The sequence below is a fragment of the Benincasa hispida genome, chromosome 5 (genome assembly GCF_009727055.1).
Source record: "Benincasa hispida cultivar B227 chromosome 5, ASM972705v1, whole genome shotgun sequence".
NCBI lineage: Eukaryota > Viridiplantae > Streptophyta > Magnoliopsida > Cucurbitales > Cucurbitaceae > Benincasa > Benincasa hispida.
In genome coordinates this window covers 45499009-45571097 of record NC_052353.1, presented here as the reverse complement: position 1 = coordinate 45571097, position 72089 = coordinate 45499009, and the positions used below count along the sequence as shown (strand labels likewise).

General features: G+C 34.5%; 4 protein-coding genes across 9 annotated transcripts; 2 read left to right on the top strand and 2 right to left on the bottom strand.

Annotated features, from left to right (window-relative positions):
• Positions 1–17418: 17418 nt before the first annotated feature.
• On the bottom strand, positions 17419–31362 carry LOC120078044 (zinc finger CCCH domain-containing protein 19). Its single transcript, XM_039032229.1, has 10 exons — positions 29578–31362; positions 29420–29499; positions 27025–27212; positions 21928–22846; positions 21690–21817; positions 21464–21523; positions 21315–21365; positions 20337–20407; positions 19793–19944; positions 17419–19711 (listed from the first exon to the last, which is right to left on the bottom strand). The coding sequence occupies exons 1-10, from the start codon at positions 31176–31178 to the stop codon at positions 17586–17588; spliced, it is 5376 nt and encodes a 1791-aa protein (XP_038888157.1). The 5' UTR covers positions 31179–31362; the 3' UTR covers positions 17419–17585.
• A 2365-nt stretch (positions 31363–33727) lies between these two features.
• Positions 33728–38873, bottom strand: LOC120077868 (zinc finger protein GIS2). 4 transcript variants are annotated; one of them, XM_039031953.1, is made up of 6 exons: positions 38717–38859; positions 37921–38137; positions 37092–37268; positions 35959–36168; positions 35001–35093; positions 33728–34586 (listed from the first exon to the last, which is right to left on the bottom strand). In XM_039031953.1, the coding sequence occupies exons 4-6, from the start codon at positions 36081–36083 to the stop codon at positions 34022–34024; spliced, it is 783 nt and encodes a 260-aa protein (XP_038887881.1). In that variant the 5' UTR covers positions 36084–36168; positions 37092–37268; positions 37921–38137; positions 38717–38859; the 3' UTR covers positions 33728–34021. The 4 variants fall into 4 exon arrangements, with proteins under 4 accessions (XP_038887881.1, XP_038887880.1, XP_038887882.1 ...); XM_039031952.1 differs by lacking the exon at positions 37921–38137 and having other exon boundaries at positions 38717–38870; XM_039031954.1 differs by lacking the exon at positions 37092–37268.
• A 14823-nt stretch (positions 38874–53696) lies between these two features.
• Positions 53697–54395, top strand: LOC120077354. Its single transcript, XM_039031239.1, has one exon. It carries the CDS (start codon positions 53697–53699, stop codon positions 54393–54395), a length of 699 nt encoding a protein of 232 aa, XP_038887167.1.
• Positions 54396–58258: 3863 nt separating this feature from the next.
• Positions 58259–70043, top strand: LOC120077071. 3 transcript variants are annotated; one of them, XR_005481723.1, is made up of 12 exons: positions 58259–58432; positions 59468–59556; positions 61682–61787; positions 62554–62652; positions 62772–62837; positions 63496–63612; positions 63972–64046; positions 64452–64554; positions 64973–65020; positions 69289–69410; positions 69509–69748; positions 69887–70043. XR_005481723.1 is itself a non-coding variant. In XM_039030922.1 (11 exons), exons 1-11 carry the CDS (start codon positions 58271–58273, stop codon positions 69608–69610), a joined length of 1089 nt encoding a protein of 362 aa, XP_038886850.1. In that variant the 5' UTR covers positions 58259–58270; the 3' UTR covers positions 69611–70043. The 3 variants fall into 3 exon arrangements, 1 of the variants encoding a protein (XP_038886850.1); XR_005481724.1 differs by having other exon boundaries at positions 69869–70043; XM_039030922.1 differs by having other exon boundaries at positions 69509–70043.
• The last annotated feature ends 2046 nt before the right edge of the window (positions 70044–72089 follow it).

Below are 72089 nucleotides of genomic sequence, written 5' to 3'. Positions count from 1 at the left end.
GCTTTGACCAATGGAACTTCCGGAAACTGTGGGGCGCATGTTGGCCACCACGTTCTCAGAACTGCCTTCAGCTCATGCGACTGATTGCCCTTCTACCTTGGGGTCAATACTGGCTTTCGGCACATCGCCTACACTTCGATATTGGTTGCAATCTGGTCGCACAAGTTGCAATACTCCCAAGATAAAAAAAAGTTGCTTACAGAGACACAAAACTCAACAAACAATTAGCTGCTAAGTCCCTGGTAATGGCGCCAAAAACTTGATGACAAAAAATTAAATGTCAATTATTCAACAACTAAAATTCCGTGGACATAATATGCGATGCATGTTCTTAAAGTATGCATTGTTTATCATGCGTCGTGGTCATGCGTTAGAATGACTATGCGTTAACAAATGTATGCGATGACCATGCGTCCTGTCATAAGTTTTCTTGTGCTTACGCCAAGTATAATACAAACGCAAATTTCTCGGGTAATCCGAGGTCGAACTCGGGGACTTGTAGCTAGATGAATGTGGTAATGTGCATGTGGCGGTTAAATAAAAGAATGGTGGATGGGGTTTCTAAGCTAACACTACTTCTACTCCTAACTAACAGACAACACAATGAGAATATGAATGAAAGGTAGAGATACGACAACTCTTGACATGAAACAAACGAATGGAAAAATAGATAAAATGTGGAGATGCCTTCATTGCAACGCTTAAGAGTGATCCCAAGGGCAACCTTAGTCAATGCAAGTTATGCAATCATGCTACACACACTTGAGTCTAATTCTAGGACGTATGCGATGTATCTGCGATATTACTGGGAAGCCTATGCCTACCTAAACCTCCATAACCTGCTCATGTGCTCTCGCCGCATGAGCATGATGGCCATATACCACCGTATCCTACTTCTTGGACGCATGCAATATCCTCTTCGTAGGGTGCATACGTTGTGTGATAACAAACAGAGCTTATCTCTAAGTTCCCCATTCTTGCTTATGCTTTCCAATCCGCTCTCTCGAGTCTTAGATTTGGATTTTAGACTACTCTTTCAAGTATGCCTAAATGATAAGATTATTCCTATCTCTAGTGAACAATAACTTATAGTGCTTAATGCGACCAACCACTTACCCTCCCGGGCAATTAGTTGTTGCTAGCTTTACTCATAGACAAGCGTTGCGTTAGCTTCACACTAAGCAAATAAGGTTATTCACACACTCACGCAACGCACACCTCTTGGTGGTTTGCTACATGCTTCATATCCCTAATCCACATGACTAAGTGTGCAATACTCTAGCAATCTCACTAAGTGATGCAATAAAAGTTAAGGATGCTAAGTAAAGAAGATGGAGATGGAATTGAAGGAAACATAGAGATGCATTGAACACATCATGTATTAATTTCTTAATCACAAAATGTAATACAATACAATGTAAGAAAAAAAAGAAAATAAAATGACCGGCTGGAAACAATGTCTTGCTCCCAGCGGATGTGCGTCAAGGCTGCCGGTGGTGCCATGGATGGGCAGTGGAGCTGACTCTCCCGAGATCTAGCTCCGGTCGAAGGCTCCGGTCGTCACTCGGAATGGATGAGGGAGATGAAGAACTCTCAATCTTTCTTCTCACGCATTAGTCTGGATCGTAGGGATAAACCCTGGATGAGTTGAAATTCTGCTCATCGACTTCTTTATATAGAGCTTAGATCGCCGACAATATTAATGGACTGCTCTGATTCTGACATTCGCAGTGCATTTAATCCTTTCTGAATCTCTGCTGCTAACAGCATAGCAGGTGAGATGTCAACATCATCTTTTTTATTTTTCCGAGAGATGTGTTGATGCGTTCATTCCACCAACCTTGCGTTGATCCATTTATCATGCGTTATCGTGTCGCCGCAATCATGTTCTGACCATATTCGTTTAATACTACAACTTCTACACTATGATCGCAACCGCTTGACGAGCGCAACTCCCATGCGATGGAGGCATGCGGCTGATTACCGCAACACCCATGCGTTGATCGAACGCATTCGCCTTTTCGATGGAGAGTTTTTTCCGCATGCGGTCGTCTATGCAGTAGTCAGTTTCCGCGTTTGCATCCACTTCCTGCGTTAGCTACAAAAATAGATAGTTGAACGCATAATAACGCATAATAATGGGTTAGCCGAGATTCTTAATGCTGATCAATGTAAACCCATTTTCTCATAAATTCCTAACATAATTGCCGCATATTCGGCTTAACAGCTCTCATAATTCTAAATAAAAGGCCTAAGATGACATGCATGTCTGCATGTCATCAGCCTCCTAGGTGAAGATAATATCCAAGACGAAACTATAAGACCCTATTCATTTCTGAAGCTTGGATTGTTCCGAATCCTATGTTACAACCTTCCGTGGGGATCATCGTGGTTAACGACTGGCTAGTGCCGCCTAAAAAATGAAAGCTGGTGCAACATAGGAATCTCACAGTTCAAACTAATAGAGGAGACCATAGGAAAATATTGACCTATTTCCTTCACCCACTTACTATGAACTACTTTCCCCATTCACCTTGTTATTGACCCCTGCAAACACTTTTCGAATGGAGTAGTCGTGGTAAAAGTGAAACGAAGTCGAGCATGGATCTCACATTGTGAACTCTTGAGGACATGAGAGCTAATAACTATATATCGAACATATGGTTAATCTCCTACTGAAGTGTTCTAAATGTTTGGGTATTTATTTACTTAGGTTTAAAAATGGCTAACTTTAAACAACCAAAGTCTATATGATTTTTATCCAAGTATAACATTTATATTTGGATATAACCCTACAATGTCTAAGTGTTTAAACAAGTTTTAAACCTCACACCGCTCACGCAAGCTCATAAAATCAGTTAACAATGCTCAATATTTCGGTCATAATCCCCAAGTAGGAGAGGTTACGTAAACCATCAACTTAAGCACCCCCAGTCGTAGACAGGTTTATGAACTGATTTTGAGTTTGTAACAAAATTTTATAAGGTAACAACCTATTTTAATAGTTAAAACTAGTTGTTAACCTAAGTGAGCATGTTGTTTATCTTTATTATGGACTTTAAAGTCTAATTTCATTTTATAAAAAAATTTATAAAAATGCTTTAACATTCATAATATGCTTCAAAGGTATTTAAAATCAATATAACAATTACACTAATTTTTAACAAACCCTAAAGCATGTATTCTATATATTATAACTAATTATAACATACAATCATGCATGTAACAACACCTATGGTGGGATTTTAAATCTAAATGGCATACTTTATGCATATATTTAATTATGAAAAACATAAAATACATAAATAATTAAACATAAAATTGATATGGTTTTTGGTTTTGGCATTTTTAAAATAAATAAAAGTCTAACTATTATAAGAATCAGCAAAACCGACTTCAAAACCTTTTGGACTGCTTGAACCACCTTGAACTGGGCAAAACTCGTCGAGTATCAGCAAGTAACTAGCATCGAGTATGCTAGTATGCATCGAGTATGACATCGAGCATTAGATATTTCACAAAAATACCATCGAGTAGACACTATCGACCATCGAGTAAGGCATCTAGCATCGAGTATTGAGTATTTCATGAAATATCATCGAGTAGATGTATCGAATACCATTAAGTATGGCATCATGCATTTCATGAAATATCATCGAGTAAATGCATCGAGTACCATCTTATGGCATTGTGCATCAAGTATTTTATGAAAATCCATTGAGAATGTCATCGAGTATCCCATCAAGCATCGAGTATCTGGAAAAAAATTCAAATTTCCAGTTCCTGCTGGTTAGTCCTTCTTCATTTCTTTTTTCAATTACATCTTAATTGTAACTCTAATGACTTTAAACGAATTACATACACTTAAACACATATTAAGGCCCATCAAACAAGAGCCAATTACAAGAGTTATAACATAATTGAAAAGATTCAAATGCCAAAACACTGAAAAACCATATCAGCATACTATTTTCATACAGTTCATGAAGAACACCCACAAACTCAAATTAACAGTTGTTAAGCACTTAAAACATGCTCTGATACCAATTGAAGGAGTAATATAACATGCAACGGAAGAATTCAAAATCAATAAGTACTTGAATTACATTTAATTTGAGTTTTAAGCATGCTACTCATGAAGTTTTCAAAAGAGGGTTTGAACATGACAATACCTTTATAGTTCTCTTTACGATTTTAGCAGAATCTTCACAAGTTCGAGCTGGATTCTTCAGATAGACAACCAACAAGATCTTCTCAACTATGCTCAAGAAGGAATGTGTGGTAGAAACACTCTAATCAAGCTGAATTGAAGATGAACTAGTGAGGGTGGAGTAAGATTTTGGTTTTACAACAGTAAAGATAAAGAACGCAGTCTTCTTCCAATTTTCATGCATGAAGCTTCATTATATAGCCTTAAATCATGCAATAGAAGATGGTTGCATGTAGGACAGCTTCTACTTGGTGTNAACGCAGTCTTCTTCCAATTTTCATGCATGAAGCTTCATTATATAGCCTTAAATCATGCACTAGAAGATGGCTACATGTAGGACAGCTCCTATTTGGTGTTGATTGAAGAGTTCATGGTGGAATTTAGTGATAATACACCATTGTGAAGTTAGTGGATTTTTCCAATTTTTGGGAAAAATCCACTAACTCAAAAACAATTTCAAAAAATTGTTTTTTCATTTTAAATAAAACTATTTTATTTAAAATTTAGTTTTATATAATTAATTCAAAATTAGTTAATTTAAACAAAACTAATATAATTAATTTAATATCTTAATATTAAATTAATAAAACATCAATTCCACCGATATGATTTAAATTCATATAATCAATATTTAAATCATAATTTAAATATTAATTGATTCTCCAATCTTGTTTTAATTTCAATTAAATTAAACGTTTTAATTGCATCATATACAATCAATTGAAAAACCATAAAACTGAGTTTGAACTTTTCAAATTCATAACCTTAGATTCAAAATTCATCCAATCAATTACTCAATTCATTATTCCTACTTATGAGCAAGTAGAGGAACCTATTGAACCTATAGATCATGAGCTGCAACGATTTGTAATCAATTGGTTAGACTCTTTAAACCGAATTAATTACTTTTCGTTAACCATCAAGACATACCACTATAACTCGATAGTTGCACTCTCCTCATTGTATATGTATTTCTGTCCATGTTAACCATCATCAGTAAGTCGAGCCTTCACAAGTTGTTCATATTTACCGTTGGATGAAAATTACTATTTTACCCCTGTAAATACATCTTGTTCCTTAAGTTCTCACTAATCGTCTAATGAACAACTGATTCATAATACCACTTATGAATCATGTCCCTCTCTATCATGAGAAGGCAGGGCCCCGTTTGTTCAAGACCTGGAATCAGCACTTAAGAGAGCAACCTATCTGCTAACCTAAAACGGGTATGAGTGAATTCCATCTTGCAGAGCTATATCCCTAGCTATCTATCCGGTCTTATCCCTAAAATGGAAGGCTTATTAAGTAGTGCTATTGAACTACTCTCACCCATGTAGATCAAAGGGCAATCCCGAATAAACATGAGTTCATAGCTAGCTCAGGATTAAGATTGAGTTATCCTAGATTACTTTAGTATGAAATAGTCAGTTTTAGCAGTAAACGATTGTTATAAATAAAAGTGACTATTTCGTGGTCCATTCTTTATGCAAAATCATTGCATAGGATCCCTCCACTCACATGTCTCTACATGAATAATTTGTGGATCACATCATTTGTATTGCCTATACAAAATGGGCCGCATCCAATAGTGTTATCAGGATGAGATACCCAATTTCATTCATATACTTTTAGACCATTTAGGCTATATACTATTAATTTGATCCTGTTTATATCACTACATAAAGTTAAAGTATTCATAATATAGTCATGGATATGTTTATTGGATTTTCATAATAGAATACAATATCAATAACTTTATCGAATAATATGCTCAATAGTATTTTATTGATAAATAGAATGTTTAACACGAAATTTACAAACTTCGAGTTCTAGGACATTCCCAACAACCACAAGCACACTTCCGGAATTTAAGTTGTTGTTATAAACTTCTGTAACTAAGAGTCTAGAGTTGTTAAGCTATTTTTGGAATTATATAAACATTACAATGATTATAGTAAAATAAGTTAAGCCAAACAGTTGTTGTTTATTTACTTGACTTTAAGTTTGGTGAGCAAAATGGGTTCAGATGGGTAGTAGGTATCACAAAAGGGTGGTATCTGTCGTCTTCACCCCTCCTTTCGAGTTCGAGGGTTGAGCTCGGGAAGGGGTGTGATATGTTCAATCTTTGGAGTCCATTCAAATTTGAGGGTTTTAGATGATGGCATTAGAGTAGTACCTCCTATTTTTAAACGTTCAGTAGGAAGACCTAAAAAAAAAAGGATTCAATCTATAGATGAAACTAAAAGTAGTTCACTAAGATGTAGTCGTTGTCATTCTAAAGGTCACAATTCTAGGACTTGCAAACTTCACCAAATTAATCAATGATGTAATAATTATAGTTGCATGTTTTCCCTTGTATTGCTAAATGGATTGATATTATAATTTATGAAAGTTATTTTTCTCCTTGATTGGTTCTACTGTTGAGTTTGTAAGTGAATGGAACGATATCTTTATATGAACAAAATTCTTGAATTTCTTTGTTTATATTTCTTTTCTAGATTGAAACATGTGATATACACATTTATACACACACTGATATACATTGATAAATATTGATAGATTTCTATCAGTGTCTATACACACTGATATACCATTGTGTTGATATACACTGATATCTTTCAATCAGTGTATATCATTGATGGAGAGTAATTTATTTTTCTGCTATTCTGAAAATGAAGATACTTGATGAATTGATCATGGATATTGATACTGAACTTTTCTAATGGTCAATTTGGAAGTCAGTGTTTCTTCTTTGCCATATAATGCAGTATATCAGTTTTGGTTATTAGAATTTATATATTGATTTCATTTTTTATGTAAAAGTTGTTGCAATATTAGGATTATACATGGTTGATTCAGTTTTGGCATCAGACACTAGAACCAGAAGCATTATAGTATTATAGTAATAGAGTTGAGAGTTGATAGACACTGATACAAGTCTATCAATGTCTATCAGTTAACTACGGAATTGATAGACTTCAAAAGTATATAATATATATTTAAACATTGATAGACACTGATAGAAGTCTATCAATGTTTAAATATATTTATGTCAAACTAAAAATAAGTTTAAAAAGTCAAAACTAATAGTTTGAGATAAGCAAATTCAAAATATCAACGTCCAAACTCTTGCAAAAATGCTCCAAAGGACTACTTAAACTCTTGTAAATAGCTCAAGCAAAAAATGGTGGTTGAACTTCCTCATTCTTCAGACACAAAATAAACCAGAAACAAAGCTCCATAAACAGGTCCAACAGATAATGCAAAAACTAGCAAATATTGAATAAATATCGGGATGTCCCATAAAGTCGAGAGGACTCGAGGAGAGCAAAGGCCTACCATGACACAGAATAACATTGCATATTTTCTTGGATTAAACTCACAATTAAAAGTAACTTCCAGCAAGCAGTTCTTTCCCCAAGTGAGATGGAGCTTACAATCATTTTCCTTTTTGATAGACTATCACTAATAGACATTGATAGACTTCTATCATTATCTATCAACGATAGAATTCATGATGTACCTAATAGAATTTTGTCCAACATATAGACAAAATTTTATACAACTGATAAAATCACACCAGATAACATCATTAGTATAAACTACAATTCTTATAGATATAGTTCTATCATCAATGTTCATTGTCACTAGTATTGTAACATTCACAAAATAACATAGTTCATAGTATTGTAGTCTTTTCCAATAACATTCTAAAATCAAGTTTTAACATTAAGTCTGAGAAGGTTGAGATTGAGTTTGAGAGTTTAGTTGAGAGATGTTTAAGTTGAATCTTGGAGCATTATTCATCAATGAAGTTGTTTCGTTCTTTTTCCTCTTTTTAGGAGGTGCTTTGTTCATTTCCTCTGCCTTTGTTGTTTGTTTCCTTTCTCTCTTGGGCCTCTCATTGATAATTTTTCCATCATCATCTAATACTTTTGGTCTAAACTTTGTACGTTTCCCTTTTCCTTCACCTTCAGCAACCCAAAATAATAGTAACAAGAAAAAAGTTAAATGTTAGAATTTAAAAACTACATATCATGATATCATCGACTATTTATATCTATGTATTAATAAATATGTGAACATAATATTAACATACAAATTGATTTATCATAAAATCTCTCACTATATACTGTTGATAGACAGTGATAGATAACTATCACTCTATCCATTATTGTATCAACTAATATGTACAAATATCTAGTTAGATATAACTAACAACAACAACTATTTAGATCTATATAGCAAGGAATATATGAACATAACATTAATATACAAATTGATTTATAAAAAAAATATCAGTATCTACCATTGATAGACAGTGATAGTCGTCTATCATCAATGTTAGATAGTGATAGACCACTATCATTCTATTTATCATGATATCAAATATCTAGTGATACAACATGCAACTATTTACCGTCTTTTCTCTTGATTATTTTCTTTTATTTTCAAGTCTTTTTTTCTTTTCATTCTCATTTTCTTCTTCAGTTCTTCTTTAACAACTTGTTCTTCAACATGTTCTTTTTGTTCAACAATATTTTTCCTTCATCAACAGGTTGTAATAAATAAAGTAATAGTATAGTGTTAGACATTGATAGTATTTTATAAATATCATTAATTAATTATATTTACCTTTTTCTCATTTTTTTTATTTTTGATATCCTCTCTTTTTTTCTTTTTTTTCTTCTTTGTCAGATAGATCAAATTCTTCTTCTTCAAGCTCAACTTCCTATAATAGATCCAAAATTCTAAAATACTTAAGAAGACAACTTATCGCTTTATTTTCTTTCATAGCTTCTATATATTTAACTTATCCTTTTGTTGAACATGATCAGTTTTTTTCATATGTTCCTCAGCTTCAAATTCTTTTTGTTGCAATAATACAATGTAATGTGTCATTATTACATAAGAATTAAGGAAGTTATAGAAGTATACCATTGTCTATTAATGATAGACACTGATAGAATTCTATTAGTTTCTACCATTGATATGCAGTAATTGAAAGACCTCACTGACTTTTATCAAGAATATCACTAATAGACAATGATAGAATTCTATCAGCGTATATCAATGATATACACTTCCTAATAAAAGCCTATCATTTAGATTTCAACTTAAATATTTACCTTCTGTTAAACATGATCAGTTTTTTCCAGATATTCTACAGCTTCAAATTCATTTAATTGTAATAATACAATGTAATTTGTCATTGTTACATAAGAATCAAGAAAGTTATATATGTATATCAGTGTCTATTAATGATAGACATTTGTATAATTATATCAGTTTCTATCACTGATGTGCAGTGATTGACCTCATTGACTTCTATCGGGAATGTCTATCGTAAATAGACACTAATAGAATTTCATCAGTGTATATCAGTGATAGACACTTCCTGATAAAAATCTATCATTTAGATTTTAACTTAGACATTTACCTTCTGCTGAACATGATCAGTTTTTTTCAGATGTTCTACAGCTTCAAATTTATTTCGCTACAATAATACAATATAATGTGTCATTGATACTTAAGAATCAAGAAAGCGATAGAATTTTCTATTAGTGATAGACACTGATAGAATTCTATCAGTGTTTATCACTAATGGGTAGTGATAGATCTAATTGACTTTTATGACAATGTAGCTTAATAGAGAAAACAAAGTAGCTTAAGAGATGAAGTAAACCTTTTCTTTTCCATCCTCTTCCTTAAACTCTATTGTTAATTCTTGTGTCTTTGGGATTTCCAAAGGTAGAGATTGAATATGGTCAAAATCATCTTCTGTTTCAATTTCTTGTGTTGGTATATAAGATTCCTAAAACAAAAAACATAAATCAAACACAAAGATAATGAAGTGAATGAGATTTATATAATAAAATACACAAATCAAAAGGAAGAAAAAGGCATTGATAGATAGTGATATACTTCTATCACTGTCCCTCAGTACAAAAACTTGTATACAAATCTTTCCTTCATTCTCATTTTCAATCTACAAGAAAAAAAATTTTAGTTTACTTAGTAAATATATGTTTACATTTAAAAATAAAATAGTACATAGCAAAAGACTTACCTGAGCTACATAATTCGTAGCATAATTCACTATTTTATCAAATTCATTATTTCTTTCAAGAATTTGTAAGCTACAAGAAGGAGCTTTGTTTTTTTCTATGGTCTTCCCAACATCTTTTTCAAATCTTCTATTTCCTCCATTATATTTTTCTCATGCTTTTTTTTCTCCAATTAAATCTCTTCCTTTATTTCTTTCTTCTTTTCTTTCTCTTTCTACCTTTTCCTTTTCCTTTTCTTCCAAATCTATCAAATATTTGATGGTGGCTGATTGTGATTCTTGTTGTTGGAACTAGTGGAATTACACAAAACTACAAGTTTAGGCACATGTTAAATCATTAGATCAAAACCAGAAAAACACCAACAAGCTTTTTTATTATAATGTCTATCACTATTTTTTATTAATAGACAGTGATAGACTTCTACTACTATCTATTAGTGATAGACTACTATCTGTTTTTTGTTTAAAACCATTGCAAGTAATAAAAATGAAGCTAAGAAATTATAGAAAATACTTATATCATTTCTTTGAAAAATATTCTCTTCAAGATTTCTCCAATGATCAGATTGCAAGTACTCCCATAATATTATTTTTGGACTTTGATTGCAAGTTTTTCTTCCAAATCCAATATCTATTGTTGAAAGTTTTGGTATTATTTCAAATGCCCAACAAACTAGTTCTGAAGGGAAACCTTGAAGGCATACAGAATCCTTTTCAGTAGAATAAGCCTTTTTAAAATATTGATATGTCAAGTTATATGTCAATCGTCACCAATTAACAATATTGTGTCCTCGTCTAGGGATTAAAAAGAACTCTAAAAAAGGAGGTTTGCAAACTTAACCTTGAAACTATCACTTTCAGAATGATGTAAGAACTTTCTCTCGATGTCCTTTCTATCAATCGAATCACCATTCTTAAAGACTCTTTTTCTAAATTCATAAATTTTTTCTTTTTCTTCTAAATCCATTGATGCTAGTTGAGTACCATTTAAACCTGTGGTTAAACAAAATTCTTTTAATCCAAACTCTGCTATATGCCCATTAAAGTTAAAAGCCAAGATATTTGACTTATTTGTGATGCATTGTTTTCTTATAAGGTAGTTTATGAATCTTGTGTGCATTTTCTCAATTTTAATATTTAGAAAGTGGTCAAAGGACCATTTCTACAAGTATTTAAATTCCTATCATCTAATTGGTTTTTTTATAATTTGTATTACATCTAATGAGATGCATATTGTTATCTTAAAATGCCTATTCTCATCTTGCATTATTGTTTGATGTTCATGTTCTTGTTCCACCTATTTAAACATACCACTATCAGTAATAAACAAGTGATATATGTCTATATTCTATCATTAACTATCACTCACTATTATCATTTAATGAACATTTGTAGACTTCTATCATTGTCTATCATCGATAGTGATAGAGTAAACTAACATGCAGCAGAAAAATCAGAATCGATAAGTACTCTAATACACTTAACTTGAGCTTAAAACATGCATTGAAACAAAATTTCAAAGAGGAGTTTCAAGAACTACAACCTTTGATGAATCTCCGCAATACCAGCTTCTCTCCACGAAATTGAAACTTCAAATCAGCTAAGGACTACTACAAAGACCTTCTCTACTATTCTCTATCTCAGATTGAGAGGTGCAATCTCTGAATTGAAGTGAATTTGATAGAGAGGGAAGAGTGTTTGGAGAGATAAATTTTTCAGTAGAGTTTCAGTAAGAATTCAGCTTGTTGTTGGTTTACAGATACATACAAGGGAAGAAAACAGAATCATTAAGTATTCTAATTCATTAATTTTGACATCAAAATAAGCATGTTCACAGAGAATTAAGAGGGTTTCAACGCATACCTTTGAAGAACCTCTTGAATCTTGATCTTAAACTGCAATCTCCTTTTTCTTTAGTTGTGAACCACCACAAGGTCTTCCCTACTATTCTCTTGCAGCCTTAGATTGAGTTGTGGGACTCAAAACAAGCTTGAATTAGGAAATAAAAAAGAAGAGGAGGTCACTAGTTTACCGAGGTTGAAGACCTTCTTCAACCTCTAGAATGTCTCAGCAAAACCAGTCAATTGCATGGGATTCTTTTAGCTGAAGCTTATGTGATATATCTTGGAATATCATGCAATCCAATTACATCAAATTATGCAAGCTTCAACTTCAATTTTTGGTAGTGAGAAATGAATAAGGTGCTTGGTTAGAAAGTGGAAAAATCTCACTTTTTGTGGGTTTTTCCATTTTTCCATTTTTCCATTTTTCGTTTTTCTATTAATTTTGAATCTATTTTCAAAATCAAATGTCATTTTTAGCTTTTTTTTTAATTTTATAATTAAAACTAAAAATTTATTAATTTTACAAAAAAATAGTTTTCTAATAAAATTAATAATTAATAATTAATTAAACAATTTAATTAATTTCAATTAATTTAATATCCAATATTATATTAATTAATCACCAACTCCACTATCAACAATCCCTATTCGTAAAATTAATATGTAAATCATATTTGAATATTAATCGATTCTCCAATTATGTTTAATTCCAAAATTAAAAGTGTAATTATATCACATATAATTACTAATTCCCTTAATTCGAATTTGAACGTTTCAAATCAACTTACCATGTTATTCTAAGGCTTATCTGTTTGTGAGCTAGAGGGGACCTAATGGATCATGGGCTCTAACGATCTAAGATTAATTGGTTGAACTCTTTAAACCAATTAACCCCTATTCATTAACTACCGGGTCACTCCACTAAAGCCCAATAGTTGCACTCCTTCATTATAGATATATTGTGTCCACTCGATATAACCATAATTAGTAAGTTAACCCTTCACAGGTTGTTCGTAATAATGGATGGGTCAAAAGCTGTTTTACCCCCGAGATTCCTCTTGTTCCTTATATCCCACTAATCTTCTAATGAACAATTGGTTTGTGATCCGATCATCAAATCGAGTCGGCCAATGAGAAGGTGGGGCCCCTTGTTCAAGACTCGGAGTCTAACACTTGGAACAACCTCTCTACTATCCTTGAAAACGGGTACAAGTGAATTCCATCTTGCACCCTATGTCGCCAGCTATCTACCTGATCTTAGCCCTGAAATGGGAGGCTTATTGAGCCAGCACTATTGAGCCAACCCTCACCTATGCAAATCTAAGAATAATCCCGAATAAACAGGAGTTCATAGTTAGCTCAGGATTGGTTAAGTTACCTAGGTCATTGTTGTGAAATAGTCAGTCTTAAACAGTAAACAACGTTATAAAGTAAGAATGACTTATTTCTTGGTCCAATCTTTTGCAAACTCATTGCACATGACGCCCCTACTCCTCATGTCACTACATATACGAATCAGGATCACTTCGTCTGTAACACTTTACAACTTCTTGTAACAACTATAGAGTGGGTCACATCTGATAGTGTTACCAGAATAAGACACCCAACCTTATTCATATACTATAGATCATTTTGATTATTTACTTAATCCACTTTTATGTCTCCACATAAAGTTCAAGTACTCATGTAACAGTCATGGATCTTTTAGTTTATTGGATTTATTTCTAAAACAAAATAAGCAATTCATATATTCAATACAACTTTATTGAATCAAACTTCGATAACAACTTTATTGAATTTTTCAAAATAAGTTTATTGTTTACAAACCACAAGTTTTAAGACATAAAACCCAACACTTGCATGGCTAGAAATTTGAAGTCAATACTTCAATATATACATTAAAACCATGCATATCTGACTAAAACTAGCTTATGCCACTTCAATTTCGATTGAAATTGAAGTGGCATGAGGTCGATTTTGTGTTTGGATTTTCCAATTTTCTATTTTTAAAATAATTTTAATTAATATTAATTTGATTAATTTAAAACTTTAACTAAAACTGATTTTCAAAAATTCAGTTTTTAATTTAAGTTTTATAATTTTGAATTTCAAAAAATCCAAAAATAAATTAATCAAATTGTCAATTTTGAACAAATTTCAAAATTGAATAAAATTGGATAATTAATTTAATTTAATATCAAATATTAAATATTATTTTTACCTCATCAAATATTTAAATCATTATTTAAATATTTTTTAACTCTCCAGTTTCATTTAATTTCAACAAAATTAAAGGTTTTAATTGTATCAAATACAATTAATGAAAACCCTAATTGAATTTGAACACTTCAAATCCAAAAACCCTAATATTGAATCTCAATATTTCAAATCCATTTAATTCACTAATCCAAGATATATTTTACGTGCTAGTAGAGAGACCTTATAGACCTACAGATCATGAGCTCCAACAATTTGAGATTAATTGGCTACACTCTTTAGATCGAAATAATCAAATTTTAACTAACATACCACTATAGCTCAATAGTTACACTCTTATATTTTTGTCCATTTTAACCATAATCAGTAAGTCGATCCTTCACAGATAGTTCGTATTTATAGCTAGGTCAAAATTACCGTTTTACCCTGTAAATACGTCTTGCTCCCTAAGCTTCCACTAATCCTCTATTGAACAATTGGTTTATAGTCTAACTTATAAACCATGACCCTCTCAACCGTGAGAGGGCGGGACTCCATTGTTCAAGATCATGAATCATCGCTTAAGAGAACAACCTATCTGCTAACCCTAAATTGGGTAAGGGTGAATTACATTTTGCAGAACTATGTGTCTAGCTATTTATCCAGTCTTATCCCAAAATAGAAGGTTTATTAAGCATTGTTGTTGGACTACCCTCACCTATGCAAATCAAAGGATAATCCCGAATAAACAGGAGTTCATAGTTAGCTCAGGATTAAGATTGAGTTACCCTAGGTCATTGAATTTTAAAATAGTAAGTTTTAACAGTAAACAATCATTATAAAGAAAAGTGACTATCGAGGTTCGGTCTTATGCAAACACATGGAAGAGGATGCCTCCACTCACATGTCTCCACATGAATGATTTTGGGATCACATCATTTGTATTGGTATACAAAATGGGCCGCATCCAATAGTGTCACCAGGATGAGGTACCCAATCTCTTCCATATACTTATAGACCATTTTGGCTATATACTAAAACTTGACCCTCTTTTATGTCGCCATATAAAGTTAAAATATTCATATTATAGCCATGGATTTGTTTATTGAATTTTTATAACAGAATGCAATATCAATAACAATTTATTGAATAAAATACTCAATAAATAATACTTTTATTGATAAATAGAACATGTTAACAATATTTACAAACTACGAGTTTTAGGACATTTCCAACAGATAGATAGTGATGGAAGTCCAAATTCTATCACTATTTATTGCAAACCATGAAATGTGATAGACAGTGATAGTAGTTTGTTTATAATAGCCATCAAACATATGAGAAAATATTCATATCATTGATAGACATTGATATACCACGATCAATGTCTATTATAGGTTGTTTATACCTTCAATTTTAGTTTTTATTTTCTTTTATTTTTTTTATGATTCTTCTCCTTTAACTGTCTTCCTTTTTATGTTGCTTAACATTTGTACACAAAATTTAGGGTTAATAAATATTACCACTAAACAAGAAATAAAGGTTAGGCTTAATAACTATAATCACTCATAAATTGATAAGAAGAAAAGAAAAGAGTTATACCGTATTGAGTAATTACTGATATAGTAGTAGAAGAAAGATGCAGCAAGAAGCAGGAGAAGAAGGATTAAGAAGAAGATGATGATGACCAAGACGGACTATAATGGAAGTGAACAGCGGATGAAAAATGACGTAAATAGAGAAAAAAAAAAAAAAAGGCAACAGTGTCGATGAAGCATCGTCGATGGAAGAAAATTACCTAAATAGAAAAAAAAAATGGACGAAGATGAAGCAATTTCGATGGAAGATAATGACATAAATAGAAGAAAAAAAGAGAACGTGGAGTAGCATGATGGAAGAAGAAGAAAGATTCTGACAGAGACGACAGCATTCGAAGAGATGAAACGCTTCGTTGGATGAAAAAATCGGGTCAATTAATTGGGTCTTTTCTTTTCCATTTTTTTCGTTTGGGCTGGACTTTTTTGGTAGTTTACATTATTTTTTGGGTTTGGTTGGGCTGTAACTATTCTTTTTTTTTTTTTTTTTTTTTTTTTTTTTTTTTTTTGCTATAAATTGTAAATAGTTTGGCCATGTTATTTTTGTAGATAAGGTTAAGTAAATGTGTCATTTGATCTCATAAAAATTAAGATTATAACTTGGATGGAAAATAAACATAAATCCAAACGCTTAAATGATATGTTATCGTTACTAATCCATTTATTGTTACCATTTCTTAATAATGTTTTAGAATTGAATAAAAATGAAAAAATAATAGACAATTGTTTTAAAAGATAAAATTGCTGGAAATATTTTCAGATATAACAAAATGTTATTCTCAATCGATAAACACTAGTAGACATCTATTAGTGTCTATCACTATAGATGTCTATTAGTGTCTATCACGATAGATAGCAACATTTTGTTATATACATAAATAAGTTGATTCTATCTTTCCACATTTGAAAATAGTCCAAAAATAAATGACAAATAAAAGAAGCTTAAATTTAGAGAACCGAAATGATTCACTGCAGAAGGGGAAAAAATGGAGAATAAAATCTGCAATTAATGAAAAATGACATTTTTTTTTATCAATACTAGGGTAATATAGAAGAATTATAAATTTCAAAATGAAATAGAAAGAAAATTTAGAGATACCATGTTGATATTAAATTTTAGTATTCATTACTATAACAGATTTATATATAATATGGAATGAAAAAACTTATATGATCAAAGACTCAAAATTAATTCGAAAATATATATACATACATATATTGAATTGATTTCAAATAAAAAAATGAACACTTATTTATAAATATAGTAAAATATCACTATCTATCAGTGATAGACCACGATAAACATCTATATCTGTTCATTGATAGAGTGACATTTTACTATATTTGAAAATATAATAATATTTTACTATACTTGAAAATATTTTCAACCATTTTTACCATTTAAAATAATTGTCTTTTTTAATCTTCACTTTGCATGAATTATATAAACTTTGCCTCTGAAGCATCTCCTAGCTAAGATCAAAACCCAAATAGGTGAAGTGATAATGATTAAATAAAATTATTTGCTTTTCAAGACCCTTCCATAATAAAGAACTGCAAAAGTTATCACATGTATAACATTTAACAGGAGGTTATACAAGGAAAAACTCTCGATGGTAACAAGACTATACAAAATTAATTGATCTCTAATGACTGTCCAAATTAACTAATTTCTACTTGTGCCTGTAATCACAAGTTCCTCCTTTCTTGCAATGTCCACTTTCATGGTATTTGCACAGTCTTTGCACTCTATTGTAAGGAGACCTAGAACTTCCACCACCACCACCAAAAGATGGTTGCATCCCCCAAGATTTACCTCCATTCCCGGGATCTCCGCCATGAGAGCCACTGTCCTTTTGGTTCGAGTATCTATCCCCATTTTTACTATGCTCATTACCCCACATGTTCTGATTCGGGGATGGGACGGGCCAACTGGGATTCATATTCATAGGTGGCAATGGTCCAACGTTGGGGGCAACCCATCCCGGAGTTGCGTTTACCGGAGGGTGCGCTGGCCATCCTTGAATGTTGTTTCCAGTTGGTGGCCCTTGACCTGGTGGAATCCAACCTGGGTTTGTACCTGCAGGGCCAGAACTTTGAGCAGCAGTTCCCCACATCATACCAGTAGCATTTGGAGGTGGTGCTGTTGGACCCCAACCCATGTTTGGATTTCCTGATGGCATTGGACCCCAGGCTTGGTTCTGAGTCTCCGAACCCGGTCGTGGAACGGTACTTTGACCTTCTGGAGCACCCATTCCCCAAGGAAGATTGGGCGAAGTTGAAGACTGAATGTGTTGTGGGTTACTGGGAATAGGAGGCGTAGATCGCCAAGGGTCAGAGGACGGAAAATTAGACAAACCGGGAGAGGAAAAACTTGATGTTGAACTTCCTGCACTGAATGACGTAGCAGCATTTTGTGCAGGCGACATCTCCCCCCAACGACTGTGAAGAGTTTGTGCTGGTGGCATGCTAGAAGAAATGTTCGATTCAACTTTAAGAGATTGTGCATTTTGCCACGACTCTGAAGCATTTGTTTCCCGTTTCAGGACGGAGCCAGACCCCTGTCCTTGAGCTTCAATAGGAGGATTACGACTGTTGATGGATTGTACTAAACTATGAAGATTTGCACTAATGCTCTTAATATCTGCAGCAGCTGGATTAACCGAAGCATCATCGATGGTAGGCGATAGCCTTACTGGCTGAGAATGATGATTTTGGAATGCATTTATAAGACCTAAACCCATGCCCTTTTCTGACGAATTCCTGCCTGAATGTATGCGCAATGAGTCATTTTCAGACCCTTGCATAAGTGAAGAACCGTGCAAACCACCACCACCACCTCCTGAGAGTGACTTCGCCTCCTTGAATGGCGCAGCCACTTGAAATGGCTGCTCCTTTGTTCCGCCTGAGCTGGGAGTAGGAGAAGGAAGACTTGTGAAGTTCTTATTACCATGGTCAGAAGACCATCTGTCTCCTGAATACCTGGGGACTTCTATCGAAGCCGAGGCAGGTCTACCAGTAGGGCTAACTTCATTTTGAGATTTCCATCTTCCTCCAGAAGATTGGTCATAAGAAGTTTGATTACTATGTGAATTTGAAGTACCAGCATTCTGACCATCCATACCTGACTGCAAGGTGGCTACCTGAGGCTTCCCAACAAATGAAGAACTCGGGTGTGCTTGGAAACTGTTACTTGTCGATGGAGCGTCCTTCGGGATCTTTCCCGCTAAGACATCGGTCAAAAGTAGGGAGTCCTCTTGCTGGTCTGAGATTCTCCATACTCTCAAGTCTGCAGGAAAATAACCTGTGTTACTCCACTTGCGCAGTTGCACCATTGAAAATGGTCCCTGCACTTTCCCAGAAGGATCCTGATAACGCCATATCTTCTCCGATTCATTAACTGTAGCAGCATTTTGTGTAGTCCCCACAGATGGAGATACTGCTGGATTTACCGAGTGAGCAGCAGCAGAACTCTCAGATGTGGCCCCAGACAAGGCATTCCTAGCAGTGATTTCTGAACTAGGAGAGACTTGTTTGTCCCACTTGTTTGTTTTTTTAACATCTCTCTCTCTTCCTTGAGCCCATGAATGTTCGTTTATTATTTCACCAGAACCAATGGCATCGTCTCCTTGGTTAGAGAAGCCTTTGCCAGACAAGTTCCTATTCATGTCCCGATTCATATTAGAAAAGTTTCTAGTACCGCTCCAGGGATCATTCAAATTTGAACCTCCTTTTCCAGGAGAAACTGGCTCCCTCATCCTCCTGCCAAAGCTTGTGCTTCTTGACAAGGTGTAGGTTTCTGCATGCAACAGATTATGTTATATTGGCTGGCTGATGAAAATGAAATGTGAGTTGGAGGGAAAAACACACACACACACACCTCGTTTCTTATCATCTGCTTCATCTTCATCTTCAGATTCATGACTTGGATCCATATTTGGGTCAGTATGTATCTCTGGTATTTCCTCAATTCTGCGTTGCCGCTCCTCAGGGGTCTTCAAAAGCTGTAGTTTCTCAACACATTCTCTGAGCGTTGAGAGAAGTCAAGGAAAATAACCATAGATTTATCCATCCCATTCTCAACAATGAACAAACGAAATAAAATAGCGGAATATTTTACAATCTTGTCTTCTTTATTCTAGTTGCACACTCAGAGGAATAGATTTCATCTTCCAGTTCCAGCTGACATTCTGTAGTCCCTTGGAAAAGCACGGGACTAAGTTATCTGGTCTGGATTCATAGAAGGTGTGGAAGGGGAAAAAAAAAATCAAGATTATTTTAGGACAGGAAAAAGAGAGGACACTGTTGACTTCCCATCATAACCTATTTCAAAGTACTAAGCCGAAAGTGATTCTACTAAAGATCATATCCTTGTTAAAAATAAAATTCAGCAATAATTCAACAAAATAATGAAAAAAGGATATTCTTTTCGGCGGCCTTTTTCACTTGCTCGATCACGAAGATGACTCAGTCGAACTATCTCGGTTTCCATCCACTGTCGATAGACATACAACAAAATAACCAACTAGAAGGCAAACGATTGGTATCTAAAATACAAATCAATACATAGTTTGGCTTAATCATATTAACTACTTATATGCAACCAACTTGACCAGCAAAATGAGTTGGACTCATATCTCCCGAAAAGGAAAAAATAAATAAAAAATAAAAATAACCGTATAGCAAGAAAAAGTTGCCAAGAAAAAGAAGCTAATATTCTTCTGCACTGAAGATTTTTGGGGAGATGCTCTAACCATAGTTGGCACTGATTTATTTTACAACATAGTGTAAACAAAAAATCACATCAGTGTCCCCATAAATCTTCCTAATTTTTTTGGATCCGTTTTTCACACTAAAATACACTTTTTAAAATCATTTATGACATGGACAGTCAATGTAAATCTATTCCTACTTAAAATATTGGTTGCATAAGTTCTTATACAGAACGAGAGGGAAAAAGAAGAAAATAAAGAGCCCCATCCAAATGAAGCCATAAATTGTTTGACAAAAAGTAGCAGAGACTTAGGAGGACCATCTCCATACAAGTATTAACTCCCGATGGTATAAGGTTAGACGAATGTTATGTGTTCTCTAATAATAAGACAATAGAAGGACCAGACAAGATATACAAACGAGCAGGTAAATGATGATGGTACATTACAATGACAAACAATTTTACTGGTCATCTGGATCATAGCTCGCAGACACACATATTTCCTAAATAAATTGGTTAACCATTAAAGGACAAAGGTACCCTTCAAAAATATTTCCCTTCAAAACATGCATACATGACAAACAATTCCAGACTCAAAAGTATCAAATACTTTCCAGAAGCAGATATAAATAGACCCATGCACTCTCACGTCAAGAAAGTGCAGAACTGCAAACAATCAAATACTTACATCCTTAACTCTGGCATCTTGAAGCGACATTGCTCTCTCCTGGAGGTCACCCTACATGGGATGATTGATTATTTAACATAGCTTAATTTTTTTTATGAGAAGCTTGAATAAGTAATTAAATAGAAGATAAATAAGAAAGGTAAAATTACCACTGTCAGACGGTTAAGGATTCCACACTTAATGCTCTGTCTGAGTCGCTTGCACTCCTCCTGAGAAACCCCCCCCTCCCCCCCCCCCCAAAAAAAAAAAAGGAATTTTAAAAAAATAAAAATAAAGAAAACAAAACGTGCCAAGGCCAAGTATTTCAAAATTACAATTTCTTTGCTAATCCAGTTCTAAGGTGATATTCAAGCACTAAATTTGTATTAAAACTACCTCCGTGAACTCTTGATTTGAGATAACATCAATCGAAATCACTTCTGTCTTGTTCAAATTCAAGATCTCTAGCAAGATATCAGTCATCTTTTTACCAACTTTATAAGGCTCGGATGCTTTGCTTGTACCTGATAACAGGTCAACAGCTTAAACATCACTTCTATAGTTATTACATTCTTATACAAAGAAAATTGTTAAAGATTAACATTTCTTCCAATGGTAAAGGCATGACTCTTACCTACAACTTGAACCAGCCGATATAAATCTTGTTTTTGTGCACTGCCTGATATTCTTATCCTCACAAAAGAACCAACAACCTTTACAAGAAAACTCTCCTCATCTTCGATCAGATATTCCACCAAATTACGCTTTAAGTAAATTAAATTAATGTTGTGAGTATCAATGGCTGCATAGTCATCAAGGTTAGACTGCAATCCTCTATCATCACCTTTTTTCCGCGTCCTGCGTTTTTTCTCTTTCTTAGTCTTTCCCAACCCATCCGCGCCATCAGCCTCCAACTGACTCGATTCAGTATCAGCAACACTCCCTTGGAGATCATTTGTCTGAGCATCCTCTTTGATGAGGAAGTGTGACTCTAGGAGCTTCAACATTTCAAAATGTCCCACACGTGGCTTTCCAAACAAATTCTCAAGTCTTGAATCACATATGATCTGACTTTTCCGTCGAGGATCACGAAGCTTATTTCTTTTAATATATTCTAATAAGAGAGCCTGCACATCAAACTGAGATAAAACAGTCTTATCACCATTCTTCATGTGCATTACAAATTCCAAGAGCTCTTTAGATGCCCACTCAACATTGTTATCCGTGGATAGCCCTTGAGAATCAGGTTTAGCTGGTATTGTAGGTGAACTAATTTCCTTTGCTTGAGATTTTGACCTTTTCTTAGCTTTTCTTTTTTTAGAACTACCAGATTCTTCATTTTCAGAAACATCCAAATCTGATCCTCGATCAACATTACCATCACATAGCTCACCAGGTGAATCAGGTTTGCTAGTTAGTGTCTCAGATCCTTTCCATGGGTTTTTTGCATGAACAAGTTCGTCAAAAGTTAGAGAAAGGCTTCCCTTCAGATCTGTCCAGTACTCCTTGAAAAGATATTCCCAACTATTTTTGTCATTAAAATCGATTTGGCCCTGCACAAGCACAAGAATGACAGAATAAGTAAAATGGCCTGCTGCAGTAAGACATACATAGATATAGTAGTTTTTGAAAGATACTGCTTTGAAAGTCTGCTTTATAAAAATGTAGCTTACTGCTTGTATGCATGAGTAAGAAGTAAGAAGTAATACAAATGGAGAAAATAAATATTAAATAATCAGCAATAGTACAGCCAAGACAATGATGGTTGTCTGCCCTGGTAGGGGTGGAGTGCATGCAATCTGATTTTCACACCACAGAAAAATTGATGTAGCCTATGCAAGGAATCTCCAATAATAAAATTAAAATCTTTATTATGAATACAAAGTTGGTCAATACAAGAAGACAATCCTTACGTTTATAGAAAATTGAAAGGCAAACTAATCCTAATCGTAATTCTAATTAATAAAAAAACTAATCATAATCTTAATAAACCAAGGAAACTAATCCTAATCCTAACCAATTAAGGATTTGACCAAAATGCCCTAATTTACTCTGATCCTACAACATCAAAAATTATATCACATATGTAGATAATAGTTTTTCCTAGAAACCAAACAAAAAGAAGGAAAACAAAAGATTAATTTGATAGTTTAGTTCCTTAGCCTTATAGCCATTCTGTTGCTAATATGACCGTCAACATTGGCATTTAGCATCTACTTATTAAGTATATTAATTATTAACCAGAAGTGCACATGAGATGAAAAAGTAGCATCCTATAATGCAAATGTTTCAAACAATAACCTGTTACTTTTGACTAACCAACCAACAAAATTTGAGGTTTGGTAATAAATTGATAATTTTGGAAAAATGACCAAAATTGTGATTTGAGTGTGTAACACTTTTCTGCTTCAACAAGATAAAAAGCCAAACGCTTATGGCAGTTGGGTCATTATTTGTGAGTAGATATGGACCCCACACCCTTTTGAGTGGACTCCTAATGGTTGGTTGAAAGGCTCTAGTAAAAACCTATGCACTGTTGCTCGGTCGAGAATGGGGATAATACTTATTTCTCGGAGGATTGATGGGTGGGGTCTAGGACTCTTTCTGTGAGTTATTCCCACAACTTTATCATTTGTCTCAAAAACGGTTACACTCAATTGCCTTGGCGTTGATTTCTACTGAGCATTCCCCCTCACTTTCTTTGGATTTTAACCAATCACTTGCTAATCGTGAGCCTTTGGAGGTGGTGGGCCTTATAACTACTTCTCTTTCTTTTTTTAATGATAAACTCCCTCCCCAATGAAAGAATACACTTGCATGCCAAAAAAATTTCCAAAACCCCAAAACTACCAAAAAATGAAAGAAAGAAGGAGCTGCTCCGATGCAGTAAGAATAAGACCAAGCAAATAATTACCAAAAAAAAAAACCTTAAACTGATAGATGAAAATTTAATATCATATCACTCAACAGTCCCTCTCACTTGTGGGCTTGAAATATGAAGAAAACCCAACAAGTGAAAATCAAAATTAATTGGGGAGAAAATAATATTACAAGGGTTTGAATACATGACCTCTTAACCACTTGCTCTTATACCATCTTAAATCACAGATTGACCAAAAAACTTAAGTAGATGGGTGAAAGCAAATTTAATATCATATCATTCAACGGATCTCTATTGCCCTCCTGAAGATTCTATTGTTCCTCTCACAACACCAAAGACCCCACACAATGGTACAAAGCCCAACCAACCAAAAAAAGTGACCCTCTCTCTCAACAAGGTGGGAAAAGAAGAAACTTTTCAATCGTCTCCCTACAATTCAGCAATCCAACAAAGCTAAACTAGGCCTTATTTCTACTATTGCTAGTCCGAAGATTGGTTTAGGGAGGAGGGATATTCGAGTTTGAGAGCTTAATCCTTTGGAGGGTTTCTCCTATCACTCATTCTCCATGTTCGTCTTCTCCTATTAGGGAGGCCTCGATTTTTTCCTCTCTTTGGAAGGTTAAAATCCTTAAGAAAGTAAAATTATTTGCTTTCCAAAGCTTACATGGTAGGGTGAATACCAAGATCGTATCCAATAGCATTCTACCTTGGTGTTGCGTCCACAATGATATGTCCTATGTGTAAGCAGAGGATCTGTATCATCATTTGGAGAGCTGCCAGTTTGCTTACTCCATTGGGAGTTAGTACTTAAGATTGTTTGGGATTGTCATGGTGCGTGACAGGGAAAGTTGCGCTTTGATTGAGGAGATTCTAATGGACTCCCTTTTTTCAAGATAAGGGGAGAGTCTGTCCTATGGCAGACTTGTTTTGTTATTTTATGAATGTAGCTCAAGAGGAATAATAGTAGGATTTTTAGAGTGGTGGTGGCCTTTGGAGGAGGTGTGGAATGTGGTGAGACTCATAATTTTTATAAGTATCGGCTTGGTTGAATTCTTTTGCATTTGAATCCTTTCCTATAGCTGATGAGTGATGACTCTTTTTGTGAGCTTGTTTTTATGCCCTTGTACATTATTTCTTTTCTCTCAATGAATGCTAGACTTTTTTTATATATACATATATACTATAACAAGACATTTTCTCCTCAATGCTACCTAATTGTTCATTTTTCTCCTCAATGCTACCTAATTGTTCATTTGACCTCCTGAGCCCAGTTTTAGTTCCTAACCAGCAAAGTATCAACTGGCTACATCATCTCCTTGTTATCCTTTAGTGGTTCCCCACCAACACCAAGCTATGTTTCATATCCATGAAGGTTGCAAATGCCTGTACGCTAACTACAGGGCAATTCACTCAAGTCGCCACTTGATGGGAGATAAAACAAAAGGAGTTTCGAGGACTGTTTAGCTTGTTTAAAATGCAGTGGGTTGGCCCACGAAGCTTCAAATGTCCACCTCTAGTTAGTTGACGACCTCAGTTTAATGCTTTAGGGAAAATCCTTTGGTCCAATGGGATATTCACCGTAGAATCTTTCATAACCGAGATTTTTTTGGAATTTGATTACCCTTTTTGCTTGTACTTGGTCATCTACTTCTAAATTCTTTTGAAATCATAGCCTAACCCCAAACTTATACTAGTCCGGCTCAAGGGAATACCTCATCTCTCCCTCTTTCTGTATTTTTCTCTTTGATAATGAAAGTTTTGTTTCTGTTATTAAAATAACTAAATTATATATAATATATATATATATATTTATTTATTTATTTATTTATTTAATTTATTTATTTATTTAAAAAAAGTTTTGAGGAAATTTGAACTCAACAACTGGTAGGGTGCGGATTTAGTTCTCAGTAGGGGTAATAGTTGCAGTCAGTTGAGTTTTATCAGTTTTGGGGTCAATCAAGAATCAAATAAAACCAATTGGTTTTATAAAGAAGAGATCCGAAGAGAGGTCCAAAGAACAAAACCAATAAAGAACTTCTGAGGAAATTTTGATGCACTGAAGTAATGACTATTAGAAGCAAAAGCCTCCATCCAAAGTTATTCCATGAATCCATAACCATATACCTTTGTCATACTTCATCTAGTCCGTGACTTTCTAAGACATCGATTTCTCCCTCCCTTCCTAACAATTTTACAACATAGAAGTCCTTATAATTTCCTCCAGCCATGTTTCATGGAACCTTGAAAGGGCTTGGAGTTCATGACTTGCTCAGATCTAGATATGAGTTTACCATTCTTAACGTAATAAGATATAAGGAAATGCAAAGGAAACAACATGGAAATGATTTGAAGAAGGGAAGACACTAGTATTGAAAAGAAAGACTCCTGATGAATAATCAAAAAAGTGGGAACTCTGGACCAATTATCGTGAACTTCAGATTAATGCATAATTTAACATGGACAATACAGTCCAGTGATTTTGTCTCCCATCATTATATTGGGATCAACTAGCTAGTTACCTACATAAAGTAGTTATGTTGTTCTTACTTTTCCTTCTTTTATATGAGGAACCAATCTTCCATCGAGAAAAAAGTGAAATAATACAAGAGTATCCAAAAATCTAAGCCCATAAAAGTTACATTGTCCTGCCTTGTTATAGTTTGTATCTTTTGAGCATTGGTCTCTTTCAGTATATCAATGAAAAGTTTGTTTCTCGTAAAATAATCCTTCTCAACTCTATATGTCCAAAATGATAATGAGACAATGGTAATGCAGTAAAATGGAGACAGTATTCATGTACACTTTAACAGTATTCATGCATGTTTGGCACTAATCAAGTGCAACACGTACCTTTTCTGTATTCCCCTGCTCATTCTTTTCAATCAACATAACAAATCTCATGCATGTCTCGCAGAAGCCTTTGTTCCCTCTAACACACAAAATAACAGCATTTTTTATGCAGCCCTTGCACAAGGAAAAAGTACATGTGTAACACATGTAGTGGGCAGTCTTCTCACAGTTACTACAGAGATGCCAACCTATAAATCATTATAAAAGAAAACCTTGAATGAGACCACAAATCAGTACAAGTTCACAAAATAGGCAAGGAGGAAAAGAAGGTAAGGAAATCATTGGCTGGATTAGAAGATAGTTTCAAAATCTCAAAGAGCAGAGGAATGATGGTAGAATCACAAGAAACAGCTAGGCTTCATATATATTATATGTATGCCCCATTGTTCAGTCGATTTTTATTTCTCTTCCATTGATAAGAAAAAAGGTAAAGCATTAATTGGAAGACCATTAGGAAAATTTTAGTAAAATGCTCCACTCTTGAAGAGCACTTCATATAGTTAATAAACATTGAATCTTAATAGTCTTTTTCCTTTAGTAAAGTGGACACTTTTTCATTCATTTAGTGAAAAGTACAACCCAAATCTATACCATCCCAAAAGGTGTTAACAAAAAACCACAACAATTTGTGCCAATTACATTGGGAGTTGATTGCAAAAGAGAGAGACAAGCCACCTATAATCTTAAAATAAATCATCATAGCAAACAAATACGATCTACTGCACACAAGGGTCATTGCCTTAACTTCCACGTCTTGTTTGAAAGAACATATTACAGGACCTTCATCTCCACGGGCTACAGCTTTCTTGATTTGCAACATAAATGCTATCTTTACCAAGTAAATCTCTATTTTATTTTTTATTTTTTGTAAATCAATAGCTCAAGCTTCTACTGTCTCTGAACAAAAAGAAAAAAGCTCAAGTTTCTACTGTAATTTTAGTGTAGAACTTGAAAAGAATTTTATCTTATCCAGAAACCAACAGATACCTCCCCTCTTCCCCGCTGCTCTAGGCCTCGAAAAGACCCATTACTAATATCGAGGATAAGTAGAATTGTTATCAGTGAAGATAAGATAATAATANAAAGAAGAAGAAGAAGAAGAAGAAGAAGAAGAAGAAGAAGAAGTCCTTATATTCGTTGCTAACATTTTCAGTGAAGCAGAATACATTCCACCTCTGTGGCACTATTTTCAGTGATGAAGTGTTATATTGAGAAAACATTTTAAGATAAAAGAAGGATCCTTTTGGCAGGTTGACTAGTTTTGATACTCATTGGAATTTTTGGTTAGCGAGAAACAAGTGGGTCTTCAAAGGCACATACGAGTCGTATTTGGAGTGGGTTTTGTTTTGCACGTTTTAACCCTCTCGATATTTTCAATCAATTTTTTTGTGATCTCCTTTGTTTTTTATTCTTAACAACTGAATTCTCTGGAGTCTCATCTTGTACTTTCTTCTTTTGAGATTCATTTTGTTTGTTTCATGCCCTGTGTTTTCATATTGCCTTTGCTTTTACAGACTCATCCTTCTTAATGAAACATGGTTTCTTGTGTCCAATGAACCTATCATTAAAATATTTGACAGTTATTTCCACTTCCACAGTACAAACTTAGAACTAAGCCTCCAACATTTTTACATAGGCAATATAGTACAATCAATGAGCATGGTTATTCCAAGTTTAGCAACCAAAATTTCTCTCCATCTTTTTTCATATACAGAGGGAAGTATGCTGTAGCTGAAACTCCAGACCAACACCTACGAGTGGATGAAAACCGAGTCACTATAATTCTTGATTCCAAAAGATGAAAACCGAACCAACACCTACGAGTGATGAAAACCGAGTCACTATAATTCCTGATTCCAAAAGGTCATAGTGCACATCATTGGGATGTCTTAAAATCAAAATGACAATACTCTGCAGCCATCTGCACATAGATCTTTCTAAAAGCAAGGGACAATAAATCTGGGTGCAAAGACTTCCTTTTCATAAACATTAAAGAAAACAATTAATAGTTTTTTGGGTAAAAAATTCAAGAACCCCATTAAATACCAAAAAAGAGTAGAAGAGAGCAAAGATCCATGCAAACTAGCCAAGACGAAACTCTACAAGTTACTCAATTGATGAAAAGGAATAAATACAAAAATCCCCAAAGAACCATGATGAAGGTATAGAAACAAAAACCTCCCATGAATAAGATATTATCAATGATCCTTACAAAAACAAAAACAAAAACAAAACCCTCAGCTCCTTTCTACCCACAACAGCCAAATAGTGGCTTTCACGTTCACCATGTACTACTAGGGAATTGAATGAGATCACTAAAGATGCTGGCGTGTGAGAAATGAGTAACACTTAAGTACGTTATACGAAGAATATGTAATATAAGACAGCACATTACCACAATTCCATCGACCCTTGGCTCGGAAGAATGCCTCATCACGATTGATACAGGCCGGGTGGTATGCCTTGGGACAACCTCTGGAACCAAGAAAAAGAAAAGATCAACATACAATCTCAACAAAATAATAATCTTTGAATGTTCCTGAAAAAACTAACCTGCGATCACAGAGTACAAGATCACCCCCATCAAAACAAATAAAGCAAACATCTTCTTCCACCTTCTTCCTGGAAGGCACTCTAGCTGGAGCTTTAGAATTCTTTCCACGCTTCCTTTTAGACCCACTGCTACCTTTATTTGGTTCATCCACCTCTTCTGTAACATCCATCTCTTCAACCTCCTCTGCTGCTTCCGTTTCCTCAACCAAGTATGTCATGGTTGCATCCGTCTCCTCTGATCCAATCCCTTCATCCACCAAATATACCATGCCATCTGCCTCCGCACTCTCTTCTGCCATAGCTATTTCCTCCCCTTGTGCAGTCTTGTCTTCTTCTACATTCTCCGATTTTATGACTTCATAGTCAGTCACTTGCACTACTCCCTCAGCCTCTGCATTCTCATCTGCTGTATTCTCAAGCTTCCCAACCACAGGGCTCTCATCGGCCACAGCCAATCCTTGCACCCCCGCTTCCCTATCTTCCACGTTCTCAATCTTCAACTCTTCAATAGTGTAGTCTGCTAAGTCCACTCCCTTGATCTCTGGGGTCTCATCTGCCAAATTCTCCATCATCGCCACATCAGTAGCCTTGTCTTCCATACACATTCCGTCCATCTCAACAGTCTTGTCTTCAGCATTTCCTATTTTTACAGCGAAATGTGTCAGCCCCACCTCATCAATGGTGTTTGAGACATTCTCCATCTTCAACGTTTCACCAGTTCTGCCTGCCAAATTTGCCATCCGTCCCTCCTCCCCCACAGCCTCATCTACCAAACTAACTTTCAACTCGGAGTTTTCCGCCAGCTGCACCAAGACGCCTAATTCCCTTTCCTCCACAGCAAAATTTTCTTGCTTTGGCACCTCTGTATCCTTCGAGTCATTAAGGTCATCGGCATTCTCTTCCACCTCTATCTTCTGCACCACATTGGTAGCATCAGTCACATCTACATCCTGCACAAAAAGAGTCGTTTCTGCAAGCGTTTCCTCAGCCAAAACATCACTCAGACACGTCTTCTCCGTTGTCTCTGCACAGCCAACTGTAGCTGAACCTTCTACGACCGTATCTTCTGAAAAATTCGCCATTAAAACGTTGCCCTCAACCTGATCTTCAGCGCCACCAACCAAAACCATTTCAGGTAACAACTCACCTTCAGCAAATTCATTCAAAGCCTTCTCCTCCTCCGCCACCCCTGTATTGTTTTTCACATCAGCGAAAACCCTTTTCCCCAATAACCCCACCTCCGCAATATCAGGCTCAATCTCCAACTTCACTGAATCTTCCGCCATATCCTCAATAATATTGCGAAAATCCTTCTCCTCTGCTATCTCTGTCTCCTCAATCAAATCCTGCTTCTTCATCTCTGAATAAGTATCCACGGCAAGAATCTCATCGCCAAGAATTGCATCTCTGGGTGGTAAAGATTCCACGCCGGTATTAGATGGAAACTCCGTTTCGATAATTGAGGACTTGGACACACAATGCTGTACTTCATTGCTTTGAAGCTCCCGATTGGTGTCACACTTAACATCTAAGTTTCCATCATCAACATACAAAGAAGATTTTTGGTCGTGATACGAAGAATCATCTTCTTCGGCATCCATTTAGAAACAGAATTGGATTATAAATTAGAAAGGAATTGAAACCCTAGGGTTTTAAGATCCACTTCCCTCTCTCACAATTTTTTTTCTTTTTTTACGGTCCAACAAATAAGAGCGTTTGCAGGAGGGAAAAAAAAGAAATTGAGTTTCGCTCCGCTTCGAGGATTTGCTCGTTTTTTCAATTTGATTTTTCTTTTTTTCTTTGTCAACAAAAATATGAATCACATTTAATTTATATTCGCCCCTTAATTCGGCATAATTACATGTGGTACCCTACAAATGTCAAAATAATTTTTTTAAAAAATTGTAATGTTTGACAATTATTTTTTTCTAGGAATAAGTTCTTCTATTTCGTCCTTAAATTTTATATTATCATACATTTAATTCTTAAATTTTAAGTTTTACTTCAATTTAGACCTTAAATTTTAAAATATTATAATTTTATTTTAATTTTATTTATGAATTTCAAAATTTTACATTTATAACATCGATTTTTCATTGAATACTCAATTTCAATCATTAATGTCAATCTTTATTAATTAATTAAAAATAATTATAAAGTAAAATTTTAACTTTAATTTTAAAGGGGATAAAAATAGTAAAACTTAATTAATTATTATTCTGTTAACGATTTTTAATTTATTAACATAAACTAACTCTAAAGACGGACTAGGGGTAGACAAAAAAACTGCTCAAACTGAACCGAGTTGCAAAATCGAACCGAACCGAACTGATTTATAAGCAAAACCGAATTTTTCGGTTCGATGCAATTCGTTGGGTTGTTGAAACCGAATTTAAACGGTTCGGTTCGTTTCAAAGCTTGAAAACCGATTTCTAAACCGAACCGAACTGTTTATATATAAATATAAATATATATAATATTAATATTTATTTAATAATAAATAAATAACCTAATTTAAACTCACTTCACCTTCAGCACTCGAGCGCCGCCCTCCACCCTCCTNTATTAATATTTATTTAATAATAAATAAATAACCTAATTTAAACTCACTTCAGCACTCGAGCGTTGCCTTCCACCCTCCTCACGACTCACGCATTCGATTTTGCATTTCCATTTCACGATCTCCTTCCCCTTCGCCAATCAGATTTATACCAACTAGGGTTTCTGCCGTCATTCTTCTTCATTGACCGCCACCGTTCTTCTTCGTTACCAGAATGTTGTTGTTCATCTTCGTTACCAGACCGCCTTACGAAATCAGATATGTACCAGAGTTCTTCTTTAGTCGACGACTCGACCAGACCATCTGGTTCTTCTTCATCGACCAGGCCATTCACTTCTTCTTTTGTAGAACCAAAGTTCACATCTTCTTTCTGCCGTCGTTCTTTTTCGTCGAACAGAGGTAAATAACTAAACCGATTCTTGAAACCGAATTGAACCAATTCGGTTTGGTTCGGGTTTGGTTCGGTTTCATGTATAAACAAAAGCGGTTCGGTTCGGTTTGGCCATCAAACCGAACCGATTTCACCCCTAAGACGAACAATGAGTATATAATAAAAAAATTGAGGTTTAAAGTGTAAATCTTGAAATATAATGACCAAATTAAAGTCAAACTCAAATGTCAATGGTAAAATTGTAGTATTTTGAAACTTAGTGATTAGATTGAAACCAAACTCAAAACTTATGAATTAAATGTGTGACAATTTGAAGTATAGGAACTAAATATAAACTACCTAAGGACCATAAAGGTATTTTTGTTGAATTGTTTTTTGGATGTCACTTTCTTTGGTTGTCAAGATTTGTTATACAAATCATTCAGGATAAGTTTTATTGTTTTTCTTCTCGCTTTTTAGCCACTTCCATTTAATAGTTAGATCAATGCTGTGAAATCTCATTTGCGGTATATTAGTCTTAATGCTAATTTATTTGTTTACTAAATATAGAATTTAGCAAATTCAAATTCAATTCCCCTAATCTAATTCAAATTCAAATTAACCTAATTTATCAAATTCAAGTTGACTTCTGCTTACGTGCATTCCTTACTCATTTTTTTTGCACTTCGCTCGTTTTTTCCCAATCTCGCTAAGTTTTCTCCTCCCTCTCTACTACTTTTTCCTATATTCTCACCACCGTCACAACCACTAACTGTCTCACCACTAAGAAAGGAGCATTCCATTTTTTTTTTTCAAATTTGAAAGTCATTTTCATCTAAAAATTTTCCAACCTAAAAAAGGTAAAGAGAGAAGAGATAGGAAGGGAGAGGAGAATGACAAACTAGAGAAGAGGCATATCTAAAATCAGAAAGAAACGAGAGAACAGGAAGAGATGGAGAATATATATACACGTGTACGAGCAAAAAATTATATAAACTTACCTTTTAAAATCAAGTCAAATCTCATTTTGACCTAATATTTTAGACAAATTAACTCGAGTTTCGGTCCCTTCAAATAGGGAAACAAGGAAAAGTAGTTCTATTTTCTTATACATTTCCTTTAACAAATTACATTCGAACTTCGAAGCATTAATCAAATGAGACGGTGAAACTTGAGAAAGCCATGGCATCATCAAGAGAAATAGGCCTATAATCCAGAAATATAATGTAAGTCAAAAGTTTACAACTAGCATCTCAAAATGAGTCATAATTCAAAGTATACAAGGTAACACGAGGAAAATCAACAACTAGAATCATTGATGGGAAGTCTTATTACATAGAACCAAAATCAACAATACTGAAAATTCGTCATCTAAGCGTAAAACAATGTTTGGTACATAGCACAAGCAAATACTACAACGTAAGTAAGTAGAGCAATCTATAGAGTTTAGTTCCCAAATTGTCTAAACTCGAAGCAAAATCCAAAGGTCTAACCATGTTTAGCTCTTTAAATCACTAGTACCTCCTAGGATAACGATCCATAAACCGACCAGAAGGGCATTCATATGCCAGGTGACCACGTCCCCCGCAGTTATGGCAGATCAACAAAGGGCCCATGCAATCCCTACTCATATGGCCAAGCTGCTGGCAGTTCCTGCACACAACATCTCGGTAACCACTAGCACCACCACGTCCACTGCCACCACCACTGCCGATGCCTCGGTCTCCCCGGTCTCCAAGGACATTGGACTTTGGACACTGTCTGGCCACATGCCCTGATACATTACACAGGTTGCAAATAGGGTCATTTGGACAATCGCGAGCAAGATGGCCTGTCTTCCTGCAATTGTTGCATGCCTTCTCATTAGTACAATCAGCTGCTATATGACCTTGCTTGTAGCAATTATTGCAAAGCCTCAAGTCCCCAGGTGGCATCGGAGGAGCCGTGCAATCCCTGGCTCGATGTCCCGCCTTACCACAGGTGTGGCAAATGCCTTCATTGGGACAGCTACTTGCCATGTGACCAGGTTCTCGACAGTTCCAACATAGTGACTTTGTTGTGCACTCTGAAGCAATATGCCTAGAAGATCCAGTACCATGAATTTATCAATTAAAAACTAAGCCGTAAGTGAAATGGGATCATCGTTCAAACATGTGTATGCCAAATATGCAAATATAATCAAATTCCCGCTTTGATAGCATCTTACAATATATCTTCTAAGTCAACTTCAAATATCAAATTCTAAATAGATTAATGGCACTCCTGATTTGAGGATACAAACATTGAATACTCCCAGCCAATGACATGATAGCATGGGACCAAATCCGTAATTTTCATGTCAAGTAGAATGGAAAATAACAAGCCACTTTTTAAAATGCCAGAAATAAGTAGAATGGTGAATATTTAGGTAAATAAAAAACGAGCATTCTCCCAATAAACCTCTGTGACCAAATAGGCGACAAAGGCAATAAGCACAAGATCAAGTGTCCTTACCCAGGGAGACCACAATTGTGACAAATTGCCACATTGGGACATTCTCTTGCAAAATGGCCAGGCCGCTTGCAATTCTTGCAAAGATTGTCTCGACTGGCAATAAAATCAGATAAAGATTAGCAGCTCAATGCTAAGCAAGGAAAAATGAAAGATCTAAATATATATATATATATATTTATAAAATAAAAAATAAAAAGGATTCATCCATGACGTTATACGGTCCCAATGCAATAGCAACACCCCCAAACTTTTTTTTATACAGTTAAGAGGGTAAACGACTCAAACATAAGTTTTCCCATTTGCATCGGTCCCCAATGACTCAAACTAACCAAACCTACACTCTGAGTCTCTGAACTTCAACAACAAAATACCCCCAAGTCTTCAGCTTTTCCCACCAGCTCACAACAGGAAAAGGGAGAATCCATGAAGAAAGCAGTTAGCAATCTTATGCACACCAAAATTGCATTATAGACTCCACCCTTGAGATCTTACACAATAAATGACAAATCTATATGATGATAGAACAAAGACATTTTTTCATACCAATATATGATCATGTCCAAAAAACAGAGACATCAGCATCAAATACTATTACAGTGCAATTACTATAACATGGATATTATATGTAATGCAGCTGCACAGGAGACTTCCATGTCTGCTCAATCACGGTTAATGCAGAGATTTGACAAGTTCATCAAACACAAAACATGCAAAACCAGCAGAGCACAATAATGCAATGGCTACATAATTCCTTTAAAACATAAGACTCCACGACCATGTCTGAGTGTTACATGTATGAGTGAGTGATATATAGCTAAAAATCAAGGGGGGTTAGCTCCACAGCCAAAGATGGATTAAAAGATAACATGACTGCATAACAAAAAAACATATCTCCAGATTCTTTCCCACCCTACATATCAGAATTGAGATATATAAATAATTTATCAAAATCAGAAACCTGAAACCCCGACGTGATTCTCTCCTGTATGGTGCATCACGATATGAAAAACGATCAGACCGGATCTTACGATCCAGTGGGCTCCTGCTTCTGCTCCTGCTTCGACTCCTGCTATCTGAACTCATTTCCAAACTTATCCTTCAATACTTATCCCCACTGATATGTGAAACACCACCACCACCAAAATATCACACCGATGCTGCCTCCTCCCTGTCCACATAACAACCACACACCCAAATTCATATCCATGAATCCAAACCAAACTCTTTCTTTTCCCTTCAAATATAAAACACCAATTTCCAATCCCATTCAACAAAGTAGTAAAATTCCAACAAAACAAATACCACATCCCCCCAACATCCGAGAATAATTATCCAATTCCTCAACTACATTCTTCATACAATTTCAAGAGTGGCTCAAGTGAATATTACCAACACGTCACCAAACTAAGAATTTATCCAGTAGTGAACCATACCATCCACAAACAACATCCTCTAAAATTCACATTCCATATTGCTGCATCAACTTCTTTCACTATTATAACTATTAAGTCATTTATGTCAATATTTTTGTAAGTTCCACATTTTACAACTGGTAATCCGTAATCCCATCACGAGTGATCATTTTGGAAACAGCTCTTCAACTAATTACTAATTTTGCAGAAATAGTTTTGCAGTCGACTTGTGCAGACGTTAAAATTCTCAATCTTAGTCCCATAATTAGCCGATTAGGGAATTTCAGCCTTGCATGTTTTTTTGGGGCTTTTTTGCTAATTCTTTACGAGTGTCTTGTTTCTTGTAGTTTGAGTGTTTTATCTGTGGTTAACATTCTTGTGCTCTTTAGCACTGTTTGATGTAAGTTGTTTATATTAGTTAGTTTTTGGCTGGAAGTCTAGCTGCTAGCGGTTCAGGAGGTCAACAAGTTGTGTCCAACTCAGCTCTCCTTCTATAAAGGGATTTATTTTTAATAAAGAAACAACGGCTTTCATTAAGGAAAAAGGAATACAGGGCACACAAAAAACCCAAGCCCCACAAAACCCCTAAAGAAAAGGGGGGCCAACTAGGTAAAATGCTTCCTGAGTAAGAATTGCAAAAAGTCTTCGTCAGGAAGAAAGGATGAGAAGCGAGGTTTACCCGCCCCAGCAAGTTCAACAATTTCCAGCACCAAGAAGAGTTCAAGAAGCTCTCAGGATATTCAAGAACCTCCAAGAAACTTCAACCGGCCATTTAGCCCTCCATTAGAGGGGCCTCAATTACTTGAAATAGATAGCTTGAGTGAAGAGGATGAGGACCAACTCCGACAAATCCCATCTATCAATGAAAAGCCATTGTATCAGCAAGTTAACCCGACCAATTATGGGGATTATAAGATGAAAATAAACCTCCCCACATTTAGTGGGAAATTGGATCTAAAGGCTTTACTTGATTGGATTAAGGACGTTGAAAGCTTTTTCGAATACATTGGTACCCCAGAAAACAAAAAGGTTAAGTTGGTTGCTTTTAAACTTGAGAGTGAGCCATTCAATTGGTGGGAACAACTACAATTCAACTGAAGGAGATATGAAAAGAGACCAATATGAATGTGGCAAAAAATGTTGAAACTCATGAACAATCAATTTCTTCCCGTTGATTATGAACAATAACTTTATGATCAGTACCAACAAGCAACCAAATAAATCCAAGCATTCCAGTCATACAGAGGAATTCAAGTGGTTAAATGCAAGAACCAATTTTGCTAAGACGGAAAACCAACTTATAGCTCGTTCTGTCAACAGGTTGAGGGAAGATATATATGTGTATATATAAATATAGAGAGACGTGAAACTACAGCCTCTATATTATATTATGGATGTCATTACTTTTCCTTCTAGAGTGGAGAAACAGAAGTCAAGGCAATTTGGGGTCTATAAAATAATCAATTCAAAAGGATAGAATTTGAAGTTACTGCCTAAGAAAATCAGACCTTTTACAGTACTACAGAAGATTGGTCTTAATGCTTATTGACCTCCCTTCTCAATACATGTTTTCCTCCACTTTTAATGTTGCTGACTTATTAGAATACCATGCCTCTGATGGAAGACAGCTTGCTGTTTGATCACTCTGGGACAAATTCTTTTGAAGAAGGATTTCTTGCTAATTCTGTACAAGTTTCTCGGCTTCTTATAGTTTAAGTCTTTTATCTGTGGTTTTTGCAGTCATTCAACAGTTTTTGATCATTTGAAATAAAATTCCAGTACTAATTTACACCACAAATTCAACAGAATATTAGAAACTACATTGACATATACTGGATAAATATTTTTCTAACAGAAAAACTAAAGCTACAAAAACTATTTACCATCCCTAACGCCAATAGTAACCACCAACGCGATCACCTGGCATCGCTTTTAGAGCAATTTCATACTCGTGGAGAGATTGTTCCAAAAAACATTCATATACAAACATACAAACAAACACAATTCACAGGCCTAGCTTAATTCATTCATGTCATCTAGACGCTGCAACCTATAAACCACTTCCCCATCTACCCGTTCACAGACCCGAAAGAAAGATGCAGAAACAACACAATGCATAAGAAAATCTTACAAACGAGATTGCATACAGAAAACTAAGATTTTACTTCTCATTCCAATGGTGGAGAATATAAGTCTAAATGAACAACGGAAAATTAACGAATAACGTACCCTAAGCCTCTAGCCCTAGAAATCAAATGAGACCATAAAAAAATACAGTAAATCAGAAATTGAAGAGAAACAAACCCAATGCCAATGGCTATGTGCTTGTGGCCGATATTGCCGTAGCTCAAGTGGCTGAAGATGGCAAAATTACGAACGAAGCTGCAGCGAGATGAGATTCGCGGGAGAACAGCCGCTCGAGAACGAAGATTTGTGAAGTGCAGACGAAGAAAAGATACATATCGGATCGAAAAGGTAGAAGACAATATCGGGCCTTCGATTCGGCATCTGACTAAGCCCAATAGTATTTTGGGCCTACTGTGAATTTCTTGAAGGAATATGTACGGAAGGGAGGGGCAACATTCTATTTTTTTAAAAATAAAATAAAATAAACTATTTGACCTAGATTTTTCACTAATTAAATTCTTCCACTCAGACACGTATTTATATACATTTAAAAATAAAAATAATAATAGAAACGATTCAGATTCTTCCCCTCACGCACGAAATGATGCCTTTTTATAATTTTTTTAATAAAAAATTCCTATTTCCAATAGAACTTCTTCCCCACGTCCCTTCAATCGACCGCAAAGGAGGGATTATTTTCAATTAGGAAAATTTCACGAAATGACCTAAAACCCAAAAAATGTTCTACAAATGACCTCTTCGTAAAAAAACTTTTCTACCACTGTTCTTTTCTCCATACGAAATTTCAAAATTACCCCCAGTTTTTAAAAAGTCTTCAGACTGCATGGTGAACGCGTCTGTACGAATATTTTAAGCGATCGGATAAATATTACTAAGCAATTGTAACGGTGAAAATGAATCTTTAAGCAGAAGGACAATGACGAATATGAATGAATGAGATGTTGAGTTATGTTATCACTTATGCACACTACTACTAAGTTAATCTCTTTATCTACTATGACGCATGGCTTATGGATGGGATGAATGATGTGCTAAATATGCGCTCAAATACTTTGTGATAAAGACATTTTTATGCGATACTACATCTAAATATATGCGTTGTTAATGGTATGCTCGTAGTATGCGATGGAGTAATGCGTGTCACAAGTTTCCTTGCGCTGAAACCAAGTATAATTCCAACGCAAGTTTCTCAGAACAATCTGAGGTCGAACACAGGGATTGTTTTCGTCAATGCGTTACTTTTTTTATACATGCGACTGGTTTAACAATGAATAAAGAATTAGGTTTATACAGGAATGTAAATTGCGATGAAATAAAATTGTGTTGATAAAATAAAATCCTAAACTAATATATACACGATACAAGAAACATGATACACGATACTAAGGTCGAGAACTGACTGTAAAGTTGTACAAAGATTCAATGTATGAGATGACAAGTCTTTATGAATGAAGCAGAAAGAGAAAGAGTAAATAGTAAAAACATCGCAAGTTTTTCAATTGCGTTAAAGATGCAACTAAGATCCGCTTTCCCTTGGCGTACACCTCTTAGTGATCGGCCGCATTCCCATATCTCTATGGTGAAACAGGATGAACGTGATGAACGCAAGGTTGTTTCCATCTCTAGAAATACTCATCGCTTTAGTTAACGCATTCTTCCAACCTTCTCGATAGGCGGAATAACATCTTCACTTCTGCTCTCACAAGTGAAGATGCCGTCGAGCATGCTTTAGCTAAACTTAATTATTTCCTTAACACAAATTAACTCACTCGCTTAATTCTTGCTAATTACACAGGGAATTAGGAAAATATCATGGAGAAAATGGGTTATGGATGAACGGAAAGAGACAGAGAGATGGCAATAGAAATTATCATAACATTTAACTCTAGAATTAAACGTTCGATACATGGTGTGAATAAAAGATTAAGGAGGATGAATACAAATGATGAAATAGAGATTAGAAACAAATACAGAAGGAGTGTCAACGTCTTGACACAAATCTTGAATGGAGGTTGTGCTTACCGACGTGTGGAAGTAATGGAAAGGAAAACTTCCCTCTCAGGCTTGCTTTCCTGGTAGAATTGACCTTCACGCAGAGCTTCAACTATAGGAATTAGAAGGATTCTCTGCTCGGAGACTCACCTCTCGGCCTTGTCTTGTGGTTCACTCGAATCTACTCTGTAAGTCGCTTCAGACCAGTCTCACTCTCATAATCAGTATATGCAAGTCTCTATGTATTCATGTATATTTTTCAGTGGATTTACAGAAGCTATTTATAGGTGAAGCCTGGCTCTTTGACTTCGTGGTCCCACTTTATGGTTATGGTAGTTCCTTAAATGGCGGAGTGAATATTCCTTCTGTTATGCAATCAACCCGTCAGAAATGCACAATTGAAAGTTGTACATTTGTCAAAATCCTCCGCAGATGCGTTGCTCTTTACATCTTCGATCGATCGCTGCATGCAGTGTTATTTTTTATTACCGCATGCGGTTGAATTTGCATTGATCGCTAAGCTCTTGATCGATTGTCACATGCACCGTCATTGCGTTGATCATCTCTTCATTCCTGAATGATAGGCGCAATGCGACGTAGATGCATCGTTTATTTTATCTTTGAGCCATTAACGCATGTGGTGACTGATTTCCTGCAAACAGAAACTGAAACATTTTATTCTACCATCGCAATGGTGTAGTGGGTGTATTGACGACATTTTATAATTTTCGCATTTCTTAGCCAATTTCTATACTATTGATGCAACTTTTCTTTCTTTTTACCGCAATATCTAAATAAAACAATATAAATAACTTGTATTTCTACAAGTTATCAGCAATCGAAGAGATATTACTAAGCGATCAGATGGATATTACTAAGTGATCATTTAGCTAAATGTTACGCGATCGTGTAGAGAATAGTAAGCGATCGTTTAGATATCCATTATGCGATCATTTGGCTAATACTAAACGATCGTTTAGGTTTTGTTATGCAATCGTTTAGATAAAACTAAGCAATCGTTTAGCTAACTGCTAAGCGATCGATTAGATATCCATTACGCGATCGTGTAGTAATTTATAAAGCGATCGTTTAGATAATACTAAGCAATCGTTTAGCTAACTGTTACGCGATCGTTTAGTTTTCGTGCATACACCAATTTGTATTCACTAGCGCGATAAGCTCGTCCGTAGGTGATGTTCACTCCATATTCTCGTCGGACGTCCTCAATTACATCACTTGGGCGATATGTTCGGCCAACTTGTCCGTATTTGGACTTTATTAAGTGTCCAATAACCAAACTTTTTGCTTGTCGATTATTACCAATTCTCATTTCAAGATAACATGTATGTTCGTTGGGATATTCGGCTACTTTGAAGGAAGCACTTTTTTTCATTTTTTTGGCATGGACCCTCCACTTGCATTCCTCCACCGAACACCGGACAGTTAGCAAGCTCTTCGCTGACTTTTTTACGGGTAGTCAAAGTTCTTTCTTATTGCAAGCATCAATAATTTAACTGACAAGTCATATTTCAAAAAGAAAATTTGACCGACCTTTATATCCTTGTCATTCAGACAGTCATGAGGTATTGTGATGAGGTTGTCATACGATGGGCCCTTTGATGGTTTGGGTATATCAACAAATGGTTTGGTTGGAATGGTGGAATGCATTAGAACCAAAGGCATCACAACCGATAAAGTCCACCGATGGGGTTGGAACATGGATGTTAGGTGTTGAAGAAGTTTGTCCATATCCATATTCAGTATTGAATTGTGAAGTACATTTGGGTTCATTGTTTCGACCAAACCAAGCTTCATTTTGGTCATCCCCCAAGTTACATGGCCCAGTATGATAATCAATTGTAGACACGGTATGAATTGGATTGGGTTAATCGGTTGGATTGCAATGTTGGTGTACTTCATGACTGTTAGCAGGTGTAAATGATACAAATAATGGTATCCGGGATGCCCTATTACCTTATAAAAAGAAGCTAAGATCTTCATCTTCGACTATGTTAATTGGGGGAGTCGGGACCAATATATTGTAGTAACATTTGATGTGTATATCAAACATATCCGGATCGATATTCAGTCGTTGGTGCATCATACTCACTAATTCACTAACTGTTATGTCATTTCTGACTTTTAGACCTTTCATATGACCACCAATATAATTTCCTCCAGACTCATCCCAATCCCTATCAAATCGTACAAAGATGCGAAGTAGCGCCATTGATCTACAATTGGATAAACAAATCATTGATAAGTGAACAATCGTGTATAAATTATTATGCGATCGTGTATAAATTACTAAGCGATCGTGTATAAATTACTATACGATCGTATATAAATTACTACACGATCATTTATAATTTACTATACGATCATAAATAATTTATTACACGATAGTTTAGTAAATTACAAATGATCGTTTAGTAATATATGCAATGAGTATAATTTACTAAACGATCACATAGTAAATTGCTAAACGATCGTTTATAAATTACTAAACGATCGTTCTAATTTACTAAACGATCGTGTATAATTACTAAACGATCATGTATAATTACTTATTGCATATATTACTAAACGATGGTTTATGATTTACTAAACGATCGTTATAAATTACTACATGATCGTTTATAATTTACTAAACGATTGTGTATAATTTACTACTCGATCGTTTAGTAAATTATAAACGATCGTGTAGTAATTTAATGCTAAACGACACTTATTATGAAAGTGATCTGAGAGAATAAATCGTACATTTAATGAAGGGCTGAAGAAACCGTTGAAGGAAGAAGAAATATGGACTGAATTCGACGATGAAAGCTACGAGAGAAAGCTATCAAAGAATCCGAAGATATTGGGCTGAAAATCTAAAAGAAAGCTACGAAAGAACAATGAGAGAATTTCGTGGGGAGTTCGACGACAAAAAATGAATAATGAGATAGACGTTCCATTCTCTTCAGAATATTAGTTGGGAATAAATGTTTTGGTGGAATTTTGTTGATGTATTGAATGCACATTGAATGAAGGGCTGAGGAAATCGTAGAAGGAAAAAGAAATGTGGCGGTCTGAAAGCTTTTTAAAAATTATGGGTCATTTTGATATTTAGCATAGGGAAAAAGGTCAGTGGTAGAAAAGTTTTGAGGAATAGGTAATTAATAGAAAAGTTTATGGGTTTTGGGTCATTTTGTGAAATATTCTTTTCAATTACTTCTTCATTTTTATTCCTTCTTATTTTCAATCTTCATTATTTCTCAATCAACGACCAACGACCAAGGCATCGACCTGCTGCAATTGACAGCCAATGAAGATTCATGAACCTCAACTATCGATGCAGACGGAAACGAAGGTGATGACGTACTGGATCTTGAGTCGTCTACAACATACTACAATGCATGGTCGAAAAAGAGAGACGAAGCAATCGACTGCAATATACTACATATTTCATATAAAAAAGGTATATTTTGAAATTAGTCATGTTTACTATACGTAAAGCTTGTTGGGATTAGTGTCCTAATTTTCCCGGAGTCTCGTTGTTTTGTAAAGAAACACATTGTTTGATGAATAAAATAATTATTATTTAATTATGAAATTTATTCATATCCAATAAACACATTGTTTCATTATGTTTCTCCTTTCTGATACACCATTCTGCTAAGGTGTACCTAGGGTCGAGAGTTAGGACGCAATTCCATGTTTTATCATATAGTTCTGGAATTGGAGGTCTATATACTTTCCACCATGATCATATCGTAGTGTTTTTATCTTCTTACTTAACAAGTTTTCAATTTCAACCTTATACTCCTTGAACTTGTCAAGGGTTTCAGACTTACGTTGCATTAGGTAGAGATACCTATATCGTGAATAATCATTTATGAAAGAGATGAAATATTCATATCCACCTCGAACCCTAACACTCATCGAACCATAGAGGTCTGAATGTACAAGTTCCAAGGCTTCGTTGGCTCTATAACCTTTTCCAGTAAAAGGTCGTTTGGTCATCTTGCCTTCAAGGCATGATTCACATACCGACAATGAGTTTTCTTCTAAACACTTTAGAAGTCCACGTTTCACCAACTGCTCAATCCTATTGAGGTTGATGTGACCTAACCTTAGATGCCAAAGATGGGCATTTTCCTTAGGAGAAAGCTCTGGTGTTTTAGCTATCGTTGTCGTACTGAACATTTCAGTATTAAGCAAGGCTTTAATGACTAACAGCCTTAGTACATACAAGTTATTCTCCATTGAACTAAAACCAATCTTCATACCATTCTTGAAAATAACCACTTTTCTATCGGAAAAGGAGACGGTATAACCTTGTTCAATGAGATAAGAAACTGAGATTACTTTTATCTTGATATGAGTAACTACAAAAACATTATCCAGTAACAAATAACGTTTTTTGTCCAAAAATAACTTCAGCCTGCCCACAACAACAACTGAAACAACCTCACCAGTACTGACTCGAAGAGTCAACTTTCCCTATGGCAACGTTTGCCAGGAACTAAATCCTTGGTAAGAGAAGCTGACGTGGTTAGTAGCACCCGAATCAAAGATCCAGGCAAAATCATCATTCTCTACCAAACACGTCTCCAATACCAATAAATCATATTTATTGTCTTTAGACATCCTCCTCTTTTGAAGAGTAGTGGGATTAGCATCAGAACCTAAATATCCTACAAGTTCAATTTTAAAGAACATTTCTCATCGATGAACTTTAACAGAGTTGCAACACTTGCTTTCTCTTCCTGGAGATTAACTTGGGAACTGACACTACTGGTATTGTCATCCATCCCTTTGTGCCCAAAAAGTGAGAACTGACGTTCAAACAATTCTTGCAACGAGTCCATGATCTCACGTGCAATGACCATGTTCTCAACCCTTTTGGCTAAAGCATCAGGTATGTTGGACAAAATGTGAATTCGGGCCAATGAATTAGCCTTCATCCCCACCTCATATGCATTGCGAACACTTCGCGGTGCATCAAGAGTCGAGACTTGAAGACACTTCTCAACTATGATAAACTCAAGGTCGTTTACCACAAAATATGTTTTAGTGGATTTTTTCCACTGTATGAAATCGGTCAAACTAGAGGCATTTAATGGAAAATCAAACATGATGCTGAAAAAACAAACACATTGACCTACATTAGGTTTTAAGTAAATACTTGTTGAAAAACAAACAACATCTAATACAGTTTAGCAAAATTAACATGAACCTTATGTGACATTTAGTTTCGCAATGACGCTTCAAAATCTTAGGACAAAAGCCGTCGAAGGGTGGTCAATTTATCCTTCCTCTGAATTGAGACATTCTCAACCAGTCGTTAATACCAAAACAACTTTTGCTCCTATAACAACTAGCCATCATTGATTTGGTCAAGAAATCATTAACTTACTTAACAGTTTCCCGTAAGTGTGACTTGTCATTTTAGGTCCTAGAGTTCCATCCAAAATAGCCAATCCGAAGGGAAAAATTTCCCAAAAACTAAAGTGACCCTATCCATTTCTGGAGTTCACCTTGATATTGACCAACTGCACAAAACCCATCCGAAGGGGGACGCTCCCAGGGCACCACGAGGGAATGCAAGAATGATCTCATAGTGCGAACCAATGAAGGAGACCGTAGGACGTGTTGATACACACCCTTCACCCACTTACTATAAATACTCTCTCCGTCTACCTTGATATTGGCTCATGCAAACACCTTTCGAAGGGGGATGCTCCCAGGGCACCACGAGACCAAGCATGAATCTCACGACGTGAAAATTTAGGGAGAACATTAGTGGAATCATTAACATATCATATATATATATATATATATTCCTCCCACTGAGTATTTTATAACCTAGTGTTTAGTTTACTTAGAAAAAACACAACTAAGGATTTTAATTAAGTTATTTTTAGGTTTGTCTAAGAGTAACATTTACCTTGGAAAGTTGAACAACTTTTAATCATTATCCATTAAACATTTTAACGAAGTCTTTGATCAACTGTCGCATGCTTGCAGAAAATCTATCTAATTCACCTTTCCAGGTAGGGTTCCAATTCCATCAGCTTAAGTACCCCAGTCTAGACAGAACCCGCCTTAGAAAAAAGGTCCCTTATAGATAGATTTAATTCAATTTTAATATTTTATGCCAATCAATTTAATCCTATTAAACTGATTTAAAAAGATTAAACTTAGGTTGCTAATCCCATTAGAACCTTGAACTTACGTCTATCTCAATCCAATTCTAAAACCCTTTTAAAATGTGAGTTTGCTTAAGTTTGTATGCAACTCTTTCTTATCGATTTTAGTTCAAATTTCCATTATAACGTTTATAACAGAAACAACCAAAACCATCCATAATGCGAAGCAAACACATACGAGGCATTCATAACTTTTACTAATTAGCCTAAGTGTCATGCTTCATGCATTGTTCACTCATTGCTACTTTTATATAACACTTATAAAACCAAGCAATGAACCAAGCAAACATACTTCCATTCACTCTTATACTATAATGCTTATAATATAAAGATGACGCATGAATATGCTTACTGCATGCATAAATATAACTCTTATATTTCATAATGCATGTGTATGCTCTCTTGTAATTTTATCATGTCGTATTATAACACTTATAATACATGATGCATGAATAATTGACAACCTAAGGTGGGTTTCAAATCTATATGTCATACACTATGTCATACAAACCACATACATCTCATGTATATTAAACAAAAATTGATGAACCGGGATAATTAGCCTCAAATCCTCAAAATCAAAGCTAACTATTACAAATAGCAAATAGTCTCCGGTTCAAATAGGTGAATCGGGTCTTGAACCGTCCGGTCGAAGTCCGTATCTCCACTAATCATGTACCAAACTCCTTGGTGATCACCTACACGAAAGAGTAAATATTTTACTCAATCGTTTACCTACGCTTCTTGAGCTAAACGATCGTGTACCTTTACTATGCGATAAAGCATGAGGTACACGATTGTGCAGCGCACAACATACAATGCAAGCCTTAAATGATCATCTAAACGACAACGATGCAGTGAAGCACAATTGACTAAACGATCGTTGAGCAAACGCGAGGTATCGTATACTGCGTGATCGTGTAGTCAGTGACTATGCAATGAGGCATGCTAACTACATGATCGTTTAGTGCGCACTCCTTTTATTAAATGATGAGCATCAAATGCTCCCACTCGATCGTTTACCTCTAGCGTCCATGCGATCGGGCAACCAACGCTATGCGATAGAGTAACCGCTTTACCCCATTAGTTAAACGATCGTTTAGTAAATACTACACAATCGCGCAAAAAAATCTACACCATCGTTTAGCCAAATCCCAACGATCGTTTACCATAAGCTACATGATGCGACCAACCTTTGATCTTTTTTCTCGTTGAGAACTGCATCTCCATGCTTTGAAACTTCGTCACGAATGACTCAACAAACTCAAACACTTTGAATTACTGACTCAATTACTTGTTAATTATGCCTAAAAACACAGGGGCCTTTACAAATTAACACTTTGTAATTAAAAAAAAGTTTTAAACAGAGGCAATTAAACCCGTAAACATTCATCAACATCCATCCACAAACACAATGTAGAAAACCCACCATGACTGTAAAAGAAGTTCAAAACATAAGTGAAATTTGGAATATCATAACAACCTAGCTATGATACCAATTGAAGGAAATCAGACATGAGGATTTCCATGAGCAACGGAAGGATCGTTCCAAATTTCATTCGAAATTGAACATACACAATTACAGTACACAAACGAAAACTAACTGGTCATGCAACAACTAGAAATTACACCATGCTTTCAGATAATCAAGAGATTGAGTATCATACCTTTGAAGACTCCTTATTCAAACTCCCTCAATCACGAATGCTCGATCAGTCTCCAAGACAGTAATACACGAACGCTCGAACACAATTACCGCAACACAATATGATCAACAACAACCACCACACGAACAATACGAACACACGACGAACGACCTTAAAAACCTCGAACTCAGTAGAGTTGAGTGAGGACCACCACAATGATTACCTTGGTATTCTCGGTGTGAGAATCCAAGAGTTGTGGACTCTATATGGACTTGATTAGAGGAAGAGACTGGAGAAACAACAATCGTGTAAACGATTGAGCAAGTGGGAGATGAGAAGTGTCTATCATATAGACGAATGCTCAATCGTGTAGAAGAAGGCAGCCTATCGTATAAACAATGCCCTGCTATCGTTTAGCTACGACCAGCTGAGTGAACTATTGTATATGACACTTCACGATCGTTTAGTCTCTCTATGAGCTATCGTTTACTGAAACCATTTCACTTGATAGCATTCTGTGAGTTCCTTTTCGAAGGTAGTAACTCTCCTAAATTTAGGAAAATATTTTTCCTTTTATCTCACGGTTACCATAAAACCACCAATAACCTCCCACTCAATTGGTTATTAGAGAAGAAGAGATAATTATCCAATAATTAGTATTATTATAAATATATATGATAACCAACTTACCATATTATATTTATAACCTATAGTTTTAATATTTCATCTCATGAAACATATAAACCATAGTTCTTTTTCTATTTTATGGTACTTTATAACCTATGATTTACATTAATCCTCCACTTGATGTATCTCATACATCATACCGATTATATCATATATAATCGAATTTTCTTTTGTGAATTTGAACATTTCAAATCAACACCAAGAACTGATTCTCAACTTGAATCCATTGAGCTATCAATGAGACCTTATGGACCTGTAGCTTAAAGCTCCAACGGTACGTGAATAACAGATTAAACTCTTTAGTCACAGGATCCACCATCCATTAACGGCAGGATACTTTACTAAAGAACGACAGCTGCACTCTTTTCACTATATATATATTTTTTGTCCATATCAACCAATCAATAGTGCAATAACCATTCACAGATCGCCCGTAAGTACAGTTGGGCCAATTTACCGTTATGCCCCTATGGTTATATCTAGCTCTTTAAGTATCACTGATCCCTCTAATGAATGTAAGTCATAGTCCTACTATGACCAAGTCCTCTCTATCGCAAGATACTGGGATCTTTTATGGTAAGATACTCCATTTTCAATCTCGCGGAGATGATGACAAAGAAAAATCATAACTTTTATTTTGACCTGATTTGATGTCATATTTCCTTCTTTAATTGTTTCTCCTAAGTTCATAGCATCCAGGTGGATTTTGGCATCAAGCACCCATGACAAATAATTATTTTCATTAATGTTAAGGGTTGCGAATTCTAATTTCATAAGGTCTTTCATGGCAACCCTAAAATCCATGTGGGTCCTGATATTTTTATGAGGTCACATTCTTTCTTATCGCTCATTCCTTTCGTTTTTCATTAGACACAACTAAACAATTTTTCTTTGATTTTTCTTTTTTGTTTGGATTTTTCTTTTTTGTTTGGATTCTTCCTCTCGCTTCTTGATATCGTTGTTGCTTATTTCTCTCGCTCTTTGGTCTCACTCTCACTTCTTCCTCTCGCTTTGATTCAAAGTCCATCTTCCGATATAAAAAACAAAAACAAAAACAAAACAAAACTCATTTTTTGACAACATGTGGGGGGAAGGATCAAACCTCTGACCTCAAGGTTAATTCATACTTGATGTCATGGTTGGCCAAAAAAAAAAAAAACAAAACTCCTATTGTGTAAAAGATAAAGCTTATTTAATTATTTTTGTTAAACCTAGTTAAAAGACACTACGATGAACATGAAAACTCATAGTTTTAATTGAAAGTAGGAATTCAAAAAAAGTAGTGTAAAAATCCAATTTTTCTTGCTATAAAGTTAATTTAGAACAACTTTGAAATGTGTTGCATGTGGTTTAAAATTTTAAAATGTAATTTTATGAGGTAATATTTAAAATTCGAATGATTATATTTTATATTGAGTTCAAATGGTAAATATTTGACATGAAATTAGAAAATAATGAAAGAGATAAAAATGAATAAAACATACCACATGGATGATTAAAATTACAGAACATAGAATGTAACTGAATTTATAAAGAATTAACATAATATGATAGTTTATTACCTCAAAGGAAATTCTTTGGTATTTTTCGAGGGGAAGAATAAATAAATGTTTTAATAAAATGAATTTGATTATATGAGAATATTTATCTTTATAAATAATATTTTAGGCATATCTCTTACTGTCAAATTGTGATGTTTTTCACTTATTGTTTGGATTGCATTCTTATGTGAATGGATGAGCCGATTCGATTTGTAATCATATCCATTCAAATAGTTGTGTCCCGTTATCAAACATTACAACTATTTAGTGTCATTCTCTCAACAAACATCTTAATTATTAGTAATTGTTGAAGTATAAAATGTAAATTATTAAAATTATAAGGGTGAAAGAGGAAAATAAAGATTCTCCTATCTTAAATAACCCATCAAATTTAAAAGTATTGAAAAAATATATATAAAGAGACACACAGATGATTTAAATTAAAATGTACATAGTACAAGTGAAATGAAAAGTTATAAATTAAAATTGTGATAACTAAGTGGCATAATATGATGATTTATTATTTCATGGGTAAATCTTTAGTGTTCGTAGAAGAGATTGATTCTAGGAGAAAAATAAAAAAATGAATAAGCATCTAATAAATATGACATTTATTATACGAAATCTCATTATAAACAACATTTTAAGGACATCTCTTTACCACTGGAGCGTAATTCAACATTTAATGAATATATAAAAGGTAGTAAAACATGCCTTCCTAGGAAAGGTGATGTCCATGACATGTTTAAGTACACATGTTGCATTTGTTGAACACAGTCACTACGAATTTCACCATCATTACATGTGAATTTGTCGAATGACCAATAGTGCATATTATCATAGTTTTCCTTCGAGTCTATGTCATGCGTAAGAAAATAGTAATAATAGATAAAAAAAAAAAAATTAATCTTAGTTAGTTTAAATGGAAAACAATCCAGGACATCTATTTACCATTGGACCGTAATTCATCATTCAATAAATATATAAAAGGTAGAAAAGCATGTTTTACTAAGAAGAGTGATGCCCATGGACATTGTTTAAACACGTACATTGCATTGGTTGATCATAATCTCTACGAATTTCACTATCATTTCATGTGAACTTGAATATTTAATCAAATGAACTTTAATTATAGAATAATCTCTTTATAAAGAACATTTCAGACACATTCATATTGATAGATCGTGATGTTTCACGAACATGATTTGCATCGCACCCATATATGGATGAAATTACAACAAATAGTCGTCTCTTCCAATATAATTTTGTAACTTTTAAATTTAAATTGCAAGGGGAAAAGTTCAGCACCATTTATATATGGTATGGTATGGATGAAGTGTGGATGTGGTGTCGCTTGTTGTCTTGTGCAAGACTCGATTCTCCTGACCCGGCCTCCTTATTTGAGCGAGAGTCCAACCATCATTTCAGTTTCTGCTGCCAATTACAAGCGACCCTCTGGATTGTCTCTCATCTTTAACCAAATTAGGGTTTCGATTGTATATGAAGTAAGGATTTTCTGATCTCTCTCCTTTTATCTCTCTTTCTCCATCTATACATTTGACATTACTCGCAGAATTCATTCACTCCCTCGCCATCTGAGAATTATTCGTTGCGTTTCATAGTCACTAGCTATTTACTTCTTTTAATTTTACTAGAATTCATTGCATTTGTAAAGCTGTAAGATATCGGAATAATTGCCTGATTTGCAGTGTTGCTAGTTCGTAGAAACGTTTGTGATTCTTTTTCTCTTTATTCGAAGCTTATGGTATTCGATTAGACAAGGGAGCTGAGGATATTCGATGAAATTGAAATTTACAGACTCTAGACTATAGACATGCATGAGAGCGGTTTTGAAATGATATCCCAAAACACGTCGTTAATCATCGAAAATCAATTTTTATTACATGAAAAACCAAATATTAAATTGATTTTGAATAATTAAAGACGTTTTTTAGAGTAATTTTGATGACTCTAAAAGTGAGGCAGTACTTTGGCCTTTAGTTTTATGTAGGATTTCTAGGTTCCTAGATTAATTTTGCAAAACCATAGGAAATTTTGTGTAGAATTGATCCTTTTGTTCTTTTGATTTTTTTTCCTTCTTCACCTTAAAAAATACGATCATCAATGAACCTGTCCTTGATGCTTCATCGCACTGTTCTTATGTTTCTTTTTGCAGTTTAGGCTCTACCAACTCTGTCTCCATTGGAATTAATACGGTTTTACTTGCTTTGTTATGGGTCATTGACTGTGAATGGGATATTTTGACACCCAGTAAGAAATTTGGGACAAAGCATAGTTTTGGTATTAACCCATTAGCTACCAACCCGTTAGCTACGAGACTTTCTATATATTGACCTAGAAAACATTGTCATTTACAAAATTCTAGGATCCGGGTCAATTTTATGAACTTAAACAAGTAGAGGTACTTGTAGTTAAAAAAGATGGTGAGTTATTTTTTACAGTCGTTATCGTTAAAGATCGAACCATTTCTGTAAAAATTATGCCACGGGTGTATGGGACAGCATGTTGACGAATCATGGCAAATTTTTTTACCCCTAAGCTTGTGGAATTGGTCCTTCTATCCTTTTTTAATCCTTTTTTTCCCTCTCACTTAGAGATGGTGATCATTGATGTTCTTCATTTTTCCTTACTATTTTTTTGTTGCTTCTGGTAATATGGGCTATACCAACTTCCTCCCTCTTGTCCTTGTTATGGATTTGTTAGCTTTGCTATGGATGGACTGTGAACGAAATATTTTGACACAGATTTATGAACAATACTTACCTTCGGACCACCATCAAATGTTTAACATGTTTGTTTTTTCTTGTTTCTCTCTTTTATCCTCCAAATCTTTAGTAATTCCTACTGCCCAATCATTGTGCTCAAGGTGTCATGAACTGAAACTAGGATCGTAGTCATTTTCTGTGAAGTGAAACTAACAGAGATACCTGCAATTTAAGAAGGTTTGATTGATTTCTTCTCCCCATCCTTAAAAAGTTTACAAAACTTTATTCAAATAATAATATTGAGGTAGGAAGTTTTCAACCACAGTCTTGCTGATAAATTTACACATATGGTTGTATGGAACAACATGGTCGAAGAATCTAAAGAGCAAGTCGATGCTCTTACTCCTGAAGACATTGCTTGGGTTGATTCTTGTCTGATTAAAGAGACACCAGATATTTCAGATGGCAATTGGAACCACATAAAGGATGCCTTATTAGAAATCCTTGACCTGTATCCTCAAAGTTTTGAATCTTCTCATGCTGTGAGCCATAATGCTCCAGGAGGTAGTAATGGCGACATCGACGTTGACATGCTTTCCCCTAACAATGTGAAGGAGCCTACATTTTCCTCGAGAGATAGTGATGATCCTATGAATGAAACAGGAATAGCTTCGGAAGATCCACAAAAGCACGACGACATTGATACTTCTCTGTTACAAACTCTTATCAAGAATCCATTTTTACCCACTTACAAAGAGGAGGTAGAAGGGAATGATGAGAATAATCAAGCTGGATTTGAGCATGAATTATCAGAAATTGGATCTGAGTCCCCAATTAATGATATTTTCCATGTTTGGGATTTGAACTTCCCACCAGTCGAAGATGAGCTCGTTGAGCAGCTGAACAAAGCCCTTACCGAAAATTATGTTGAATCGACCCCGTCAATGGATGGTAATCTTCTTGTGTTGAAAGACTTGAAGGAAGATTTACTTGATGACTTGATCAATAGCATTTCTGACTTATCTTTGGAACAGACTAAAAACTAGGGAAATAGTTGTTTTTGAGGCACTGATTTCTGAAAGTTCATGTTCGTGGACACGTGGCACTCTGTTATTCGATAACTTTAGATGTCTCACATTGGAATAGGGGTGATTTTGGAGATGCTAGGCTTAGATAATATAGTTCTACGATATGTTTGTTTTTTTTCAGGAAAAAATGGTAAAACTCATCTCTAAACTATGGAGGTTGTTACAATCACATTCATAAATTTTTAATTTGATCAATTATGCCCTTATAGTTTCTTAATGGTTGCAATTAGACCCTTATATTAAATTAAATTTTATTTGTGAATAGTCTCCCTCCCCTCTCTTCGTTCCTATCATTCTCATCTCTTTCTCATCATCTTCTGAGAAACTTGATCATCGAAGAGTTGATTGAAAATATATTCACTTCCCGATTTTGAAACAAAATGTTGGTCAATTTTGGCCAAAAATTAAGGACAACGAAATGCCTAAGATTTTTACACCAGCAGTGTACGTTGCACGTTCGCAATTTCCTTTATGTGGGTTTGGTCAAGCTTATCTCCAAAGCACATCAAGACAAATTAACAGAACATGGAGTTTTGAAAATGATGAAAAACATAGACAAAACTTCTCAATCCAGAGTGAGATCGAAGGTGATTAAGAAGAATATCCAAAACCCACTTGCGACCACGAGTTTAGGACCTGAGACGGGAACGATGGAGGATTTGGGAAGTGAGATTGCAGCAGAGGAGACGCCAGAGTGAGCCTTAAAGAGCAGAGGCAAGGTTGGGTGGAGATGATCTCGTTGGCGGCAAGGGTGAGTGGGTGGTCGACGAAGAGAGTGACGTTTTGGAGGAAGACCTCGTGGGTAATTGAGCGGTTGGCGTTGAAGAAGGTGGGGCTGGAGCCGATGGGGCCATATTTGGCAATGAAACTGCGCGAAAGATACTTGATTTAGAGTGGGGATGTGCGGAGCCTTATGAAATTGGTGCGGATGGGGCTTCTTGGAGGCACTAGTAGGAGCTTGGAGAAGCTTCAAAATTTGTTAAAAAATGTAAGAGATTATTTGGGACGTCGAGATCATATAGGATGTGGAGAGTTCTGATATCTGGAGAGAAATTTTGATCGAGTATGTTCAAACACTAAGATGATATATGATATACAGAAGGAAATTAAAATATGAAACACGTTTCGAAAATAGGTCCACAAACAATATCATCTCATGTTGGGCCCACAAACAGTCTAGAGATGAAAATGATAGGAATAAAGAGAGAGGAGAGAGAAACTAAAAATATTCACAAATAAAATTTAATTTAATAAAATGGTCGAATTACAAGCTACAAGGGCTTAATTGATCAAATTAATAGTTTATGGGTGTAATTGAAATCAACCCCGCAGTTCTAATGTGGTTTTTGCAATTTTTTTTTATGGGGCGAACTAGTGGGATATGTGAATATTTTTCTCAAAATCTGATTGACGGTTAACAATGATGTATTAGTAATTAGTATATTTATGAAGCGATTTCATAGACAATAGAATGTTTTCTTAATGATTTTGAAGTTGTTAAAATTACTCTTGTCATGTTTAAAAGCATTTCGAAACACAATTTTAATCATCAAAATTAATTTAATTTTTTATTGTACACTTTTAGGTTTAATTTCATATCATCATAATTATTTTATGATTAAAAGATATTTTAGAATGATTTTGAAAAATAATAAAAGTAATATTAACAATTTCCCAATCACTTCCAAACATGTTCTAATTTTGTTTTTACAAAAGTAGTGACACCATATAATTATTCATTAATATTTTTACTATAACTTCGTAAACATATCCACGTATTGTATTTTTTTTACATAAGATTTATTGTTATTATTTAATCAATTTTGATAAAAATTAATTTTGAGAGGCTAAATTTAAGATTTATGAAAACTATAAGAATTAAGACTAGACATTTGAATTGGACTAAATTTAAAGAAACTTCAACGTATAGAGATCAAAATGGTGCTTTGACCAATTTTTAATATGTATTTTAAAACTATCCAATTAATTCACCAATATAAGATAGCTTGATGACATCATAACATATGTTCCACATTTTATACTACCATATTTATTTTGAAGGAATGATTTTCATGAAGTCTGAGAATATTTAGATAACTATATTTGCATTTTAAGGTTTTGGTACATAAATATCTTCAGATTATGTATTATACCAATAATGCCCTTACTAATTTTTAAACAATTTTCATCTCATTTTAGTCTAATTTAAATTTATATAATATTTTGGTATTTATTATTTTAATATTATATTTTAAGATAAATTTAGTTTATAGAAATAACTAAAAAACAATTTCAATAGTTGCACAATAGAAAAAACTCGCTAAATAAATAAGAGTCGGGGAACTACTAAAAATGTACATTAATAGGAATATTAGACCTTAAAAAGAAGCAAGATATTTTCCGATTTAACTAAAGTTAATTTTATATCCAAATGTAAAGTATAAATATAGTTAATTGTATATTGTGATTGGTTAGTGCATGAATGCACTATGATCAACGGAGAGTTATCTTATAAGAGCTTTGAAAATCGGAACTAACCTCTTAATTTCTAAAGTAAAAATGTATAATAAGATGAATATTGCACTTTAAATTCTGATCAAAAGTAAATCAAGATATTATTCAATTTAACTAAAGTTTATTTTATATCTAAATACAAGGCACAAATTTGGTTTATTACATATGGTTGCTTGTTAGTGCATGAATGCATAGTAAAAAAAATACATTATTTTATTTTAAATTACAAATTAAAAATGTGAAATAAAGAAAATCAATAAAAGACAAAAAAATGTAAAAGAATAGTGTAAAGCGAAAAAAAATCATTTGATAATGCAATCTACATGAGCATCATAAAAATCCATATGACGTAAAAAAATAAATATAAATGCTTCGTCATAGAACCATTTTAAGATGCCTATATATTTCACATTCCCACAAAATATACGGTTTATGTTTATCTTATGGGATTCTTAGATTATCGCCCAACAAATTTTCCCTTAGTATTTAATCAACTACCTTCATTTAAAAATTTTAAAAATGTCTTACCATGTCCATCAATTTTAGAAACAATCGTATGAGTCAATAACCTATTATGCACAAAATTGAAAGTCGTAGGAACATGTTAGATCCAAAATCAAATGTGTAGAAACTTATTACCTACTTTTTTTTTTTTCTTGTTTTGTTGCTAAGATAACTAAAATTATCGATTTAAAAAATAGAAATAAGATTGAAAGTTCAACTAAAAGATGAGTTTTTTTTTTGTAAAAATGACCAAATCCTAATGGCTTTAATGAGTAATGACCAAATTCTAAAATACCAATGAAAAGTAATCTTCTGCTCACTCCATCGTTTGGAATGCATTTTCGTGTTAGGGTTGTCTTGTTCATTACAAAATGATTTGAGTCTTAATGTGGTGTTCATTTCAATCATGATTTTCAATTTTTAATCATCGATTGAATTTTTTAACACTACATATGTTTACGTTCTTCATGAGAATGAAAGTTTTCAAAATTGTGAAAGAGTTCCACTAAGATATGGTAGTGAAAGGACATTCACAACCCCAATCAGACGAATACTTATTTTTTTTTTAAAAAAATAACGATAGAAATGACCATCGCATTAGGGTCTGATTATTTCAAAATGAGAAAGATGTTCCTAATACAATGTGATATAAGTAAAATATTAGTTTTTATCGAATGTTTAATATAAAGTCATTCTATACTAACGCCGATTAGGTCATCTGTACAAAAATCTCAAATTCCACGTGATAAAGAGAAGTAAAGATGGGTTGGGCTTAGAGCGAAAGCAAACCTTTGGGCTTCAAATCTCAATTATCAATGGCCTTAGAGGAATGGATTTGGGTAAAGCCGAATGAATGGTCGTTGGCTGTCTCTCCCGCCACACTCTTTCTCGCTGCTTCCTTCACTTCCATGGCGTCCTTCTTGCTCTCTCCTGCTCCATTCACTCGCATTTCTTCTGCTTCATCTTCTTACCGTCTGGTATTTCTTCTATCTCTCTCGCTATCTATCTCTTGCCTGCAATTTATCGACGATTCTGATGCCTTTTTGATCTTCTAATTCCTGCTCTTTTTTTTTTTTTTTTTTTCTTCTTGACCTGTTGCTAATTTGCTTGTTAAGATTGTCGAGTTGATTTAGTTTTCACATTGGTAAACAAATTTTACTTTAACTGGTTTGGCACCTGTTGAGTGTGCTGAGTATGCATTGATGAACTGAATTGTGTGTTTGCTTTATATCCGTTGCGTATATTTTATTGAGATTTCTGCTCGTGTTTTGATATTTTTATTTCCTTTTTCCATTCTTTCTCCTGTTATTTTTTGGTTGCCGAGATGATCGGGTGATCTACTTCTCACGTCGGTCAAGCGATTGTGAGTTAATTGGCATGGAAACTGTTGATATGTTGAATATAGTTTGATGAACTGAATTGAGCGTTTGTTTTATATCCTTGAAGTAGAGGTTTCTGCTCGATTATTGATTTGTTTTTCGTTATTTTTTGGTTGCCGAGATAATCAAGGGTTCTAGTTTTCACATCGTTTATACATTTTCGAGTTAACTGTATGAAGACCGTTGGATGTTCTGTGTATGCGTAGGTGACCCGAATGTTTTATATCATTTAGGTTTTTTTTTTTTTTTTTTTTTTTTTTGGATCTTTTAGTTCTTGGTTCTTTCCCTCTTAATTGTTTTGTTGCCCTCTGCATAAGTTTTCACCTGGGTTGAGCAAATTAAAGTTAAATGGTATGCTGGCCGTTGAATGTGCTGAGAAGACAGAGGCGAACTAAACTGTGCGTTTGTTTTTGTTCAATATCAATTTTTATTCCTCTTTCTAAGCATTTGAAAGTGAGATTATAGTTTTAAATTATGATCGTCTTGTAGATGGTTAATCTTTTATAATCTTCTTTATCTCTCTGTGTGTATATGTTGGCAGATAACTGAATCAGTAATTATAGGTATGGTTTCTCTAATTGACATGGAAGTTTTATGTTTTTCCTCTCTCCCTCCCTCTCTCTTTTCGTTTAGATGTCAGATTTTCAGAAATGGAACGTTGGAATTTTCAAGACATGGAATCTCAAAGCATTTCCCTTAAGTCCAGTCAACTTCAGGAGGAGGTAATAAGCCTGCAGCCAGATATTTTACTGGTAGCTGCTGAGATTGAAGCATGTTTGCTAGTACTCTTAGTTTGTGGAATTGATTGATTGTTCTTTAGAAAAGCTTCTCTAATTTGCCACAAAAAGTGAATTCACTTGTTCCTTCACGTTGATTTGCACTCATTATATTTGTTTGTCTTTTCTAATTAATCATATGAGTCTTCTCCATGATGGAAATGATATTCTCAGATTAGAAGTTGTGAGATAGATAAAAAGGCCTTAGGTTTATGTATGTAAACTACTACAATGGAAGCAATTTTATCGATGTTCCCTGATATTATTTTCCTTCTTTGATTTAATTTCCGGCTACGATTACTAAAAAATTTAGAGAAATGAATGAGCGATTTCCGTTGTTGTGTACTAAACAATGAGGGAGCCAACAACTTAATCAAGTGGAAGAATGCTTCTCTTCCTATTAATCAAGCAATTGTATGGGGATGGAGATTTTAAATGAATAAAAAGCTTTATGGAGAACTGTTATCACTGACAAGTGCAAGATGGAACCAAGAATTGGAATAAAGAACTGATATATGTAAAAGCATCAGAAGTTCTTGGAAACTTAAGTTTTTTCTGTTAGTTGGGTAAGAAACTTAGCATGTCTATATGGTGATAGACGAGATCAAATTATAATTTAAGGAAGATGCTTATGAATAAAGTATAAGAGATCTCCTCCCTAGGTGGTGTTTAAAAACATAAAAAGTTTAATGAAGAATTTCTTATGGGAAGGAATCATGGATCTCACTTGTTTAAGAGAGAGTAGTTTTGATGTCCATGGAGGTTGGAGGTTTAGACATTAGTAACTTGAGATTACATAATGAGACATTGTATATATATATTAATTTATAAAAACAACCACTTTCATTGAGAAAAATGAAAGAATACAAGCAAGAGCATACAACCAAGCCCGCAATAAAGAGACATCCCCCTACATGATGAGACATTGTTGGTTAAATAGTTATGGTGTTCTTCCAGGAAATGTGTGCTTTGTGGTATAGGATCATAATGAGTAAGTATAGTATGCACCTCTTGAGTGGGTTTCGAGTGGTAGGTTGAAGGGTTGTCGTTAAAACCTCTAGAGTACCAATGCTTTTGGTTTTCCCCTATTCTCCCAGTTTGTTAACTGTTCAGTCGGGAATGGATCTGATAATTACTTTTGGGAGGATTTTTGGGTGGGAGAGAAGCCCCTTTTGAACAAGTTTATCAATTTGAATTAGAAGAGATGTTACATTTGGTGGTCTCTGTTTTTGCCTTCCTCTGATGTGTCCTCTTTCTCCTTGGGCTTTCATTGCCCCTCACTAACTTAGAGTCCCTAGCAGTGCTTGGTCTTTCTTTTTGTGATCTCTGATCGGATGGTCCATTCACAATGAAGAGGTTTTCTGTGTTTTAGTTCCTAATGAAGGATTATCCTGTTGATCAATCTTCAATACTTTTTGCTCCCCTTCTCCCTATCTGGTGGCCTCAATTTTCTTCTCTCCTTAGAAGGTTAAAATCCATAAGAAAGTGGAGTTCTTTGTCTGGTAAGCTTTGCATGGGAGAGTGAGCAGCCAGGACCATATTCAACAACATTAACATTCTTCTTTTGTGTTGGTGCCTCTGTTAATGAAACATTTGTTTGTTATCAGGAGGAAATAAATTAAAAACCTTGTCATTTCTAGTATCTTTGACAAGACATTAATATTTGAGGCAGGAAGGTATGAAGTTGTTTTTTCCCTTGAAGGTTCATTAAAATGCCAAAAGGGTTAGTTGGGAACTCTTAGTTGCTTAAACTTTGTGGATAAATTGGTCAGCATTGATTGAGTAGACCGCAAAGAAGTTCTGGATTCTAGATGTTATATGTCAAACTATTTTTTAGGACACTTCATGTTTTGTTTCGCTGCCTTAAAGTTTGAGTTGTAAGTTTGATAGGCTTTCCTGTTATTAATAGTATCACATAGAAATTCATTTAATCAATGAAATTGTTTTTTATCCAAAAAAAAAAAAACCTGAAACAAATAGTTTATGTTAAGGTTAAGTTTATCAATTTCCATTTTTGCCTCTAAGTAATGGAACCATTGGAAGTAAATTTGCACGTTTGGCTCTAATACAGGAGAACTTTAATATATGCAGTCAATCAAGATGCTGAGGAAGCATTCAAGAAGACTGTAGAAGTAGATAGACTGATAGATACCCTGAGGAATGCAAGTTCAATAGAGGTAAGTGTAATTCTTTTCCACTAACGAGACCATGTTTGTATTGTCTATTATAATTTCTCGACCCTTTTCTATGGACCTCCATGTGCAATTTTGCAATTGGATTATTGTTATGCTAATATTTTGAAAGGTTTAAGTCATATTTTCATTCATTAACTTTCAGACTTATTCCATTTTGGCTGTGGAACTTCTAAAATATCTATTTTACTCCCTAGGTTTAAAGAGTAATCATTTTAATCCTTACTATCATTCTACTACCTCATAACTCGTTCACCTAATACTTGCCTCAACCAACTGATGTGGTTTCCATACATGCTCATGTTAGAATTTTAATACACATAGCAAAGCCACGTTATCCATTTAAACAATTGACAGCGAAGTAACAACTAGAACAAAAATAGTTATTTTTAATTCATGGATCAAAAGTAAACATTTAAAAAGTGTATGGACCAAATAGAACAAACTTGAAGTAAATACTAAATAGAGATTTGAAAGTTTAGGGACCAAAAATGGAATAACCTAAAAGCATAGAGACCAAAATAGAATTTAAACCAATTTTTAAATGAAATTGTTTGTGGATACGAGGCATTCTAATTAATGGTGTCTTGCACTTTGAAGTTCTAAATTGTTTTCAACTTTATTTCATTTATCAATGAAATGTTATATATATATAATTTATATAAAAGAATTGTTTTAAACTTTCTCCGTTTCTTTTCCAGTGTACTAGGATTTAATACTAACTATTTATTCTGTTCATGTATATGGACAGCTTCAGAAACTTGTCCTTCAAAATGTCCTAGCTTTCAATGAGAGTTTCTGGATCCGATTAGCAGCAAGAACCGATACCTGCAAATCAGAGGACGATAAAGCATGGTTTCAGTTTTAACTCAATTTTTTTTCATCCAAGTATTAGGCAGTGTTCCTTTGTTTGAACTCTTGTCCATGCCTTTATAAGCATTTTTATGCTCAAAATATATTCTTTTTCAGAAAGATTACGAGGAATTGGCTGCCGCAGTAATGAGTATAGTGGATCACCTTGTCCATAAAACTAAGGTACATATATATATATATATATATTGGGGTTAAAATACCATTTTGATACCTATTCTTTGAAGTTTGTTCAATTTTATTCTTTGTACTTGCAATAAATGGTATATTTAGTCCCACTGCTAGTATATTGTTGGTTTTTTAATAAACTTTTTTACTAAAAATTTTGAAAACATATTCACATGTTGTATTTCCTTGCATGAAAATTATTATTATTATTTAACTATGTTCGATAAAAATTATCTTTGAGGGACGAAATTTAAGATTCGGGACTAAAATTGGACAAATGATAGTACATAAACTAAAATTGGGAAAGCTTCAAAGTATAGGACTAAAATGATATTGATAATCATATAAAGTGAAAGATATTTTGCCATTTGTATCATGCTCAAATTTCCTTCTTGCATGGGTGCGCCTCCAGAAGCACATACTAAAATAAGAGGTAAAAATTGATTGGTAGCATACTTGATAAAAGTGGTGATTTTCTCCCCTACATCACATACACCCCCCATAAACTGAAAATCCGTAACCCCAATGGCTATGGAAATACTGTTTCTCTCTCTCTCTCATACCCACCCACACATACTGACATAAACATTAAAGAATAGTTTTAGATTGCACGAGTCATGATGTTTATTATTTCCTTGTAATGTAAATTGTACAGGAAAAAATAGAATCGTCTACTGATATTCTTAAGGAGATTCTAAAACCTGTAGTTGACGAAGTGGAAGAGATAGCTTGGCCCCCCAGGGATCCTGGGGCACTGAAGCTAATGGAAAAGGTAAATCTTATATTTTGCATGGTGTGTCCTTGTACTGTGACCTCGATTAAGCTTGCATGTAGTTACTAAGGAAGGGTTGAATATGGAGGTCCTTCTTAACCTGGTTTTCCTCTGTAAATAACCTAGGACATTGGCCTGTATCTAGGGATTGTTTGCTACCAGTCTGTCTTGCTTGCATCCGAATAAACAATCCTTATAATATTTACTTTTAGGATTCTTTTTCATTTTCTTCCTCTTGAAATTTAGATAAAGTAAGCTGTTAAATCTTGTCCTTTGTGGAATATTATTTAATATTTAGTATTGATTGTTATATGAGATTTAGTTTCATCAAGCTTTCTTAGAAGGCATTTGGTGATTAGGAAATAATCCATCGAGAGCAAGAAGGGCAATTAGATGAAGGCTTTCTCGCAGAAGTTAGTGCTCAACTACGCCAAGTAAGTGTTTTACCATCTTTTGATTTTCTTCATCATGAAATTTATAGATAAGATTAAACCTGTATAGCTCAATTGATTAATACAAATATTATTGACCAAGAGGTCAGAGATCTGCATCCTACCCCATGTCGTTGAACTCAAGAAAATATATATTCTGGTACTTATTTGTTTATTTCATTTCAGTTTGCAACCATCATTCATGTACGGGAACATTGGTTTAATTGCTTCTATCTAAAAAATTTTAATATAATATATAGATTAGATTGCATGTTATGTCTGCTCGCTTCTATTGCTGCTCATTGGTCCATGCGATAGACTTGTGATTACATATAATTTGAGGCCACATGCAACTAGTGATGGAGTTCAATGATGCCTAAAATGGTTAATCTTGTTTAATTGGTTCAGGCAAAAGAAGATGGAGACAAGCCAGGGTTAGAGGCTATGTTACAAAAAGTTTTGCAACTTTATGCATCTAGAGTTCTTTCTAAAAGAAGTTATGCAAAGAAAGGTAACAATTTTGTAACTGTTACCCAATTGGTTCAGTATGAACAAGAATGTATAACTTATTCGCCTATAATGTGGGAAGAATGTATAACTTCAGAAAAGAAAACAGTAGAGTTTATCGAAGTGTAATTAATAATTACAGTACCAAATTTCAGCCGTCTGGGTATGTTAAAGAGACCCATGGATTCAACCAACTGGTTGGTGGCTATTGGCTACAACCTTCCTGGTTTAAACCTCTCACTAAAATACTTGTAAATGTCCCAGAGGCTTAATGTCCTAGGATCATGTACTAATACTTTAATCTAATACTCGGTGAATACTTAATCTTGTAGAGTGCTAAGTACCTCTGCTACTTAAATAGTCTACTTGCATTATTTTTATATTTTGGTTTGGTATTGAAATATTCCGATTTCTATTTGCAGGAGAGGAAGTCTTGAAAGCTGAACTGTTTTTAGAAACCATAATCAAAGGTAAGTGGTATCTTCCATGCACATTTTGAGGTTTGACGGTGAAGTGGCTTATCTTATCTACTCTATACAGTTCCACCAGTTTACCTTTCAGATATATATATACCAACGCTCGCATTCATGCATAACGAATAAGAACGCTATGTTCCAACATGTCATCTTGTCTTTTGGTATATATTTGATTCATCAATTATTCTAAGATTCAAAATTGGAAGCATAAGGATGTTTGGGCCCTCGACTTCAAGTGGGTGGATAGGCCACACCATGTTTGGGACTCTGATCGTAATAATTGGTATTTCCAATAATTATAACCAGCAATTAACTACAATATTAATATTTCAAATCCCTCTTTGTAGTGTTTACTATTTTCTGCTCATTCTCTTACCCTATTTGTTACGATGTTTACTATTTTTTACCCAAATTAACATAGTATGTATTGAAATAAAGAAGGGTAGAAGAAAGAAGACAAGTTTACGTAGAAAACCCTAGATCAGGGAAAAAAAACCACGATAGAAGAATTTTTATTATTTTTCTACACTTAAAAACACCACATATACAACGTATAAATAGACCCAAGCAAACCCTAAAATAGTAGAGAAAAGTAAAAGGACTAAAACACCCTTAGGGTACAACATTTTCAACACTCCCCTCAAGTTGGGGCGTATATGTCAATAAGACCCAACTTGCTAATAGACGTATCGAAACTTTGCCTTGGTAACCCTTTAGTGAGAATGTCAACAGCTTGTTGACTAGCAGGAATGTAGGATACACAAATACTGCTGCTATTCAGTTTTTCTTGAATGAAGTGTCTATCGATCTCTACATGTTTAATTCTATCATGTTGCACAGAGTTGTTGGCTATACTTATAGTTGCCTTGTTGTCACAGTAGAGTTTCATAGGAGTGTCGCTATCTTGATGGAGATCAAACAAGACCTTTGTTAACCATATCTCTTCACAAATTTTCAGACTCATAGCCCTGTACTCTGCCTTAACACTACTTCTAGCAACCACTCCCTGTTTCCTACTTCGCCAAGTCACGAGATTTCCCTATACAAAAGTACAATATCCTGACGTTGATTTTCTGTTAGTAACAGACCTTGTCCAATCGAAATCAATGTAAGCCTCAATGCATCTTCTGTCATGTTTCCTGAACATTAGGCCATTTCCTGGAGTAGATTTCAAATACCTCAGGATTCGAGTAACAGCCTCCATATGTCTTTCGTATGGTGCCTGCATAAACTGACTAACCACACTGACGGCATAGGATATATCTGGTCTAGTATGAGACAAGTAAATTAACTTTCCTACTAGACGTTGGTACCTTTCTTTGTTAACAGGAATTCCGTCAACTGAGTCTCCTAGCCTAGTGTTGGCTTCAACAGGGGTGTCAATAGGTTTACAATCGATCATCCCCGTTTCTTTCAACAAATCAAGGGTATACTTTCGTTGAGACACAAATATTCCTTCTCTCGATCTTACCACCTCCATCCCAAGAAAATGTCTTAAACTCCTGAGATCTTTAATCTCAAATTCACCTGCCATCCTCTGTTTTAGTCTAGTAATCTCAGCGGTATCATCCCCTGACAAAACAATATCATCAACATACATGATTCGGACAACCACCTTCCCTGATGCTGACTTCTTTGTGAGTAAGGTATGATCTAAGTGTCCCTGAATAAAATCTTAGGACTTAACAAAGGTGGTGAATCTGTCAAACTAAGCTCACTGAGACTGTTTCAACCCATATAGGGATTTCCTGAGTTTGCAAACTTGAGAGCCAAATTGAGCTTCAAACCCCGGAGGAGGATTCATATAGATCTCTTCCTCTAATTCACCATTTAAGAACACATTCTTCACATCAAGTTGATGGAGAGATCAATCTTTGTTAGCAACCATCGAGAGAAGAACCCGAATCGTGTTCAGTTTTGCCACTGGAGAGAAAGTTTTTGAGTAATCAATCCTATACGTCTGAGTAAACCCTTCGCCACCAACCTCGCTTTGTATCTATCAAGTGTTTCATCAGATTTATACTTAACAGTGAATACCCATTTGCACCCAACAGTCTTGTGTCCTTTAGGGAGAGCCACAAGATCTCATGTCTTATTTGTCTCAAGAGCTTTCAGCTCGTCCATAACTGTTGCCTTCCATTCCGGAATTTCCATGGCCACATGCACATTGGTGGGTATCGTTACAGTATCTAGGTTAGTAGTGAAGGCTCTAAACCCAGAAGACAAGTTACTGTAAGACAAGAAAGTATGCATGGAATACTTGGTACAAGACTTGGTCCCTTTCCTCAATGCAATGGGCATATCAAGAGAGGTATCATACTCCCCTGCTTTACCTGTCTCCTCACTAGTACTAAGCCGGTGGTCACACTCGGTTACACGTAGCAAGTCCCTATCCTTCTCTTAGTGACCTATTGCCATAAGCAATCTTGGCATTATTCGAAGCAATCTCAACAGTTTCACTATTTTCAATTACATCACCCTCAACACACTTACCGGTATCATCAAGCACAGAGGTATCACAATCTTGAGCCATTGCCGGTTCTGATTCATGGACAGTACTTGGCGAAGCAACAAGAGGCGTTATTTCCTTTCTAAGATTCTTCCTATAGTATGTTATCTAGGGCACTTGTTTAGTAAGAAGAACAGTATTATTTGTATCCAGGATAAGTTCAGGAAGAAAACTCACAGTAAGAGAATATGTGGACACGTTAGTCTTTTCACCAGTCTCCCTTTGAAGAGGACCAATGGGAAAGAAGGGTTTATCCTTAAGGAACGTGACATCTATAGAGACAAAATACTTTCGTGAGGTAGGGTGGAAACATTTTTAGCCTCGCCGATGAAGGGGATACTCGACAAAGACACATTTTTTAGTCCAGGAGCAAACTTAGTTTAGTGAGGACCATGATTATGGACAAATGTGGTACAACCAATCACCCGTAGAGGAACATCAGGAATGAGACGTATGGATAGGTAAGACTCCTTGAAACATTCAAAAGTTGTTTGGAATTTGAGGACTTGGGAGGGCATCCGATTAATGAGGTGGGCTGCAGTAAAAACAATGTCTCCCCGTAAATACGAGTTTTCTCGTTCAGCCACCCGTAAATAAAGAAGGGTAGAAGAAAGAAGACAAGTTTACGTGGAAAACCCTAGATTAAGGAGAAAAAACCACGATAGAAGAATTTTTATTATTTTTCTACACTAAAAATCACCACAAATACAACGTATAAATAGACCCAGACAAACCCTAAAATAATAGAGAAAAGTAAAAAGACTAAAACGCCCTTAGGACAAATACAACATTTTCAACCGTATGCACTTCAAATATAAACTATTCTAACCCGAGCTAAAGTAGTTTGCATCTCAAGCACAAACTATTTTAACTAGGAATATTCAAAAAATCCAATGACCCAAAAAAACGGATAACCCAATCCAACCCAACCCAACCCAACCCATGCGATTTGGATTGGGTTATCAACTCATTTGGGTTGGGTTGGGTTCAAATAAATGAAAACTCTATGGGCTGGGATGATTCATGGGTTCACCTAAAATAATCCAAACCAATCCGAACTTATTATCAACTTTAAAAATGTATATATATATATATACTTATGATACAATTATATATACACATAGTTATTTTTAGTTTTATTTAATTTCATTATTTTTTGGATAATTTATTCTTTAACAATTCCCAAAAATAGTTTTTTAGCACTTTGGAAAGAAGAATTTTATTATATAAATTGAAATTGAATTATTAATCTTAATTCAATATATGAAAATAATTAAATCAAATTTTTATGTATTAGCATTTTACTTCGTTTTAGAACAAAAATTTAAATAAGTGACCTGATTAAATGAAACCAACTCAACCAAATGTTTCAGGTTGAGTTGGGTTGGGTTCTTTTTTTTAACAATGATTATTTGGATTGAAGAAAATTACAACCCAGACAATTGAGTTGAGTCGAAAAAGTGCTTCAATCCAACCCACGAACACCCCTAAATATAATCTACAAAGTAATATAACCCACAAACTATAATAACTACGGACTATAATAACCAACTCAATATTCCAAACACCTCCTTAGCTTTTACTTGTATTAGGTTAGTTGTGTAGTTATTGGACTTGATCAACTTTGCAATGGCCTGACCTCTGACCTCTTCAGCACTTTTCTATTTCAATATGTGGGTGAGAAATTTAAACCTCCGACCTTCCATCATCTCTAGTCGACCTACCTAACCAAAAGAGAGATTATTCCTTGCAGCTCCTGAAGAAGAGTGGAACAAGCTCTTGATCGATGGATTGACCATTGGAAAAGGGGACGTCTTACCAGACGAACTGGATGGCGTCATTAAGAAACGAATTGAACGGACTCTAATACGAACAGTAAGATACATTTTGGTCTTCTGTTATCTGTTCCTTTTTGGTCATTTTTCCTTTATTTCAACGATATTGTTCATATTTTTGCACCATCCATCATTCAGGAGGGAGGGTCTTATCAACAGCGCGTGCTCACCGAGTATCTAAAAGGGATCCAATCAAGGTCAGAGGAGATAGTCCAGTTGCTTCAAGGCAAGACGCAGTAGCCCGAGATGGCTGCTGTTGTAATGAATTGACACCACAAGGTTTGCTGGCAATGTGAAAGCAAATACGAGGAGTCTCCAACTATAACACTCTGAATTGAACAAGAAAAATGATTCATGCCAATTTGCAGTACTCAAAAGGTACGAGCAGTAATGTAGCATTCATATGTTTTACTCATCCTCATCTGGTCTTTTATTTCTTTTATTATTGTTGTAATTAAATGTTCTATGGAAGATATTCAGAAACTAACTTCTTGACAGTTTTTCCATATTAATCAGGGATCAACTTTGCCTCCTATTGCCATTTTGCATATTAGGTATCTCTAACTTACATATGTAGAATAAATATAATTATTAACAATGTTATATCTTAATTTATTGACTCTTGGTTGTTAATTATTTTTATATTTATAATCATGTTACGATGGATTGTTAACTTGAGCATAACTCAACTAGTTAAGACAATCCTTACTAAAAGGTCCTGAGTTTAAACCTTGTCTCCATCTTGCAATCCTTACTAAAAGATCCTGAGTTTAAACCTTGTCTCCATCTTGAATTTTTTTAAAAAAAAAGAAAGAAAAGAAAAGAAAAAGGGTTCTCCATTTAATCAATTGGCAAAAATGTAAGGGTAATTGCAATGAGTAAAGAATTGCAAATAGGAGTTGTGACCTCATTTATAAAGCAAGCAAAGAGACTCTATATAAATTTCTATTAGTTATATAATCTATCATTGATAAACTTCGAGACTTTGATCTAAGGCTCCGTTTTGGGAGTTTTTAAAATAATTGTTGGTCGATGTGCTTTTAGAAAAATCAATTATGAAAAGAAATAAAATAGTGTTTGGTAAATTTAAGCTCAAATTTCAAAAAGTAGGTTAGAGTGTTTGGTAAATAAATAAAAAACATATAATTTTAGATATAATAACTAAAGTAGACTTATAATCAATTTTATATATTTATATAATTTAAAATTTTAAATAATTGTTTGGTATGATAAATTTTGTCTCTTATTGATTAATTTTTAAATATTAAGAAAAATAATTTTATTTAAAAAAATGAATATGGTATACTTTTTAAACAATGATGTATTTAATTCATGAAAAATAGAAAATAGATTTAATTAGGTGAAAAATAGATGAAATAGATAAAATATAAAATAATTATTCTTTTTAAAGTATAAAATTGAAAATGAAATATTAATTAAAAATTCTATTTAGTTTTAGGAGAATCTAAAATTTAGAAGGATACTACTTCTAAAGTTATAAGGAAACCTATTTTACCCGTGGTAAAAAATACAGCTAACGTAATGTCAAACGAAATCTAAATTTTGTTATATTTGTAAATTCTTTTGGATTGATTGTTTATACAACTGGTCTGCATAAAAATGCGAAGCAAAATGTAATTGTTTGAAGAAAACAGGTGTCAAAATGTCAATTGCCTCAATTTCAAGCAAAACTCTCATGTCAAAGCAAATTCTCTTATCTATCCACATTGGGAAGTTTCTCACCTGGAGTGAACAACATATCCTTCCAGGTACCTGCTAACTTCATAGCCATTCTAAAATCTCATTTGGCAATTTCTAAATTGCATTTTGAATCCATTTGAGAATTTTTTATCAATTAAATTCAAACCATGAATCAACCAATCCATCTACTAGTTTTACTTTTCTTCTCACCAAAATGATCAATCACTGTCCTTTTTCCCCTAACTAATACCATTTTTAACTCAGCCTCATTAGATTTAATCTCTAACAATTGGATGAACTGAGTTTATTCCATATATTGGGCCTTAGAATCCTAAATTCCATGCACTAGGGAACATCAACGAGGTCCATTTTTGGACCTATCAACAAAGTTGGAAGTTCTCTAAAGTTTTGCTCTTTAAATGTATGTTCAACTCCGTGAAAAACTTTTGGAGCGATTGGACAAATGGTCAAAATGAATTTGTGTTTTAGAATAGCTAAATTGATTTTTTTTTCTTTTTTTTTTTTTTTGTGAAAATGGCGAAACAACTACTCTAATATTATTTAAAATTTAATGATGGACAAAAATACCCCGATAACAAATCTCACAATCATAGTGTATTTCAAATGAAAAATCTAACCACCTGATCTAATCTCATGAATTTGAATTTTGAATGTAATTGAATAAATAAATAAAATATTTAAATCAAGTAGTAAATCTAATCTAATTTAGTTTTAAAAAACAATAACACAAGAAAAAATAACTTAAAGCTACAAAATCTAACCAACATAATTAGAAATTAATGACTGAAAATGAGAAAAGTTAAAAGGTTGGTTTTCATAGACAATTGAGTTAATCCTCTAGAATATTTAATTATAATTCATAATTCATAATTTAGCAATAAAATAAGTAAATACTGTGTATTCAAAATAGTTATGAGTCAATTACAACTTTGACATGTCTTGTTACATATACTAAAAACGAATGAAATCTTTGTTAGTCTAAAAGATGCAAATACCT

What these genes read in the sequence shown, in the direction of transcription:
- LOC120078044 (XM_039032229.1), bottom strand. Translation starts at nt 31,178, where the DNA reads ATGGATGCCGAAGAAGATGATTCTTCGTATCACGACCAAAAATCTTCT. An exon ending in TCGGCTGGTTCAAGTTGTAG is followed by an intron (nt 21,818 to 21,927) that starts GTAAGAGTCATG and finishes ACCTGTTATCAG; the next exon opens with GTACAAGCAAAGCATCCGAG. An exon ending in CAAATCAAGAGTTCACGGAG is followed by an intron (nt 21,524 to 21,689) that starts GTAGTTTTAATA and finishes GGGGTTTCTCAG; the next exon opens with GAGGAGTGCAAGCGACTCAG.
- LOC120077868 (XM_039031951.1), bottom strand. Translation starts at nt 36,083, where the DNA reads ATGAGTTCAGATAGCAGGAGTCGAAGCAGGAGCAGAAGCAGGAGCCCA. An exon ending in GAATCACGTCGGGGTTTCAG is followed by an intron (nt 35,094 to 35,958) that starts GTTTCTGATTTT and finishes TTTTATTGCCAG; the next exon opens with TCGAGACAATCTTTGCAAGA. An exon ending in CACAATTGTGGTCTCCCTGG is followed by an intron (nt 34,587 to 35,000) that starts GTAAGGACACTT and finishes TGGATCTTCTAG; the next exon opens with GCATATTGCTTCAGAGTGCA.
- LOC120077354 (XM_039031239.1), top strand. Translation starts at nt 53,697, where the DNA reads ATGGTTGTATGGAACAACATGGTCGAAGAATCTAAAGAGCAAGTCGAT.
- LOC120077071 (XM_039030922.1), top strand. Translation starts at nt 58,271, where the DNA reads ATGGCCTTAGAGGAATGGATTTGGGTAAAGCCGAATGAATGGTCGTTG. An exon ending in CCAGTCAACTTCAGGAGGAG is followed by an intron (nt 59,557 to 61,681) that starts GTAATAAGCCTG and finishes GCTCTAATACAG; the next exon opens with GAGAACTTTAATATATGCAG. An exon ending in ACCTTGTCCATAAAACTAAG is followed by an intron (nt 62,838 to 63,495) that starts GTACATATATAT and finishes TAAATTGTACAG; the next exon opens with GAAAAAATAGAATCGTCTAC.